This window comes from Nicotiana tabacum, chromosome 24, assembly GCF_000715075.1.
Source record: "Nicotiana tabacum cultivar K326 chromosome 24, ASM71507v2, whole genome shotgun sequence".
Taxonomy (NCBI): Eukaryota; Viridiplantae; Streptophyta; class Magnoliopsida; order Solanales; family Solanaceae; genus Nicotiana; species Nicotiana tabacum.
In genome coordinates this window covers 81455550-81527638 of record NC_134103.1, presented here as the reverse complement: position 1 = coordinate 81527638, position 72089 = coordinate 81455550, and the positions used below count along the sequence as shown (strand labels likewise).

Here is a 72089-nt window from a genome sequence, read left to right as displayed (position 1 = left end):
ACTATATGCTTTATTTTATTATACATAAAGTAGGATCCCTCTATTATAAAAGGGGGAATCCTTGTAAGCATAAAAAAAAAAAAATACACTGTAACAGGAGATCACTTCTCATATTAAAAGATATCTCCTTGTGCTTGTTTTGCTTTATTTTATTCATTCTTTTTGCTCACTATTCTCATTATCATAGTCAAGAATACACATATTTCTATCTCTCTATAATATTTATATTAAATTGTATCACATATCCTTAGAACCATATACAAATTTAATGTTATCCAATTTTTCGGGTAAACAGTTTGGCGCCCACTTTGGGGCTAAGGATAACAGTGATTGTTTGATATAAATCTGCAGTGCACACCAGTTCACAACTTCCAATCAGGAATGGCTTTACCTATCGATCACGAAGCCGACCTTCAAGATGAAACCAACAACTTGGTACCCGGGGCCGAAAGGCCACTTGACGATGGCACTGAGGCTCGAATCGAAGTACCCAAAATTCGAGCCGAAGTACCGTTAGATGTCAACTTGCAAGTGGCTCTTGAGGCAAACCAGCGTTCCAAACCGTAAAAAGCATTCAGGGCGGTACTCGATCCGTAGCTAGAGACACCCTAACGTGGGGGAAATCGGAGCCAGCTTACGTATGATCTTCGAGATGTTACAAGCCCAACAAGTAGCAATAGCTCAGTTGCAGAGGCAAACTCATATACAAAGCAGGCCAGATCCCAATCCGCTTCGAAAAATCATCCCCAGAACGGAGCCCGCCATAGTGAAATCAAACGAGCAAGAACCGGGGACCACTCCCGAAATTACTAAATTGCTCGAGGAACTCACAAAATGAGTCGAAGCCAACAACAAGAGAGTGGAAACATACAATGCCAGGGTCGATCAAATCCCCGGAGCTCCACTAATGATAAAAGGGCTGGATTCGAAAAAATTCATACAAAAGCCTTTTCCCTCGAGTGCGGCCCTAAAACCAGTCCCCAAAAAATTTCGTATGCCCGAAATTCCCAAATATAACGGTACGACTGATCCTAACGAACACGTCACCTCTTACACATGTGCCATCAAGGATAACGATTTGGAGGACGATGAGATCGAATCTGTGTTGTTGAAAAAGTTCGGGGAGACCCTCTCGAAGGGAGCGATGATCTGGTAACATAATCTGCCGCCAAATTCCATCGATTCTTTTGCCATGTTAGCAGATTCATTCGTAAAGGCACATGCTGGTGCCATAAAAGTTGCAACAAGGAAATCAGACCTCTTCAAAGCAAAGCAAAGGGGTAATGAAATGCTGAGGGAATTCGTATCCCGATTTCAAATGGAACGCATGAAATTGCCACCGGTCACAGACGATTGGGCCGTCCAAGCTTTCACCCAAGGGCTGAATGAGCAAAGTTCGATAGCATCACGTCGGCTGAAGCAAAATTTGATCAAGTATCCAGCAATAACTTGGGCAGATATACACAACCGATATCAGTCAAAAATTAGGGTCGAAGATGGCCAGTTGGGAGCTCCGTTTGGACCCATGCATCAGAACAGGACAGCTACTAAAAACCAAAGGGAGATCTACAGAGAACAAAGGTCGAACAGAGATCGATATCAACCGTACGTCGCAGATTGGATGAATAACGGTTCAACACGTAACACCGCTCGGAACAATCGAAGGATTGATCTAGGGCAAAATTCTCTAGGACTTATGAGCAAGAGCGACTTTGATAAATATGACGATCCTATCGAAGCACCTCAGTTATCGGAATATAACTTTAGCGTTGATGCATCCGCCATCGTGTCGGCTATCGGACGCATCAAAGACACTAAATGGCCTCGACCCATGCAGACCAATCCTGCCCAAAAGGAATCCCAATCAAATGGGCGAATATCATTGCACCTATGGCCAACGAACAGAAGATTGCAGGCAACTAAGAGAGGAAGTAGCCCGGTTATTTAACAAGGGCCACCTTCGGGAATTTTTGAGCGATAGGGCGAGGAACCATTTTAAAAACAGGGATTTCGGCAAGCAAAATGAGCAGGAAGAGCCACATAACGTCATTCATATGATCATCGGTGGTGCCGATACCCCTCAGGGACCAGTGCTTAAACGCACTAAAATATCGATTGTGAGAGAAAAGCGATCTCGAACTCGGGATTACACACCCATAGGAACTTTGTCCTTCAATGATGAAGATGCAAAGGGGGTTGTACAACCTCATAACGATGCACTGGTAATATCCGTACTCATGAATAAAACTAAAGTTAAGCGTGTGTTGATTGATCCAGGTAGCTTGGCCAACATCATCAGATTGAAGTTCGTAGAACAACTCGGCCTGCAGGACCAGATCGTACCCGCAACCCTGGTTCTAAACGGATTCAATATGGCATGTGAAACCATAAAAGGCGATATAATTCTACCAATAAACGTGGCTGGAACCATCCAGGAAATAAAGTTTCACGTGATCGAAGGTGACATGAGGTACAACGCCCTTTTCGGAAGGCCATGGATCCACAACATGAGAGTTGTACCTTCAACCCTACACCAGGTCCTCAAATTCCAAACATCGAGAGGAGTCAAAACAGTGTACGGAGAACAACCAGCCACAAAAGAAATGTTCGTCATCGAGGAAGCGAAACCAATATCCTCGCCTTCGTCAGTAAAGGGATCGGGCTCAGAAGGAGAACGAGACACCAAATAGCAATCACAGACATTGGCTTCAACCCAACCAGATAACTAGATGATCGAAGAAGATGATGATCAGAGGGTCCCTCGATCCTTCATGATTCCCGATGACTCCGATGCCACCAAATCAATAATTGAGGAATTAGAGCAAGTCACACTAATCGAGCACTGGCCCGAACGAAAGGTATACTTGGAAATGGGGTTGAGCCCCGAACTTAGGAAAAAATTTGTTCAATTTCTTATCGATAACATTGATTGTTTTTCCTGGTCCCATTTAGATATAACATGGATTCCACCGACATAACGACGCATCGGCTAAGCTTGGACCCTAAGTTCAGACCGGTGAAGCAAAAGAGAAGGCCCCAGTCCGAGGTAAAACACGCATTCATAAAAGACGAAGTAACCAAACTTCTCAAGATAGGATCCATTCGGGAGGTGAAATATCCCGAATGTTTAGCCAATATAGTTGTAGTGCCTAAAAAAAGAAACAAACTTAGAATGTGCGTGGACTATAAGGATTTAAACAAAACTTGCCCCAAAGATTCTTTTCCGCTACCCAACATCGATCGCATGATCGATGCCATGGACGGTCACGAGATCCTCACTTTTCTCGATGCCTATTTCGGGTATAATCAAATCCGGATGAACCCGGAGGACCAGGAAAAGACTTCATTTGTCACCAAATATGGAACATATTGTTATAATGTGATGCCCTTCGGGCTAAAAAATGCGGGGGCTACTTACCAACACCTAGTAAATAAAATGTTCGAAGAACAAATAGGTAAATCAATGAAAGTTTATATTGATGACATGCTAGTTAAGTCCCTGCGCGCAGAGGACCATCTGACCCATTTGCAGGAAATGTTCGAGATTTTGAGGAAATACAACATGAAGCTCAACCCCGAAAAATATGCTTTCGGGGTTGGTTCGGGCAAGTTCCTCAGCTTCATGGTGTCAAATCGGGGAATCGAGATTAACCCCGATAAAATCAAGGCCATCAAAAACATCACCATCGTGGACAACGTAAAAGCTGTACAAAGGCTAACGGGACGAATTGTGGCCCAAGGCCGATTCATTTCGAGATCATCAGATCGAAGTCACAAATTTTTCTCCCTACTCAAAAAGAAGAACGATTTCGCTTGGACCCCGGAATGCCAACATGCATTGAAGGAACTGAAACAATATCTGTCGAGTCCATCACTACTTCACACTCCAAAAGCAGACGAAAAACTTTGCTTATACTTGGCAGTATCAGAAATCGCAGTAAGCGGTGTCCTAGTTCGGGAAGAGCAAGGTACGCAATTTTCCATTTATTATATAAGTCGAACCTTAGGAGAAGCAGAAGCTAGATATCCACACCTAGAAAAATTGGCACTTGCGCTGATAAGCGCCTCTAGAAAGTTATGACCATACTTTCAATGTCACCCCATATGTGTATTAACAACTTACCCACTTCGCAATATTTTGCACAAGCCCGAACTATCAGGCCGATTGGCCAAATAGGCCAACGAACTCAGTGGGTACGACATCGAATATCAACCCCGTACGGCCATCAAGTCTCAAATTTTAGAAGACTTCATGGCCGATTTCACGCCAACCCTCATACCCAAAGTCGAAAAAGAATTCCGGCTGGAATCGGGTACGTCCTCGAAGGTATGGACCCTTTTTACGGACGGGTCCTCGAACGTAAAAGGGTCCGGGTTGGGCATAGTTTTAAAGCCACCCACAGGTAACACTATTAGGCAATCTATTAAAACTACCAGGTTGACTAACAATGAGGCCAAGTATGAGGCCATGATTGCAGGTTTCGAGCTACCTAAAAACTTGGGAGCAGAAGTCATCGAAGCCAAATGTGACTCTCTGTTGGTGGTAAGTCAAGTAAACAAAACCTTCAAAGTTAGAGAGGATAGAATGCAAAGGTATTTGGACAAACTACATGTCACTTTGCACCATTTCAAACAATGGACTTTACAGCACGTTCCACGAGAGCAAAACAGTGAGGCTGATGCACTTGCGAATTTGGGATCATCGGTCGAGGAAGGTAACTTGAGCTCGGGGACTGTCATTCAACTCTCGAGATCCGTGATCGAAGAAGGTCACGTCGAGATAAATTCTACAAGCTTAACCTGGGATTGGAGAAATAAGTATATTGAATATTTAAAGGACGGAAAGCTCCCATCGGACCCTAAAGATTCAAGAGCCCTACGTACTAAAGCTGCTCGATTCACGGTGGCTTCGGATGGAACGTTATGCCGAAGGACATTCGATGGACCATTGGCAATATGCTTGGGTCTAGGAGATACCAATTACATCTTACGTGAGGTGCGCGAGGGTACCTGTGGGAATCACTCTGGTGCCGATCCATTAGTCCGAAAAATAATCAGTGCAAGGTGTTAATAGATCGATATGGGCAGAGATGTGAAGGAATTTGTTCGAAAATATGACAAATGTCAAAGGTTTGCACCAATGATCCATCAACCCGAAGAGCAACTTCACTCGTTCCTATCCCCATGGCCATTCATGAAATGGGGAATGGATATCGTCGGCCCTCTGCCATCGACCCCAGGTAAATCCAAATTCATCTTGTTTATGACTGACTATTTCTCTAAATGGGTTGAAGCACAGACGTTCGAGAAAGTAAGAGAGAAAGAAGTTATAGACTTTGTCTGGGATCATATCATATGCCGATTCGGGATACCCGCCGAAATAGTATGTGACAATGGGAAACAATTTGTGGGAAGCAAAGTGACGAAATGCTTCGAAGACCACAAAATAAGAAGGATTTTATCAAGACTGTATCACCCCAGTGGGAACGGACAAGCCGAATCAACAAAACCATAATTCAGAACCTAAAGAAGAGGTTGAACGAAGCTAAAGTAAAGTGGAAAGAAATCCTACCCGAAGTCCTTTGGGCATATCGAACGACGTCGAAATCCAGTACGGGGGCGACCCTATTCTCCTTAGTATATGGGTCCGAAACATTGATACCAGTTGAAGTCGGCGAACCCAGTACCAGATTTCAATACACGACGGAAGAATCAAATAACGAGGCTATGAACACTAGCCTCGAATTATCAGACGAAAGACGAGAAGCTACTCTCGTCCAATTGGCCGCCCAAAAGCAGCGAATCGAACGATATTATAATCGAAGAACCAAGCTCCGCCATTTCAAGCCCGGGGACTTAGTACTAAGGAAAGTCACCATCAATACCCGAAATCCGAACGAAGGAAAACTATGACCAAATTGGGAAGGACCATATCAGGTTCTCGAGAACGTCGGAAATGGATCATACAGGCTCGGCATTATAAACGGCAAATAGCTATCAAGCAATTGGAATGTGACACATCTAAAACGATACTACTGCTAAGGTACGACCCTTCCATATTTATTTACATTTCAAAACTGACCCCTGCAGAAGTCTGAGCAGGAGCTAAGATGGATCCTTTGCCATAGATCTGAAAGCACGCGTTGCACTCTTTTTCCCTTAGACCGGTTTTATCCCAAATGGGTTTTTCGGTAAGGTTTTTAACGAGGTAACCAAAGATCGTGTTGCACTTACAACAGTATCCGAGGCCTCTTTACAATCGACCTCGAATACTGGGGGGCATTAGCCTTCAAATATATCAAGATCTGATGCAAGAAAGTTATTTCGCAACAACGGGGTTCCTATAGGAAAAGTTGTAAGAGCCAAATGGTCAAAACGAACCATGCTTATGTAGTTGGCCCAAATCTAGGCGCGAAACATGAACACATGTATAATGACTTGCAAAGAAAGTTCTCTTCTTTACCGACATCTTATATCCAAGAAAAATTCCTATATTTAGAGATTTATTACACAAATAGAGTTAAGATAAATTCGACCACTAAGCCCACGGGCTACATCACTTCGAGTTCGAATCATTCACTCGACTACTAAGCCACGGGCTACTTTATTTTGAGTTCGAGCAAGCACTCACTCAACCATTACGCCGACAAGGTACATTACTTCAAGTTCGAATCATTCACTCGACTATTAAGCCTACGGGCTACTTTTATTTCGAGTTCGAGCAAGCACTCACTCGACCATTACACCTATGGGCCACTTTATCCCGAGTTCGAATCACTCACTCGACTGCGAAGCCAACGGGCTACTTTATTTTGAGTTCGAGCAAGCGCTCGCTCGACCATTACGCCTACGGGCTACATTACTTCGAGTTTGAATCATTCACTCAACTACTAAGCCTATGGGCTACTTTCATTTCGAGTTCGAGTAAGCACTCACTCGACCATTACGCCTACGGGCCACTTTATCCCGAGTTTGAATCATTCACTCGACTGCTAAGCCCACGGGATACTTTATTTCGAGTTCGAGCAAGCACTCACTCGATCATTATGCCTACAAGCTACATCACTTCGAGTTCAAGTCATTCACTCGACTACTAAGCCTAGGGGCTACTTTTATTTCGAGTTCGAGCAAGCACTCACTCGACCATTACGCCTACGGGCCACTTTATCCCGAGTTCGAATCATTCGCTCGACTGCTAAGCCCACAGGCTACTTTATTTCGAGTTCGAGCAAACACTCACTCGACCATTACGCCTACGGGCTATATAACTTCGAGTTCGAATCATTCACTTGACTACTAAGCTTACGGGCAACTTTCATTTCGAGTTTGAGCAAGCACTCACTCGACCATTATGCCTACGGGCTGCATTACTTCGAGCTCGAATCATTGACTCGACTTATAAGCCCAAGGGCTACATCACTTCAAATTTGAATAAGCACTCGCTCGATTATAGAGGCTACAAAATACAGAATTTTATTAAGTCGATTAAATCTTTGTGAAAACATTTATAAGGCATGTATAAAGTCAAAATAGAAGCAAGTCGGCAAAGTTGTCTATATACAAAATTGTCTACATGATTGATTACAAACGTAAAAACTAAGGACTAAGCTTCATGGTCATCCTCAGGAGAGGTTTCTTCTCTACCGGGCTCCTCCCCGTTCTCGGATCCGCTCTTGCTACCATCATCATTATCATCATCGCCATCAGAAGCCAAGGCTTCAGCTTCAGCTTCGAGCTCTTTAGCCTTTTTTATCTCTTTAGCAAGGTCGAAACCTCGAGCGTGTATCTCCTCGAGGGTCTCCCTCCGAGACTGACACTTAGCAAGTTCAGCAACCCAATGTGCTCGAGTGTCGACAGTATCCACCGCCTCTCGTGCCTCCATCTGAGCAGCCTCGGCATCAGCCCGATACATGGCAATGGACTTGTCCACCATGATTTTCGATGACTCAACCTCCGCCTTGACTTCAGCAAGCCATGTTTCAAGCTCCTCGATCCTCTTAGCCTGAGCCGAACCCTTTTGCTTGATGCTTCGAAGCTGAACATCGGCCGATAATAATTTGGACAATATGGTTTATTTTTCCACAGCCAGGCGGTCGATAGTCTCATTCCAACGATTATATTCAGCCTTGATTTGATCGACTTCTTCCCGAAGTAACCTGATCTTTTCAACCTTTTGCTGCAGCTGAGATAACGGAGGGTTAACTTCCACAGTTGAGTCAAACCCATACTCTAACAGAATGAGGCTCACCTGCTTATCTAGTTTGGCCTCTTCTTCACGAGCCTTAGCCAAATCTGCTTAGAGGTCCTTTATAGCCTCGTCCTTTTGGCTGCAAAGAAGCCTCATGGCATCTCTCCCCCAAGATCTTCTGAAGCTTGACCTCACACTGGCTGAGGTTGACTCAAAACATACTAATAGCCTGCACAGTAGGGAAAGAACACAAGTCAAGTTTGGAAAAGAACGAAGAAACCAAGTACAGTAAAATCATTACCCGAGAAATGAAACGTTGGGCCTCTTCTAGGAGAAGAGAAGCGTCACCAATGTCGGAGGCATCATCGACTCCAGTAAAGCAATCCCGAAAAGGGTCCCATACACTAGAGCCTCCGCCCATATCGGGGTTCTTCAATTCTCGAGCTTCCTTTAACGCCTCCTCAAAAAAGGTTGGAAGAGAAGGCAAATGACCCACTGTCATAGTCCCAAGCGAATCGCTCGGGACGCTTTGATCGAGACTCGGGGTACCAAAACCGACCCCGACTGGTACAGCCGCCATCGGCTCAGAAGCTTTGGCGACCTCGATAGCTTTTGCAGATCGGATCACCAAAGCCGAGGCATTATTTTTTTCTTCTTCTACTACTACTTCTTCTTCTTCTTCTTCTTCTTCTCTCGGTCGTTGGACCGAGTCCATCGAAAGAGCAATTGCCTTCCTCCTAACCCTTCGAGTTTTGGGCTTGGGGTCCTCTGACCGAGAGACAACTTTTCGCTTCTTATCTTTCCCCGGTTCCGGGTCCGGGACTTGGTTCCTTCTTCACCACTCAAAGGCCTCAAGACGGCATCCTTGGTTACACCTGCATGAAATGAAATCGATAACGAATGGAGCATAAAAATATTTCGAAGAACACGAGAAGTAACCCTTACCATGATTCTTGGCCTCCCATCTACCTTTTGCCAAATCACGCCAAGCGCGTTCGGCATAAGAGGAAGTCGAGGCTAACTTACGAACCCAATCCTCGAGGTCGGGTACCGCTTGTGGCATCCAAGGGGCAGCTGTATATCGGAGAAAGATATCAGATAAAATCGAAAAAAGATACGAAAAGCAACGTCTTATGAAAACCACTTACGGTCGAAATTCCATTCCTCGGGGAACGACATCTTCTCTTCCGGAATGAGGACACGGGTCCTCACCCGGATATAAAGGCCCATCCAACCCCGATCCTTGTCTTCGTCGATGCTCGACATCAAAGCCTTCGATGCCCGACGATGAAGCCTGATTAGTCCACGAAAGATTTGGGGCCGATACAATTGTATGAGGTGATTTAGGGAAATATCTAGCCCCCGGCCTTATTGGAGAAGAAGCGAATTAAGGTTACTATACGTCATAGAGAGGGATGAATTTGACCAAGGGTGACCTGATATCTTTTGCAAAAATCAATGATCACCGGGTCGACGGGACCCAACGTGAAGGGTAAGTGTAAATACTTAAAAACCCCTCCACATGGGTGATGACGCTCTCTTCGGGGGAGGGAATTTGCAACACAACCTCGGAACCCTAGTTGCAGTCTTTCCTCACAGCCTAGAGATGACCCTCTGTTATTGAGCACGTGTACATCGACACATGCTCACATCGACCCAGAACAGATGAAGGATTCTCAACCTTAAAATCGATCTTCAGAGTGCACGGGCCGGGAACATACTCATAGGTAGGCGGCTCCACCGGTGCCTTGTCGCCGGACGGCCGTGAAGAAGAAGCTTTCTCTTTCTGAGGTATGGTTTTCGAAGTTTTGGCCATTGATATGAGAGAAAAAAAGGAAAAGGAAGATGAAAAGTTGATGACACCAAACACTGGTGTAGATGGCTCTGCAAGCGGCGAAATAGAGAGAAAGGGTAAGAAAATTTGGAAGAGTGAAGATGTAAAAGTGGTAAATGTTAGATGGAGGGGTTATTTATAGGCTTGCATCGTGGCGGTTCAATATCAGAGGTGGCCGACCACTGTCTGGCATGCATTAAATACCTTAAAAGACTAAATCGATGGGACGGCTATCACGTACGTCATGATCGAGCCCTGTGAAAACGTCAGCTTATAACCCGATCGAACCGTCGAAAATCATATCGATTCTCACCACATCCTTCCTGAGAAATGAAGGGACTATCTGTATACAGTCGAAATAGATTTCGGCCTTCCTACGTTCGATCGAGTTTGAATGATAAGCAACCAGAGTGGGATTTTGGGATGAGTTCCGAAGACAGTATGAACGAGCCTCGAGTCCGAAGGCTGATCGAGGAGTTGGCTCGATACTTTCTCGAGCCCATGACCAAATCAATCCGCAAGGCATTGCTTCGAGGTCGAAAATGCGTTACGCCCACCCCAAAGGTCGAACTCAAGCCAAAACCGAGGGCTCGACCTAATAACGAGTTCGAGCCAGTATCGAGCTCACAGACAAGAGCCGTTACAACCGCACTAAGGGAGAGAATCTTGGCGGGAATCAAGCAAGAGACAATTTATCATGGGTCCTTCACTATATGCTTTATTTTATTATACATAAAGTAGGATCCCTCTATTATAAAAGGGGTAATTCTTGTAAGCATAAAAGAACAAAAAAAATACACTGTAACATGAGATCACTTCTCATATTGAAAGATATCTCCTTGTGCTTGTTTTGCTTTATCTTATTCATTCTTTTTGCTCACTATTCCCATTCTCATAGTCAAGAATACACATATTTCTATCTCTTTATACGATTTGTATCAAATTATATCACATATCCTTAGAACCATATAAAAATTTAACGTTATCCGATTTTTCGGGTAAACACTACGATTTCTCGAACAATTAATATAATATCTCACATTAGATAAATCCTAAATCCTTTCTACTCTTACTAAGACCACACAATAATGTTTTGAATTATGATCAATAGTGGGTGTATAAACGGTGATTTCTAATACTTAAGCTAATCGTACTCAAATATATGTGAGTCAGAATTTGAGTTTTTTCCGGTAATAATGGAAATTTTGTCCTTATTGTCTGTCCCATGAGACACGTCACTAGAGGCGAATTCAGAATTTGAAAGTTACGGGTGCCACTATATGTATATAGTATACCTACCACTAACTAAAAAGACCGAATAGGAAGAATCGCTGATTCAATTAATTTTTGGTTAATCCACTTAGGTATTTTATTTTAAAAAGGCAAATACGTTCGATTTTAGTTCAACTTTTTTACACTTGATTTAATTATTTTCTAGGATAAAATTATATTTTTAAAAAAGTTCTTGAAAGTACGCCTCCAATTAGAAAAAAATCTTAAAGAATAACTTAATTACTATATAGTTTTTGGTTGATTTGATTAATTGATCATTATTCTTAGGTTAATTTTTTCAATTTAATAGTTGAGTTATATGACAATTACTTTCAAAGACAAAATTTTAAATTCTCAATCTATGAGCATCAACTTAAAACCTCTATTAATCATGACATTCTTTTTCAAAAATCAATAAATAATACTGCTCAAATTATACTCTAATATGATGTACGGTCAAAACCGATTAAATCAGTCGTACGAACTTGTCGAGATGATAATACTTTGATCAAAGGGTATCTGCATGACGACAGGTCGAGGTCCGAAGTAAGGACATCAAGCTTCGAGCTCTAAGATCGATCAATGACAAGATCGGTATCAATATCGAGCTCATATCCAAATCGAACTACGAGTCAAAGCGAAGATTATCGAAGATGCATAGACCGACCAACTCAGAATCGAGACTCCAAGTCAGAATCGAGCTCGAACCAAGGCCGAGGCCTCGATCCAATACCGACAGGGCTCCGAGCCAGTATCGAGCTCACAGATAAGAGTCGTTGCAACCGCACTATGGGAGAGAATCTTGGCGGGAATCGAGGAAAAGATAATTCATCATGGGTTCTCCATTATATATTTTTTATTATTATAGATAAAGTAGGATCCCTCTACTATAAAGAGGGGAATCCTTGTAAGCATGAGGACAGATGGTAACAAAGAAAACTTGAGAGTTTGGCGCTATCCAATTTAATTCCATTTGTCAAGAACACATATATTTCTATGTCACTCTACGATTTGTACCAAGTTATATCACGTATCCTTAGGACCATACATAAATTTAACTATATCCAATTTTTAGGGTAAACAGTTTGGCGCCCACCGTAGGGCTAAGGATAACAATGGTTGTTTGATACAAATCTGCAACACACGCCCGTTTACAACTTCGAATCAGTAATGGCAAACCCTAGATTGATGGCTTTACCTATCGACCACGAAGCCGGCCTTCAAGATGAAACCAACAACTTGATACCCAGGTCCGGAAGGCCACTTAACGATGTTACTGAAGCTCGAGTCGAAGTACCTGAAATTCGAGCAGAAGTACCGCTAGATGTCAATTCACAGGTGGCTCTTGAGGTAAACCAACGTTCCGAACCGGAAAAAAGCATTCAGGGCGGTACTCGATCTGTAGCTCGATACACCCACAATGTGGAGGAGATCGGAGTCAGCTTGCATATGATCTTTGAAATGTTACAAGCTAACAAGTAGCGATAGCTCAGTTGCAGAGCCAAACCCAGCTACCAAGTAGGCCAGAGCCCAGTCAACCTCGAGAAGCTGCTCATAGAACGGAACCAGCCATAGTAAGGTCAAACGAGCAAGAATCGAGGACTACTCCCGAAATTGCTAAAATACTTGAGGAGCTCACAAAGCGAATCGAAGCCAACGATAAAAAAGTAAAAACATGTCATTCCAGGGTCGATCAGATCCCGGGAGCCCCACCAATAATAAAAGGGTTGGATTCAAAAAAATCATGCAAAAGCCTTTTCCCTCGAGTGCAGCCCCAAAACCATGCCCCAAAAAATTCCATATGCCCGAAATTTCCAAATATAACGGTATGACCGATCCCAACGATACGTCACCTCTTACACGTGTGCTATCAAGGGTAACGATTTGGATGACGACGAGATCGAATCCGTATTGTTGTAAAAATTTGGAGAGACCCTCTCGAAGGGGGTGATGATTTGGTATCATAACCTACCACCAAATTCCATCAATTCATTTGCCGTGTTAGAGGATGCGTTTGTAAAGGCACACGCTGCTGGTGCCATAAAGGTTACAACAAGGAAATCAAACATATTCAAAGTAAAACAAAAGGGTAATAGAATACTGAGGGAGTTCGTGTCCCGATTTCAAATGGAACACATGGAATTGCCACCGGTCACTGACGACTGGGCTATCCAAGATTTCACCCAAGGGTTGAACGAGCAAAGTTCAATAGCATCACGTCGGCTGAAGCAACATTTGATCGATTATCCAGCAATAACTTGGGCGGATGTACACAACCGATACCAGTCAAAAATTAGGGTCAAGGACGACCAATTGGGAGCTCCTTCCAGATCCATGCATCAGAACAGGTCGGCTATTAAAAACCAGAGGGACATCGACAGAAAGCAAAGGTCAAATAGAGACCGATATCAACCGTACATCGCAGATCGAATGAACAACGGTTCAACGTGCAATGCCGCTCAAAACAATCGAAGGAGTGATCGAGGAAAAAATTCTCGGGGGCTTATGAGCAAGAGTGGCTTTGATAAATATGCCGATCCTATAGAGGCACCTCGGCTATCGGAGTATAATTTCAACGTCGACGCATCGGGCATTGTATCGGCGATCGGAAGAATCAAAGATACTAGGTGGCCTAGATCCATGCAAATCGACCCTTCCCAAAGGAACCCAAATTCGATGGGCAAGTATCATGGTACGCATGGCCACAGGACCGAGGATTGCAGACAATTAAGAGAAGAGGTAGCCCGTCTATTCAATGAGGGCCACCTTCGAGAGTTCCTCAGCGACCGAGCCAAGAATCACTTCAAAGAAAGGGACGCCAGCAAAAAAGATAAACAAGAGGGACCTCTGCATATCATTAATATGATCATCGGTGGGGTTGATACTCCATAGGGACCCGTGCTCAAATGCGGCAAGATACTGTCCATAAGGGAAAAATGAACTCGAGGTTATGTACCCGAGGGCACTTTATCATTCGAAATTGAAGAAGCCGAGGGCATCTCTCAACCTCGATCTGTTGCTCGAGACACCCACAATGTGGAGGAGATCGGAGTCAGCTTGCATATGATCTTTGAAATGTTACAAGCCAACAAGTAGCGATAGCTCAGTTGCAGAGCCAAACCCAGCTACCAAGTAGGCCAGAGCCCAGTTAACCTCGAGAAGCTGCTCACAGAACGGAACCAACCATAGTAAGGTCAAACGAGCAAGAATTGAGGACTACTCCCGAAATTGCTAAAATACTTGAGGAGCTCACAAAGCGAATCGAAGCCAATGATAAAAAAGTAGAAACATATCATTCTAGGGTCGATCAGATCCCGGGAGCCCCACCAATAATAAAAGGGTTGGATTCCAAAAAATTCGTGCAAAAGCCTTTTCCCTCGAGTGCAGCCCCAAAACCATGCCCCAAAAAATTCCGTATGCCCGAAATTCCCAAATATAACGGTATGACCGATCCCAATGAATACGTCACCTCTTACACGTGTGCCATCAAGGGTAACGATTTGGATGACGACGAGATCAAATCCGTGTTGTTGAAAAAATTTGGAGAGACCCTCTCGAAGGGGGTGATGATTTGGTATCATAACCTGCCGCCAAATTCCATCGATTCATTTGCCGTGTTAGAGGATGCGTTTGTAAAGGCACACGCTGCTGGTGCCATAAAGGTTACAACAAGGAAATCAAACATATTCAAAGTAAAACAAAAGGGTAATAGAATACTGAGGGAGTTCGTGTCCCGATTTCAAATGGAACACATGGAATTGCCACCGGTCACTGACGACTGGGCTATCCAAGATTTCACCCAAGGGTTGAACGAGCAAAGTTCAATAGCATCACGTCGGCTGAAGCAACATTTGATCGATTATCCAGCAATAACTTGGGCGGATGTACACAACCGATACCAGTCAAAAATTAGGGTCGAGGACGACCAATTGGGAGCTCCTTCCGGATCCATGCATCAGAACAGGTTAGCTATTAAAAACCAGAGGGACATCGACAGAGAGCAAAGGTCGAATAGAGACCGATATCAACCGTACGTCGCATATCGAATGAACAACGGTTCAACATGCAATGCCGCTCAAAACAGTCGAAGGAGTGATCGAGGACAAACTTTTATGAGCAAGAGTGGCTTTGATAAATATGCCGATCCTATAGAGGCACCTCGGCTATCGGAGTATAATTTCAACGTCGACGCATCGGGCATTGTATCGGCGATCAGAAGAATCAAAGATACTAGGTGGCCTAGATCCATGCAAATCGACCCTTCCCAAAGGAACCCAAATTCGATGTGCAAGTATCATGGTACGCATGGCCACAGGACTGAGGATTGCAGACAATTAAGAGAAGAGGTAGCCCGTCTATTCAATGAGGGCCACCTTCGAGAGTTCCTCAGCAACCGAGCCAAGAATCACTTCAAAGAAAGGGACGCCAGCAAAAAAGATAAACAAGAGGGACCTCTGCATATCATTAATATGATCATCGGTGGGGTCGATACTCCATAGGGACCCGTGCTCAAATGCGGCAAGATACCGGCCACAAGGGAAAAACGAACTCGAGGTTATGTACCCGAGGGTACTTTATCATTCGAAATTGAAGAAGCCGAGGGCATCTCTCAACCTCACAACGACGCTCTGGTAATTTCTATCATATTAGATAAAGTTCAAGTTAAGCACGTCTTAGTAGATCGAGGTAGCTCTGTGAATATTATCCGATCTTGGGTAGTGTAGCAGCTCGATTTGCAGAATCAAGTCGTGCCCACAGCTCAGGTCTTAAACGACTTCAATATGGCCAGTGAAACAACTAAATGGGAAATTATTCTGCCCGTAAATATGGCTGGAACCATCCAAAATACCAAGTTCCACGTAATCGAAGGCGACATGAGGTATGAAGCCCTACTCGGAAGACCATAGATCCACAATATAAGGGAAGTGCCTTCGACTCTACACCAAGTGATGAAATTCCCTATGTCGGACGGCGTGAAAACAATATACGGGGAGCAACATGCTGCGAAGGAAATGTTTGCAGTCGATGAGATAACACTAATACCAACGTTATCTGCCTCAGAAAGGCCGAGCACAAAAAATAGGCAAGAAACCAAATAGCAATCACAGTCAGCAGTCTCGACCGAATCGGTGAAGCAGGAAATAGAAAATGACGAGGAAGAGTTTCCGATACCTCGGGCTCTCATCGTCCCCGATGACTCCGACGCCACCAAGTCAACGATCGAAGAGCTAGAGCAAGTTATATTAATTGAGCATCTGCCCGAGAGAAAGGTATACCTGGGAGCGGGGTTGACCCCCGAACTCAGGAAAAAACTTATTCGGTTTCTTATTGATAACATAGATTATTTTGCTTGGTCCTATTTAGACATGGCAGGGATCCGACCATCGATAACAACGCACCAGCTGAGCTTGGACCCTAGGTTCAAACCGGTGAAGCAAAAAAGTAGACCTCAGTCTGAGGTAAAACACTCATTTGTAAAAGACGAGGTAACTAAACTTCTCAAAATAGGGTCAATTCGGAAAGTAAAATATCCCGAATGGTTTGCCAATGTGGTTGTAGTTCCCAAAAAAGGGAACAAACTTAGAATGTGTGTAGATTATAAAGATATAAACAAAGCATGCCCCAAAGATTCTTTTCCACTGCCTAGAATCGATCACTTGATCGATGCCACAGACGGTCACGAGATCCTCACTTTTCTTGATGCCTATTCCGGGTACAATCAAATTCGCATGAACCCGGAGGACCAAGAAAAAACTTCATTTGTCACTAAGTATGGAACCTATTGTTATAATGTAATGACATTCGGGCTAAAAACGCAGGAGCTACTTACCAATGCCTAGTGAATAAAATGTTCGAAGAGCAAATAGGTAAATAGATGGAAGTTTACATTGATGACATGCTAGTTAAGTCCCTGCGCGCAGAGGACCATTTGACTCATTTGCAGGAAATGTTCAAAATTTTAAGGAAATACAACATGAAGCTCAACCCTGAGAAATGCGCTTTCGAGGTTGGATCGGGCAAGTTCCTCGGCTTCATGGTATCGAATCGGGGGATCGAGATCAACCCCGACAAAATCAAGGCCATCGAAGGCATCACCGTCATGGATAGTATGAAAGCAGTGCAAAGGCTAACCGGACGAATAGCTGCCTTAGGCCGATTCATTTCAAGGTCGTCAGATCGAAGTCACAAATTCTTCTGTCTACTCAAAAAGAAGAACGATTTCGCCTGGACCCTGGAATGCCAATAGGCACTAGAACAACTGAAGCGGTACCTATCGAGCCCACCACTACTTCACACTCCGAAGACAGATGAGAAGCTTTACTTATACTTGGCGGTATCGGAAATCACTGTAAGTGGTGTCCTAGTTCGAGAAGAGCAAGATACGCAGTTTCCTGTTTATTATGTAACTTGGACCTTAGAAGAGGCAGAGACTAGATACCACTCTTAGAGAAATTGGCGCTTGCACTGATAAGCGCCTCTAGAAAGTTAAGACCATACTTTCAATGTCTCCCCGTATGCGTATTAACCACTTCCCACTTCAAAACATTTTGCACAAGCCCGAACTATCGGGCCGACTGGCCAAATGGGCCGTCGAACTCAGTGGGTATGATATTGAATATCAGCCTCGAACGACCATCAAGTCCCAAATTTTAGCATACTTCGTGGCCGATTTCACACCAACCCTCATACTCGAAGTTGAAAAGGAACTCTTGTTAAAATCGGGTACATCGTCGGGGGTTTGGACCCTCTACACAAATGGTGCTTCAAATGTGAAGGGATCCGGGCTTGGCATCGTATTAAAACCTCCCACGGGTGGCATTATTAGGCAATCCATCAAAACCACTAGATTAACTAACAATGAGGCTGAGTACGAGGCCATAATTACAGGTCTCGAGCTAGCTAAAAGCTTGAGAGCAGAAGTCATTGAAGCTAGATGTGACTTTTTGCTAGTGGTGAACCAAGTGAATAAAACTTTCGAAGTTCGAGAAGATAGGATGCAAAGGTATTTGGACAAACTACAGGTAAATATACACCATTTCAAAGAATGAACCCTACAACATGTGCCTCGAGAACAAAACAGTAAGGCCGACACACTCGCAAATCTAGGGTCGTCAGTAGAAGAAGATAAGATTGACTCGGGGACTGTCGTTCAACTCTCGAGATCTATAATCGAGGAGGGGCATGCCGAGATAAATTCCACGAGCTTAACCTGAGATTGGAGGAATAAGTATATTGAATACTTAAAAAATGAAAAACTCCCATTGAACTCTAAAGAATCGAGGGTTCTACGAACCAAGGCTGCTCGATTCACGTTGGTTGAAGATGGAACATTATACAGAAGGACGTTCGACGGACCACTGGCAGTGTGCTTGGGACCAGGAGACACCGATTATGTTTTACGAGAGGTCCATGAAGGCACTTGTGGAAACCACTCTAGCGCCGAACCACTAATTCGCAAAATCATCAGAGCATGATACTACTAGGATAACATAGAAAAGGACACTAAGGAGTTCATTCGAAAATGCGATAAATGTCAAAGGTTTGCATTGATGATCCATCAACCCGAAGAACAGCTACATTCAGTCATTTCTCCATGGCCATTCATGAAATGGGGAATGGATATCGTCATCCCTCTACCATCGGCCCCAGGTAAAGCTAAATTTATTTTGTTTATGATTGACTATTTCTCTAAATGGGTTGAAGCACACGCATTCGAAAAGGTAAGAGAGAAAGAGGTTATAGATTTTATCTGGGATCACATTGTGTGTCGATTTGGGATACCAACAGAAATAACATGTGACAATGGCAAGCAATTTATCGGCGGTAAAGTGACAAAATTTCTCGAAGATCATAAAATAAAAAGGATACAGTCAACACCATATCATCCTAGTGGGAACAGACATGCTGAATCAATGAACAAGACTATCATCCAAAACATGAAGAAAAGATTGAATGAAGCTAAAGGAAAGTGGAGAGAAATTTTGCCCGAAGTCCTTTGGGCATATCGGACAACATCTAAATCTAGTACGGGAGCGACTCCGTTTTCCTTAGTGTATGGCTTCGAAGCTTTAATTCTGGTCGAAGTCGAGGAACCCAGCACAAGGTTCCGACATACATCGGAAGAGTCGAACTACGAGGCTATGAATACTAGCCTCGAATTATTAGATAAAAAATGAGAAGCGGCACTGGTTCGAATGGCTGCACAAAAACAACGAATCAAAAGGTACTACAATAGAAGAACCAACCTCCGCCATTTCAAGGCCGGGGACTTGGTCCTAATAAAGGTCACCATCAACACTCGAGATCCTAATGAAGGGAAGCTCGGCCCAAATTGGGAAGTACCCTATCAAATCCTCGATATAGTCGGGAAAGGGTCTTATAAACTTGGAACAATGGATGGAAAATCATTACCAAACAATTGGAACATATCGCTTCTCAAACGATATTATTGTTAAGGTATGATTTTCTCCTCTCTATCGTCTATATACATATATTTGACACTAACTCATTGCAGGAATTCGACAAAAGACATCAAGACCTCTGGTTTCAAAGCACGCGTTGTACTCTTTTTTCCCTTAAATCGGCTTTTATCCCAAATGGGTTTTCCGGAAAGGTTTTTAACGAGGCAACAACTATGTGCTACCTGAGGGAAAATCAATAGTATCCTAGGCTCATTCATAATCAACCTCAAATAATGGGGGGCTACCATCGAATAAATCAAGTTCGGTACAAGAAAGTTATTTCATATCAAATTCATGTCGGACAGGGTCTCGATAGAGAAAAGTGTAAGGGCCAAATGGTCAAAACGAACCATGCCCACTTAGTTTTGCTCGAACCCTGGCACAAGATACAAACACATGTATAATGGATTATAAAGGAAAACTTCTTCTTTTCAGATATCTCACACTTTGAAAAGATCTTCCTACTTCATGATTCAAACAGGCTTAAAGGCCAACCACCATCAAAAGAATTTTGATACGGGCGATCATAAAAAGCCTACGGGCTACGATACTTTGAGTTCGAGTTCGAAGCAATCACTCACTCAATTATTAAGCCTAAGGGCTATCTTACTTCGAGTTCGAGCAATCACTCACTCGATCATAAAAAGCCTACGGGCTACGATACTTTGAGTTCGAGTTCGAAGCAATCACTCACTCAATTATTAAGCCTAAGGGCTATCTTACTTCGAGTTCGAGCAATCACTCACTCGATCATAAAAAGCCTACGGGCTACGATACTTTGAGTTCGAGTTCGAAGCAATCACTCACTCAATTATTAAGCCTAAGGACTATCTTATTTCGAGTTCGAGCAATCACTCACTCGATCATAAAAAGGCTACATACTACGATACTTTGAGTTCGAGTTCGACGCAATCACTCACTCAATTATTAATCCTAAGGGCTATTTTAATTCGAGTTCGAGCAATCACTCACTCGATCATAAAAATTTTACGGGCTACGATACTTTGAGTTTGAGTTCGAAATAGTCACTCACTCAATTATTAAGCCTACGGGCTAGCTTACTTCGAGTTTGAGCAAATCAATCGACCATAAAAGCCTACGGGCTACATATACTTTGAGTTCGAGCAATCACTCACTCGACTATTAAGCCTAAAGGCTATTCTACTTCGAGTTAAAGCAAAGTGCATGAAGCCTAAGGGCTGAACATTTTCATAAAACACAAGTAAACAAAATCCTCACTAAGCAGAAAAATGGGAACAGTGATAAGCTGGGTAAAAGAAAGGACTTTATATACGTAATGATATTTACAAAACGACCGATCAGGTCCTTATAAAGGAATATAATCATCTACGGAAGCAATATTTTCTACATCGGGCTCCTCCCCACTCTGAGACCCACTTTTTCTCCCGTCATCGTCATCGTCGTCGTCATCATCATCGTCATCATCATCAGAGGCCAAGGCCCCAGCTTCAGCTTCAAGCTCTCTTGCCTTTGTTAACTCTTCAGAAAGATCGAAGCCCCGGGCATGGATCTCCTCGAGGGTTTCCCTCCGAGTTTGGCATTTGGAAAATTCGGCGATCCAATAAGCTCGAGTTCGAGCGGTATCAGCAACCTCTCTCACATGGAACTGAGCGGCTTCGGCATCAGCCCGGTAAATAGCCACCATTGCGTCTGCATCGGCCTTTGTTTTTTCAGACTCAATGAGTTCAGAGGCCAACTGAGCCTCGAGCTCCTCCTTTTCACTCGCTTGAGCCAAGCTTTTCTCTTTCAGGCTCTGAAGTTGACTTTCAGTCGATGACAACTGGGCCCGAGCAGTCTCTCTCTCTACAGCAAGGCAGTCTATATTTTCTTTCCATTTTAAGGACTCCGCCTTTATCTCATCAACCTCCTCGCGGAGTTTCCCGATCAACTCAAGCTTTTCCTGCAGCTGTGAGACTGAAAGATTAGCCATCGTTCCAGTGTCGAGCCCATAGGCTTTTAATAGTATCATTACCTGCTCGGATAGATCAGTCTGATCTCTGTGAGCTTTAGTCAACTCAGCTCGGAGATCCTTGATTTCCTCTCCTTTTTGCCCTAAGAGGAGTTTAAGGACACTCCTCTCCTCCATAACCATTTGGAGATCGACCTCATATCGGTGCAGCTCAGCTTGGGATCGAGAACATGCTTCTTGATAAGCTGCCGCAGCCTACGGGAGGAGAAGAAACGAAGTGAAAAAAGAAAAATAGACACGAGAGATAGTACCAACAAAATAAATTAAAGTTTACCTGATTCAAAGCTTACCGCACTACATGGAAAACAAAATCTGATGCCTCATTGCTACAGGCAACATCCTCGATGCTAGTAAAAAGACCATAGAAGGGATCGTCCCCCTCATGAGGCTTGTCTAGTTCGAGCCCCCCCAAAGGTTGGGCTTCCTGAATCGCCCCTTCAAAAAAAGTAGGAAAGGTGGGCGAGTCTTCAATTGTTGTTGCCCCAGGTGAGTCACTTGGGGAGTTCCCTTCGGTTCGAAGAGATTCGGGAACAGCCCCTTCGGATACATCCCCAATCCGTTAGCTTCGATTGGAAACATCCTCGATCAGCAACGACTCAGGAACTCTGCCCGAATCCTTCTCCGATATACCCCCGGTTTAAGCCGGAGTTGTATAAACCACCATCAATCCACCTGCCTGTGGAGCATCGGTGGTTTTCTTTATTCGGGCCATCAATACGAACTCCTCATTTTCCTCTTCCTCATCTTCATCTCTTAGGCGCTGAACCGACTCTGGGGTCAAAGGGATGGTATTCTTCTTCGACTTACGAGTTGACATTGCCTTCGGTTTTGGATTCTCGAAAGTAGAGGCCATTTTCCTCTTATTTCCCTTCGGCAGTTCGGAAGCTGGGATCGAGGTCTCTTCCTCACCGGGCAGGGGCCTCAAAAATGCGTCTCTGTGCAGGCCTGCACACGAGAAAATTGGTCAAGTATAAGGAGAATGTTTCGTTCGAAGTCCTAAAACATGAAAGATAGTCTTACAATGATTTTTCGCCTCCCATCGGCCCTTTTCCAGGTCATGCCATGAACGTTCGGCGTAAGAGGAGTTCGAAGCTAGAGCCAGTACCTAGCTCTTAAGGTCGGGAATGGCGCCAGACATCCAAGGAACCGCTGCATCACAAAAGTGATATCGACAAGAAAACAAACAAAGAAACAAGGCAATAGGGAATAAAACAATAGAGTACACTCACGATTCATATTCTATTCTTCGGGGAACGATATCTTTTCAGCAGGGATCAGGTCCGAAATCTTCACTCGAACAAACCTGCCCATCCAACCTCGATTCTTATCCTCGTCTATACTCGAGAATAATACCTTGGTAGCCCGACATTGTAGTTTTATCAATCTGCCTCAAAAGAGGTGGGGACTATATAACCTAATAAGATGATCGAGGGTAAAAAGCATCCCCTCGATCATGTTTGCAAAGAAACAGATCAGAATAATGATCTGCCAAATGGAAGGATGAATCTGGCCTAGAGTTATTTGGTATTGCCGACAAAAATCGACGATAACGGGGTCGAGAGGTCCTAACGTAAACGGGTAGGTATACACACTTAAGAACCCTTCCACATGGGTGGTAATATCATCATCGGAAGTCGGAATCACCACTTCCTTATTGCCCCAGTTACAATCTGCCTTCAACTGTTCAAGTTGCTTTTTGGTTATCGAGCATAAATATCTCGATACCGGTTCGTATCGACCGGGAACCAGCGTGCCTTTGTTGAGCTTATAATCAGAGGTAAGAAGGCATGTTTTGGGAACAAACTCCTCTGGCCGTGGCTCCGCCGGTGTTTTATCGGCAGCAGGCTGCAAAGTAGAGGCCTCTCCTTTTTGAGGAATGGTCATTGATGTTTTCACCATTTACTTGAACTTAAAATAAAGGAATAAAAGGGGGTATGATATTTCAAAGGAAGATTTTTCGTAGTGAAAAACACAGAAGGAAAATTTAACACAAACAAATTCAGAAAATATGGGAAGATGCTTAGAAACTTGTGATCAGAGAATGTAAAAGTGATTAATGGTAGTCAAATGGGATATTTATGGGTTAAGAGGCGGCGGTTCAACCTCAGTAATGGCCGACCGTCTCCTTACACGTATTAAATGCCTCGGTAAACGGAACCGACGAGACCGCTATCTCATAAGTCACGATCGAACTCGATGCACACGTTAGTATACATATAACCGTACTGATGGAAATCGTATCGTTTCTCATTACATCCTTTTCGAAAAACGAGGGGACTATCTATGTACGGTCAAAACCGATTAAGTCAGTCGTATGTACTGGTCGAGATGATAATACTTCGATCAAAGGGTATCTGCATGATGACAGGTCGAGGTCCGAAGTAAGGACGTCGAGCTTCGAGCTCTAAGACCTATCAATGACAAGATCAGTATCAATATCGAGCTCATATCCAAATCGAACTACGAGTCAAAGCGAAGATTATCGAAGATGCATAGACCGACCAAGTCAGAATCGAGACTCCAAGTTAGAATCGAGCTCGAACCAAGGCCGAGGGCTCGATCCAATGCTGACAGGGCTCCGAGCCAATATCGAGCTCACAGACAAGAGCCGTTGCAACCGCACCAGGGAGAGAATCTTGGCGATAATCGAGGAAAAGACAATTCATCATGAGTTCTCCACTATATAATTTTTATTATTATAGTTAAAGTAGAATCCCTCAACTATAAAGAGAGGAATCCTTGTACGCATGAGGACGGATAGTAACAAAGACAACTTGAGAAAGATTAACATTTTTGGGGCTCATTTACTTTGCCTTATTCATCAACATTTCCTTTTTTCTCTGCCGTATATTTCATTCCATTTGTCAAGAACACATATATTTCTATTTCACTGTACGATTTGTACCAAGTTATATCACGTATCTTTAGGACCATACACAAACTTAACTCTATCCAATTTTTCGGGTAAACAAATATATAAATTAATATTTTTGGTAATAATATTACCATTTAACAACCAAATTAATACATCCTAAAGAGCACCTAGACACACTACCACCTTCTAAGAAGGGTGCAGTGTACTCATATACCTCTAATCAATCACTAATTACAGAGTTGTTGTAGTAAATAATTGCAACCTCTAGCTTTCCTAGAGTTCTGTGTATATCTAGTCTATCTCTAAATTCTTTTTGTATATGTGCCATCACAAAGCTAGTATTTACATTGATTCCTTTAAGCACTTTTCAATTCTGTTGTTCGTCGACATTCCTGAAACATGTGGTCTTGGGTTTCAACAACCATATCATTGCATAAGCAGCATTCTGTGTCTTGTACTAGCACATGTAGTTTCAAAAATCTATCTTTTGTAAGCAATCAACCATGAGCAGCTAACCAAAGAATCATCTCGTGTTTCGGCTGCATAATAGAGGTTCATATTAACTCTGCCACTGGTAATCTGGGCAAATCTATAAATTAATGTTGTATCACTAAAAAGAGATAAAATATATATTTCCTAGAATTTTAAAATTCCGCATCAAAAAAAATTGCTTATGAAATAAGATAAATGTAACACTCCGGAAAATTTTGAAGTACTTAAGCGCTATTAAGAAAGTTTATGTGCGCTAATTATATTATTTTGTGTACAGACGAGGACTATTAATATGATGGATATCAATTGGATATAATAATAAGTGTACGAGACATATTGTAAGTGATGTGGGGTCTAAGGATAGCCCTAAGTCCAAGTCAAGTTGGAAATTACATGATAGACTAAAGTTCCAAATGAGTACGTACAAGACCAAACTTTGGACTGATACATACATACATATATATATATATATATATATATATATATATATATATATATATATATATATATATATATATATATATATAAGTAGTTATGTGATGGATAACCTATCAAATGAAAGATCTTCGAGTCTAGTTTCTAACGCTTCAAACCGTTTGTCATTTGGACATTCCTACAAAAAATTATGACCAAATCACCAAAGGCTGGCAGAGGAGTCTGCGGATGCGAAGCATCTGGAGCCGCGTCCGAAAGAAAGGTTGGCAGTGAAGTGCTGCCATAGCGTCCACGTCCGCATCCGAGATTCAAAGAGGAGTGAAGTGGGGATACGAAGCATCCAGGGCCGCATCCGAAATTCAGAAATCTGGGCTTATAAATACAAAATCAGGGGAAGAGAGTATTTTGTATATTGGGGGTTAGGGTTCTTGATGGTGAAGAGACGATTTTGAGCTCAAATCAAGTCCAATCAACTAAGATAAGTTGTTAATGATGTTTTGGGTTGATTCTTACTCAATATGCATGAGTTCTAACATCATTCTTACATCCAAATACTAAATTTCATCATCAAATCCTTATGAACACAAAAATCACCAAAGCTGTAATTTTTCAAGATTGATCTACTAGAGGTAATTCCAATGCTTCAAACTCGTTTATTATGAGTAGTTAGAAGTATTTGAAGCATTTGTTATAAGTTTTAATGGTTGAAAGATTGAATTATAAAACTCTAGTTCATGGCATGAATAGTAGTTTTGAGAAAATAAGAGAGAAGATGAGTATTAATCTTGGCGATGAAATTGATGAATACAATGAACCTATGGAGTTATTTGATAGCAAAAGTTGGAAGTGATCAACTAAGTAATAACCCGAATTGTATATTTTGCGTGTTGATTATGAAAGACGATGAATAGTAACTTGGTGGCATTGGACAATTGATGTAGTAATATTAATGATTTCGACTGGGTATTAAAATATAAGAATGAAGTTGAATGGTCTAGCTTGTAAATCTATTAGGCGATTTGGGTTGTTGGAGGCTTGCAACCAACTTATGAGTCATATATGGATATTAGTCAATATTTTAGGTCATATTTTGATGTAATTTGGATATCTAATTATAGATATCGACTTGTTGGTGATATTTGGACATTTTAATCAATATTGGAATGATGGAAGAGGATTGAAGGCTTGTGGGATGTTAATAAAGCGAAAGCGAGGTAAGTTGATTAAAACTTACTCTTCTTGAGGGACTTTCTCTAAAAGCATGTTTCAAGTTAATACTTAAGTTGTTTGCAAATGTGCTTTCGTGCTTGTGGGGACAAACATGTACGGATGTCTTCATGTACTAGAATATTATGTTGCATATGTAGTGTCATACCGTTTTATAAAATTTTATTTTAAACCTTGTTGACAAAATGACACTCAAGGTAAATGTTATAAGTTTTTATCAAATCTTACGTATTGACAAGAGTCTGTGAGCACCTGATTTTTGCCCCGCATATGAAATTATTCCTAAAAAATAATTCAAAAATAATTTTAATTGTTTTATGAATTTTAAAAGTTTTTCTTCATTTGTTTTGCATTTACTCGTATTGTTTATGCATGTTAGGAATATCGTAAATCTTAAAAATCATAAAAATGTTCAAATCTTAATTTCATAGCATTTTAGATTTTAAATCGCGTTTTAGGATTTAATTACATTGTTAAATGCATTATTTAAATATCTAAAAATCAAAAAATACATTCTTAGGTTAGTTAATTAGTTGCATCAGTCTATCATTAGGTAAAAAAAGATAAATAGATTAGTCATACAAAAATGGGTTTTAATTAAAATTTAAGTCTAAAATGGCTAAATTTGCAAAAAGACTAATAAAGAAGGAAAGGAAAGAAAGGGTCTGCAGAACTGGGCCAAATGAGTTTAGGCAGCCCAATTACCCTTCAATCCACATGAAATCCGCCCCAGCCCACTCTCAAATCCGGGTCAGCAAATGAGTTTAGGCAGCCCAATTACCCTTCAATCCACATGAAATCCGCCCCAGCCCACTCTCAAATCCGGTCCATATCCGCTGACCCGCCTGACCCAATGCCCCTTCCCCAACCCTAACTTCCCTTCTCTAGAGGGAGATAGACGGAACCCTAAAAAAAACCCTAGCCTTCCCCATTTTCTTCTACACCCAAACGAGCCGCCACCCCTTCCTCTTCTTTATTCTCTCCTCACTCATACACACACACGGAAGCTCACAATCAAAGATAGCTGAATCTTTCTGGGTTCAAACTTTGGATTTCAAATCTGAAAAAATAAAAAATAAAAAAAAAAAGAAGAGAAAAAAACTTTGAAAAAAGGGGGAAACAGATTAAAAAGGGAAACTAGGAAGCTCTTATTCTATGTCAAACTTCAGTTCATCTACTTGTTAGTTTTGGGATTCTTGAGGTAATCGAGCTGCTAGAAATCGCAAAGTTCGAAAGCTTAAAACAAAATCTGGATTTGCTGCTGCTGTTCCTTCCTTCGCTAGCTGAACTCCATAACCATCTCTGGCTGTTATTTTTATATTCTGCTGCAGTTTAAGGTACGAGCCAACTTTTAATTAGTGTAACCTTCATTCAATTTATAGAAATCATGAATTATAACATGCGTTTTGTTACTATAAATGTGAATTTGTCTCTTCTTTCTCCTTATTGGGCTTTTGTGCTCATGAGTTTCTGGGCCTGTTAATTAGCCTAACGTGGCTGCATACCCAGTTTGGGATTTAACTTATCCCATACTCCATAATTTGAAGCCTTACATTAGGCTCACGAAGGCTTACAGCAGACCTGCGCTTGAGTGATTCTTATTAAGGCATTAATTGACTTCTAAAATTAGCAGCCTCACATCCGTCAACTCACTTCAAATTCTTAACCATTTGACTCTTCCATTAATTTATGGACTACCAACCTATGATGTAAAGTATTTGTTTAAGCCACACACTAGTCTCGTAGTCCAAAATGGTAATTCAATTTATGTTCTCTCAAATATTCAATTCTATAAATTATTCACATTGATCTCAAACATAGGAAATAATAATCTCATGGACAACGTAGTTTCTTCTAAGCGCGCCTAATAATAAATCATCGTGTCTATGGGTACGATTCCTGTGGCATAGTCACGATACGCAAAACTCCAATTCGAGTGCGCGTTTCACGTGACTCGACCAGAACTTCAAATAATAATAAAATTAGCATGTTGTAAATCGCGAGTGCGTTTCACGTGATGCGATTCGCAATGTGTTCAAAAATAATAAGTGCGCGACATCGCGAGTTAGTTAAATAAATTGCATAAATCGTTAAAGCAATTAGCACTCTAGTAAAAGCGATTGGAAAGTTAAAATGCACAATAGATTTTAAATATGTATTAAATCAAATAATTATACCAATTATTAATAGTTGAGCGAACGTGCTAAAACCACTGAATTCGGAAGTGCCTCACATCTTCTCCCGAGTTAACATAATTCCTTATCCTGTCTTCTGGTTTTTGCAGACTTTAAACAGAGTCAAATTCTCGATTTGGGATTTAAAATATACTGATGACTTGGGACACCATAAATTATTCCAAGTGACGACTCTGAATAAATAAATAATCTCATTTCGAATAATGTCACTTTAATTGAAAAATCTATCATATCCCCTCGGGAAAAAGGAAGAGTGACATATACATATTTTGTGAGTTATTTGTGAATATCGAGATCGACTTCGGATATATTGTGTTCGTTGTCATGAAACTACACGTGTCGGTGTAGGCGTAGATGGCCACTTTGTGGTATAAACTACGATAGAGTTCTCTCCCTTGAGAGAGTGCTATTTTGTGCTATTATTAGCATGATTGAGTAAATTCGTACGGCACTACGATGAGACGACCTGAGCAAGTAGGGTATATGATACTTGTCGCTAGGTACATAACCTAGTTGACCTTATTATGTCGGTAATGGTATAGTACTCCCAGTGGAAGGTAAGGATAATTTTCTTATGTTTAGGCCTAAGGTGCCGAAAGCAAATGAAATGATTTCGATGACTTAAAGCAAATGAAATGATTTTGTATGATTTTATCCAAAATCTTGGATTGATGTAAATGCTTTAAAAGTTTATATTGTGGGTTATATTTCACTTGTTGTTATTTAAAATAACAAGGGTTGTGAATTTATAAAATTTCTTATCGTTTTATATCAAATATTGGTGCATTGTTTTTATAAAGTTTGTCCCAAGAACTTAAGTTAGAGAGTCTATGACACTTATTGAGTACCGCTGTGGTGTACTCAGCCCTTAGACGCCCCCTCTAGGGCCCTGCTTACTTTACATGTTTCAGGATGATATATGATACGTGATATACGGTTAGGCATAGATGACTCTTTCTGAGGTATTATGAAGCACCACTTTTATTTCGTGGTAGCTATCATGTTCTTTCTTATTTTATTTTGTTGGAATTATTCCAACCGTTGGTTCTATTCTTTGGTATAGAGATTACATAGATAGTTGTGAAAGGTTGTCGTAACGGGGCTATACAAGACATACATGAAAGTATATTTATTTTACTTAGTCTCATTGTTATTATCATGAAAAGCGTCATGTGTGATTTTGAGTTGGAAAATATTTTATCATTTAACTTGAAAATGTATATAATTTTCAAGGAGCTTCCGCAGTTAAATTAGTTTTTATGCATATGATTTAAGTGCATCACATTGTTTGGTTCGCTCGGATCGGATAGTGTGTCGGATGCCGGTCACGTAATTTTGGATCGTGATAATAAAATTGTACTCTAATGTAAGAAAATTTTGAAAAAAGAAAGAAGATAGAGGGATTTAGCAAGCATTTCACCCAAAAAAAAAAAAAAAAAAGAAAAGAGGAAGAAGATATGAGGGCCCCGGGCCCAACAGACAATAAAGCAATGGGAACTTTCAGAAAATGACTACCTTTTAAGTAGCTTTTAACAATTCGTAACTATATTTTATATATATACATTTTGTAACTAGTTTTGGGCAATTCGCTGTATTTTAGTGTATTTGAATACACTATTCAACAGTATATTTTTTGCGTGTATTTGAATACACTGTTCAGTTGTATTTTATAATTATTTTTTTCACGTGTATTTGAGTGTATTTGAATACATTGTTCAGCTGTGTCTAACTTTATTTGATGTCGCAAGGTTGAACGTATTCGACAGTATTTGAATGAATTTACATTTAAAAATGATGAAATGAAGAATACAGTCAATTCTCCAACAAAAATACAAAATACACTGTATTCAAAAAGGAAGAATATAATCAAACTTGGTCGGATCTCCGGCTAAATATAAAATACCACTGTATTTACACTAAAAATGAAGAATACAATCAAATCTTTTAAAAAAATACATAATATTTACACTAAAAATAAAAAATACAGTCAAATCGGTCAAATCTCCGACGAGTACAAAATACATTGTATTTTAAAATGGAGAATACAATCAAACTCATTGTATCTCCGATGTAAACACAAAATACACTGTAGATCTCTGACGAAATACAAAATACAATATATTTATACAATAATTTTCCGGCATGAAAGGTAGTGGAGGAGAAAGAGGCTGTCCTTTTTCTGGCATGAAAAGAAGTGGTGGAGAAATAAATTCTCGGCCAGACGAATACACTCAGATGTGAAATACAAAAAAGGAGAAGAAGCCATGAATTTCGACATCTTTATCAGATCCAAATCCGGTGACGCCTCCGATCTTCCTTCTCTATTATTTTCGTGGCAAGTAATCGATTGACCGAAGATAAGGTTTTTGCTAAGAGCACTAGCTAAATATTTTCCATGATGAAATCATTTTCATTATTTGATTATTATAAAATATTTTTCCAATAAAAGAAACAATATCATTCATTGAAGAAGAAAATATTTTTATTCACAACGAAATTTCTTTTCCAAATACCACAATTCTTACTCAATATCATTTGCTTAAACTAACGTATGAAAATCATTTTCAATTTTAGTATTCAGAAAAACCAAATTATAGTATTCTCGTATCTGTCAATCAATTGCAAATTTCATTTGAAAAAGTAAAGGCGCTGAATGTCGAAGGTAACAATTGAAAAGACAGACAAGAGGAAAAGTGTCGGTTCCCTTGTAATTCTTCTCATAAAGTTTAAAATTATCAGAAGGAAAGAACGTTATTGGTCTTTTGCTTCCACGGATTTAACTCATTCACTCATGATTCCATAAGATTAACTCTAATATTTCAATTTCTAGTAATTTCTATTATTTTAACTGACAATTGAATTGGAGAAGACACAACTAGTTAGAAGATTGTGGAACTGCACTTTGAATAAATTTGCTTTATCGACTGAGATATTAATCGAGATTATTATTAATCGCTTCTACATAAAAATTGCCCATAATATTGCTCCAAATTATAAGTTATAGCTTGAAGTGATAATGATAACGGAAAGAGTATATGCGACCATTATAATCTAAATAGTCAACAAAAGATTAATGGAACAGGCCAAACTGTAAAATTGCTGTTGGACAGAGATAGAGGCGTAGCCAGGATTTTAAGTTTATGAGTTCGAGATTTTAATCGTTTGAAGTTATTGGGTTCTATATTAATAATTTATACATGTTTAATGGAATTTTTAAGACAAATACTAGGCTCGAACTAAAGGTACTGGGTTCGGCCAAATCCGCTCCCAACATTCTAACTCCTCCCGTGGATAAAAAGGGATCAAGATTTAAATATGATCAGTTAAAAACTTAAACCCTTAAAATTTCTTACAACTTAACTCCATACTGTTTCAAGATTATGGGATTTAAATATATGTGTCAAAATTATTTGGTTCAGTTGAACTCGAGCTCCCATTTATGCTGGACCAGTTAGCGACATGAATTAATCTCATCAAACTAATAATTGACTGAAACATTAATTAATCAAGTTTGTCTCAACCTGGCGTGCACCACTTACCCACCGCGGAAATCAAATGTATTTGGAAAGGGAGTGGTGACTGATAATTAATAGATAGTTGCCCTACAGTAAAACTCTTCCCTTAATTTAATAATCACATATGCAATAATAATAATTACAAGGAAGCATGCTGAATCACGGTGAAAGCAGAAATTAGACTGAAAAAAAGGAATTAAACAAATTAAATCTAACCTCCTCCCCTTAACAGGTCTACAACCAACAAGAGTAAATGAGCAAACAGAATTGCTATAAGTATTATTCTTGACACCATTTGTCAACTTTTCATGGACTAAAAAATTGGTTCTTTATAGTACTTTGAGAGAACAAAACACATCAATTCATACACCTAATTAACTCTAATATGCATAATAGATTTTATATATTCCTCCGGCTAATAAGATACACCAGAAAGGGAGGCTTGAAACAACGGTAAAGTAGACCTATAAGTCACGGTTTCGATCCGGATGAGCAGTCACTACTGCTTGCATTAGAATAAGTTGTCAACATTACATTCCTTGGGATACCTTGTGCAGTGGGCTGCCCTTTAACTAATGAGATATATACACCAAATACAAAAAAATTAAAAATAAAGTTTATACTCTGCATGTATATAGTAAACAGTTTCTTCCTAGCTACTACTTTGGATATAAGACTATTGTGTTGGGCGTGATCACAAGTTCACAACACAATAGAAGAGCTACAATTAATGATTGATTATGGTCCTTTGCCGAGTCTTGACTGTCAACTACCAAAATATGTGTCCCCTACCAAGCAAGATTTTTTTTAAAGCGAAAATGAAACGACATAGTCAGTGATCAAGAAGGGAGTATTAATTCACCACCAAAGAGAGAAGAAATACGTGGCAAGAAAATTAAGTTTTCAGCCATTTTTAGGTCCACTTTACCTTTAATTTCTGGGATCAATTTGCCCCACCATTGCGATTCACCATTGATCACTATAATTAGTCTATTTATCACACTAGGTTATGAACATCAACGGACAGAAGCAGATTTAAATAATACCTCCAGTTAAACTATACATAGTTGTATTCACACCTATTAACTTATTCTAAATATGTCTATTTAATGGACAAAACCTTAGTTAATTGAAAAGTGAAGCCCCTACTGAAACCCTGGGAAATGGGCCTTCATAACTATTTACAATGTTGAAATTTAAGAATGTGCCATTTTTAGATCTGGTATGTGTCGTTTGTATAGACTTTGAAATAATCAGGAAGAGGAAAGAAAGGAGGGCGGCTCAATGAAATTGGTGGCCTAAAGCCGAACGTTAAGAAGAGGCCAAAAATTTATACTATAATAAAATTGTATATATTTATGATTTTTTTCTTTTTTGTTATTAATAATAATTTTTGTCACGACCCAAAATCTCAACCTGTCGTGATGTCGCCTATCTCGATACTAGGCAAGCCGATAATCTCGATAAACCACCATTTCTCTTAAATTTGAAAACATATAATTTAATACAATACAAAATTCCACAATTACTGACACGAACACTTCCCAAAACCTGGTGTCATTGAGTACATGAGTATTTAATATGAATACAAGTCTGAAAAATACGGTTTATAATAGTTTGAGACCAAATACAGTAAACAAGGAGATAGAGAAGGAGAGACAAGGTCTGCGGAACACAGCAGCTACCTCAAAATCTCCTGAAAATCAACTGCGCGAAATGATCAACACTCGCTATGTCCGAGAACACCTGGATCTGCACGCGAAGTGCAGGGTGTAGTATGAGTACAACCAACTCAGCAAGTAACAATAATAAAGAAGGAACTGAAGATAATGACGAGCTACATAGTTACAGTTCATTTTCAGTAATTCCAGCAAAGAACAGACATGCTTTCAAATCTGGCAGTTTAAGTCAAATAAATTTTATACAGTTCAAGATCATATAATCCGGATATAAAATCTTTCAGAGATTTCACAACAATGACATATAGCAACCAAGTGCAACAACAAATGCAAAACAAGTACATCCTCTCAGGCAACAGTCACTCAACTCATCACTCGGCTCTCAGCCTTCAGCACTCACACTCAATGCTCACACTCAATGGCTATCCGCGCTCACTGGGGGTGTACAGACTCCAGAGGGGCTCCTACAGCCCAAGCGCCATAATCTGCACGGACAACTCACGTGCTATAATATCCTATACGGACAACTCACGTTCCATAATATCCTTACCTCACCGACAGGCCCTCGGCCTTACTCAGTCCTCAACCTCTCTAGTCTCTCGGGCTCTCAGAAATCACAAAGATCAGCCCAAACAAAGATAACATAATGCATCAACAAATATCAAGAAAGACTGAGGTATGATACGCAAGTAAAATCATGATTGAGCAAAAGATAGAAATTAGTAAATAATTCAATAGGTACGTGACCTTTGTAGGTCCCAACAGTACTATCACATAGCCTAAGCATGATTTCTAACATGATTTACAGTCAAATTTCTTCAACACATAGAGAGCATATAGCTAACAACAAGTTATTCAATTTTACAGTTTCACGGGACGGACCAAGTCACAATCCCCTCGGTGCACGCCCACATGCCCGTCACCTAGCATGTGCGTCACCTCCCAAATAATCACATGACACAAAATTCGGGATTTGATACCCTCAGGACCAGATTTATAACTGTTACTTACCTCAGAGCATGAAATTCTTCACTCTGTTATGTCTTTGCCTCGCAAATCGGCCCCGAATACCTCGAATCTAGTCACAAATAATCTGTTTCAGTAAATACTAATTTTCCATAAAAATTTGAAATTTAGCTCAAAAATCCCCCGTGGGGCCCACGTCTCGGAACCCGATAAAAGTTATAAAATTCGGAAGCCCATTCAATCACGAGTCTAACCATACCAACTTTACCAAAATCCGACCTCAACTCAACCCTCAAATCTACAAATCTTATTTCCAAATTTCTAAGTTCCAATCTCCGATTTACACCTCAAAATCATGTAATCTAGTCGGATTATTCAATGATAATTCAATATTATAGAGTAGAAATGATCACAAGGGACTTACCTCAAGTTTTTCTTGAAAATCTATCAAAAATCGCCTCTCCTCAAGCTCCAATTTGTCAAAAATGGCGAATGGGACGAAGTCCCTACTATATAATTCTGCCCAGACAGCCTCGGTTTTGCCTCGATCTTGGCCTTCGATCGAGGTCCTCGATCTTGGGTATCGATCCTGGGCCTCGATTCTGACCCTCGATCATGGCCCTCGACTCTGGCCCTCGATCATGTCTTCGACCCTGCCTTCGATCATTGCCCTCGACCCTGGTCTTCGACCCTGCCTTCGATCGTTGCCCTCGACCTTGGGCTCGATCGTGGCTTGATTCTGGGCTCGATTTTTGGGCTCGATTCTTGGCTTGAATCTGGGCTCGATTTATGGGCTCGAATCTGGCAGAAGAAATTTCCAACATAAGGAAATTGCAGCAGTTGTTGTAGTTCAATTTTTGATCCGTTAACCATTCGAAACTCACCCGAGGCCCTCGGGACCTCAACCAAATATACCAACAAGTCCTAAAACATCATACGAACTTAGTCGAATCCTCAAATCACCTCAAACAACGCTAAACCCATGAATTACACTACAATTCAATTCTAATAAACTTTGAAATTTCTAAATTCAACAAATGACTCCGGAACCTGCCAAATCACGTCCAATTGACCTCAAATTTTGCACACAAGTTATAAATGACATAACGGAGGTATTCAAATTATCAGAATCGGATTTCGACCCCGATATCAAAAAGTCAACCCCCCGATCAAACTTCTCAAAAATTCAACTTTCGGCATTTCAAGCCTAATTCCACTACGGACCTCCAAATAATTTTCCGGACACGCTCCTAAGTCCAAAATCACGATACGGAGCTATTGAAATCATCAAAATTAAAATCTGAGGTCGTTTACACATAGATCCATATCCGATCCAATATTCTAACTTAAATTTTCAATTATGAGACTAAGTGTCTCATTTCACTCCGAATTCCTTCCGGACCCGAACCCACTAACCCGGTAATTCATAAGACAACTATAAAGCATATATTGAGCAGTAAATGGGGGAACGAGGTTATAATACTCAAAATGATCGGCCGGGTCATTACATTATCCCCCTCTTAAACAAACGTTCGTCCTCGAACGGGTTTAGAATAATACCTGGAGTCTCAAATAAGTGTGGATATTTGCTCCGCATCTCCTGCTCAATCTCCTAAGTAGCTTCTCTGGCTGGCTGACCTCTCCACTGCACCCTCACTAATGCTATGCTCTTTGACCTCAACTTTCGAACTTGTCGGTCTAAAATAGCCACCGGCTCCACATCATAAGTTAAATTACTGCCCAGCTGTACTGTACTGAAATCCAGAATATGAGACGGATCCCCGACAGACTTTCGGAGCATGGATACATGGAACACTGGATGAACACCTGATAGACTAGGTGGCAAAGCAAGTTCATAAGCCACCTCCCCAATTTTCTTAACTATCTCAAAAGGCCCAATATACCGAGGGCTCAACTTGCCCTTTTTCCCGAACCTCAACACACCCTTCATGGGTGAAATCTTGAGCAGAACGTTCTCCCCAACCATGTGAACAACATCACGAACCTTCCTGTCAGTATAACTCTTCTGTCTAGACTGTGTAGTGCGAAGTTGTTCCTGAATTACTTTGATCTTCTCTAAAGCATCCTGAACCAAGTTAGTACCCAATAGTCTAACCTCACCCGGCTCAAACCAACCCACCGGAGACCGACACCGTCTCCCATATAAAGCTTCATACGGAGCCATCTGAATGCTTGACTGGTAGCTATTATTGTAAACAAACTCCGCGAGTTGCAAAAAATGATCCCAAGGACCCCCAAAATCAATGACACAAGCGCATAGCATATCCTCCAATATCTGAATAGTGCGCTCGGACTATCCGTCCGTCTGAGGGTGAAATGCTGTACTCAACTGAACCTGTGTGCTCAATTCTCGTTGCACTTCCCTCCAAAACTGTGAGGTAAACTGCGTACCCCGATCTGAAATAATGGACACCGGCACACCGTGTAGGCGAACAATCTCGCGAATATAAATCCCAGCAAGAATATTTAGTACCAACTGGAATAAAATATGCGGACTTGGTTAACCTATCTACAATCACCCAAACAGCATCAAACTTTCTCAAGGTCAGTGAGAGCCCAACTACGAAGTCCATGGTAATACGCTCCCACTTCCACTCCGTAATTTCAAGTCTCTGTAGCAATCCGCCCGGTCTCTGATGCTCGTACTTTACCTGTTGACAATTTAAACACCGAGATACAAACTCAACTATATCTTTCTTCATCCGCCTCCACCAATAGTGCTGCCTCAAATCCTGATACATCTTCGCAGCGCCTGGATGAATAGAGTACCGCAAAATGTGAGCTTCCTGGAGAATCAGCTCACGCAAACCATCTACATTAGGCACACATAGCCTGCCCTGCATCTGTAATACACCGTCATCTCCAATAGTGACTTCCTTGGCATCACCGTTCTGAACCGTGTCCTTAAGGACAAGCAGATGCGATCATCATATTGGCGCTCTCTCATGCGATCATATAAAGAAGACCGAGAAATCACACAAGCCAAAAATCGATTCGGCTCCGAAACATCCAATTTAACAAACTGATTAGCCAAGGCCTGAACATCCAAGGCTAAGGGCCTCTCTGCTACCGGTAAGTATGCTAAGCTGCCCAAACTCTCCGCCTTACGACTCAAGGCATCGGCTACCACATTGGCCTTTCCGGGATGATAGAGAATGGTGATATCATAATCCTTAAGCAACTCCAACTACCTTCGCTGCCGCAAGTTAAGATCCTTCTGTTTAAACAAATGTTGTATCGCCAAATTTTCAAGGCATGAATAATAGCTGCTAACTCAAGATCATGGATTGGATAATTCTTCTCATGAACCTTTAATTGTCTGGATGCATAGGCAATCACTCTACCATCTTGCATCTACACTGCGCTGAGACCAATACGCGACGCATCACAATACACAGTATAAGACTCTGAACCTGTAGGCAACACCAATACTGGAGCTGTAGTCAAAGCTGTCTTGAGCTTCTGAAAGCTCTCTTCACATTCATTCGACCACCTGAACGGAGCACCTTTCTGGGTCAATTTAGTCATAGGCGATGCAATAGAAGAGAAATCCTCTACTAAACGACGATAATAACCGGCCAAGCCGAGAAAACTCTGAATCTCAGTAACTGAGGATGGTCTGGGCCAATTCTGAACTGCCTCTATTTTCTTCGGATCCACCTTAATTCCTTCACTGGACACTATATGTCCCAAGAATGCCACCGAACTAAGCCAGAACTCACACTTAGAGAATTTGGCATAAAGTTTCTCCTATCTCAACCTCTATAATACAATACCCAAGTATTGTGCATGCTCCTCCTGGCTACGTGAGTACACCAGAATATCATCAATAAATACCACTACAAATAAATCAAGATATGGCTGGAATACACTATTCATCAAATGCATAAATGCTGCTTGGGCATTGGTTAGCCCAAAAGACATCACAAGAAATTCATAGTGGCCATAACGAGTTCTGAATGCCGTCTTCAGAATATCTGAATCCCAAATTTTCAACTGGTGATACCCATATCTCAAATCAATTTTGGAGAACACCCCCGCTCCCTGAAGCTGGTCAAATAAATCATCAATACGTGGCAAAGGATATTTATTCTTGATTGTAACTTTGTTCAACTGCCTATAATCGATGCACATCCGCATAGTACCATCTTTTTTTTCACAAACAGAACCGGTACACCCCAAGGTGACACACTAGGCCTAATAAATCCCTTTTCAAGGAGTTCCTGAAGTTGTTCTTTCAATTCTTTTAACCCAGCTGGTGCCATACGATATGAAGGAATAGAAATAGGCAGAGTACCCTGCACTAAGTCAATAACGAAATCAATATCCTTGTCGGGTGGCATACCCGGCAAGTCTATAGGAAATACATCCGGAAAGTCTCGCACAATCGGTACTGAATCAATAATAGGAGTATCAGCATCAACATTTCTCATAAAGGCCAAATATGATAGACATCCCTTTTCAACCATATGTTGGGCCTTCAAATAAGAAATTACCCTGCTAGGAATAAAATCTAGAGAACCTCTCCATTCAACCTTTGGTAACCCCGACATAGTCAACGTCACGATTTTTGCGTGACAGTCCAGAATAGCATGACATGGAGACAACCAATCCATACCTAGGATTACATCGAAATCAACCATACCGAGTAATAAGAGGTCAACTCTAGTCTCCAGTTCCCCAATAGTCACCACACACCACCGATACACACGGTCCACAGTAATAATATTGCCCACGGGTGTAGATACATAAACAGGTAAAACTAAGGACTCACGGGGCATATCCAGGTAATGAGCAAAATACGATAATAAATATGAATAAGTGGAACCAGGGTAAAATAATATAGAAGCCTCCCTGTGGCACACTGAAACAATACATGTGATCACTGCGTCTAAGGCAACAACATCTGGCATGGCAGGAAAAGCATAGAATCGAGCTTGCCCGCTACCTGATCGGCCCCCCCTCTTAGACGACCCCTAGCTGCCTGACCCCCACCCCGAGCTGGCTGGGCGGGTGATGTAACTGCTGGTGCTGGTGCCGTTAGTCGAGAACTCTGCTGTGGAGCCCCACTCAACAGCCTAGGATAATATCTCTTGAAATGACCTAATTCTCCGCACTCGAAACAACCCCTCCTCTGACGGAATTGTTGCTCCTAATAACCCGAAGAATTACCTGTAGAAGCCTGAGCAGATGAGGCATGATGAGAACTCTGCACTGGTAGTGCACTGAATAAAGACTGGCCTGAGTGAGCACTATAAGAACTGTGGCTAGCTGATGCACCACAATGAGCTGGACGACCCGCCTGAGCGTGTCTGTAAGAACGGCCCCTACTGCGGTAAAACTGACCCCCTGAAGGAACACCGCTGAAGTAACCGGAACTATGAGGCCTCTTAGCCTCCCTCTAACCCTCTCCTGTATGCGAACCATCTCAATCTGATGAGCAATGTCAACAACCCCATCGAAAGTAGCACCAGACACTCTCTCTCGAGTCATGAGTAATCGTAGCTGAAAAGTGAGGCCATCTATAAATCTCTTGATCCTTTCCTTGTTTGTGGGAATCAACCAGATTGCATGACGGGCCAATTCGAAAAATCTCATCTCATAATCTCGGATTTTGTATCATTCTACTATTTTTAGTGACGCATATGCTAGGTGACGGGTGTGTGGGCGTGCACTGTTAGGGATTGTGACTTGGTCCATCCCGTAGTAACTGTAAAATTGCATACTTTGTTGAAACTATATGATAATTATATGCTTTAGAAAGAGTTTCTGTAAATTTGGGCCGAATGCCATGTTTGGGCCTTGTGCCAGTGCTGTTTGGACCCTTAGAGGCTTTTTCTTACCATCCTCTCATTGTTTTCGATTGAAAATCCATACTCAGTCATATTTATACTTGTTTAACGCATAACTCAGTTTTATGACTCTATTTTGATGCATATAAATGTTTTGGGCCGAATGCCTTATTTTACTGAAATGCTCGAGTGGCTTGAGAGGTTTATGACTGAGTGAGGCCGAGGGCCTGATTATGAGGATGAGTGTGGATCGGGGCTGCCCCCTGCAGCATACTTTATTATTATAGCATACTTTATTATTATCGCACGTGAGTTGTCCGTGCAAATTATAGTGCTTGGGCTGAAGGAGCCCCTCCGGAGTCTGTACACACCCCCAGTGAGCGCAGGTACCTACTGAGTGCGAGTGGCAAGTGGCGAGTGCTGAGTGACTGGGAGGCAAGAGTGATTGTGAGGTATGCCCGAGTGGCACGAGTGACTGTGAGGTTTGCCCGGGGGCTGTATATGAGTGATGTTTTGCCCGAGGGGCTGTTTATGATTTCATCATTTTTGCTCACCTTTGTATTTTTCCTCCGTTTGAAAATTGTTGAAAAATATCTTTAAATGATTTTTACTGGAACTAGGTTTAAACGAGATATTTTGATTCAAATCCTAATTTTAAAAGCAGGTGGTATTTTACTGAGAGTTCCTGATATGAACGTTATATGCTTTATTGCTCGTCACTACTGTTCAGTCTTTATTTATTGTTTTTACTTACTGAGTTGGCATATTCACTTTACTCCCTGCACCTTGTGTGCAGATCCAGGTGTAGCTGGACACTGTAGCGGTTGTTGATTATTTTGGTTGCAGATTTTCTCGGGGATAGCAAGGTAGCTGCTTGGCGACCGCAGCCCCTGCTCTTCTCCCTCTTATCTTCCTCTAGTTGTATTTAGCTATTTTCCAGGCTAAGTTAGCCTTGATATTGTTAGACAGATTGTAGTAGATGCTCATGACTAGTGACACCCCTATGTCGGGCTTTTTCTTCCGCACTTTTATTTTGATTGGAACTCCTTTACGAAGGTTTTTATGTTAAATAACATTGAAATTATCTTTGAAATAAAAATATTGGTTTGTTTTGGAAATGAGTCGGCTTGCCTAGTTCCACGATAGGGGCCATCACGACAGGGGTTAGTTTGGGTCGTGACATCCTCGATCTTGGGCCTCGATTCTGACCCTCGATCCTGTCCCTCGATCATGGCCCTCGACTCTGGTCCTCGATCATGTCTTCGACCCTGCCTTCAATCATTGCCCTCGACCCTGGTCTTCGACCCTGCCTTCGATCGTTGCCCTCGACCCTGGGCTCGATCGTGGCTTGATTCTGGGCTCGATTTTTGGGCTCGATTCTGGACTCGATTTATGGGCTCGAATATGGCAGAAGAAATTTCCAACATAAGGAAATTGCAGCAGCTGTTGTAGTTCAATTTTTGATCCGTTAACCATCTGAAACTCACCCGAGGCCCTCGGGACCTCAACCAAATATACCAACAAGTCCTAAAACATCATACTAACTTAGTCGAATCCTCAAATCAACTCAAACAACGCTAAACCCATGAATTACACCACAATTCAAGCCTAATAAATTTTGAAATTTCTAATTTCTACAAATGACTACGGAACCTGCCAAATCAAGTCCGATTGACCTCAAATTTTGCATAAAAGTCATAAATAACATAACCGAGGTATTCAAATTTTCAGAATCGGATTCCGACCTGATATCAAAAAGTCAACCCCCGGTCAAACTTCTCAAAAATTTAACTTTCGGCATTTCAAGCCTAATTCCACTACGGACCTCCAAATAATTTTTTGGATATGTTCCTAAGTCCAAAATTACCATACGGAGCTATTTGAATCATCAAAATTAAAATCCGAGGTCGTTTACACATAGGTCCATATCCGGTCCACTTTTCTAACTTAAATTTTCAATTATGAAACTAAGTGTCTCATTTCACTTCGAATTCCTTCCGGACCCGAACCCACTAACCCGATAAGTCATAAAATAACTATAAAGCATAAATTAAGCAGTAAATGAAAGAACGGAGTTATAATAACTCAAAACGACCGGTCGGGTCGTTACAGTTTTATGGACCGTCTTGTATGTATTTTGGCCCTTCACTCGGTTATCTGCTAGATTCCACCATCGAAAATATCTAGTAACTCTACTCACCAAGAATAAGAAATATCTACAGTTAAGAGAATAGTTTTATAAGTTCTCAACATCTAATGATCATAATTTTAACTACTAAAATAGATTTTAAAATAATTTTCTATATTTGTAAGAGTTCAAGTTTATTTGAATTAAAAAAAAATGATTTGATATATTCTTTATAAGAAGTAATTTACTTAAAAAGATATTACAAGAAATTTTATTTTTATTTTTTTATTATCAATGTCATCATCAAACTGTTATTTTGCGATATTGTATGTTTATTATGAAATTCAAGTATTTATCTAAATAACCTCTATTTTTTCTAAATAACTTCTATATCGAAAAAGAAAAAACATAAATATAGTTTCTTTTTTATAATAATTTTTTAATAATATAAAATTAACTAATAATGAAAATTGGGGCCTTCAATTAGGGGGCCTAAAACAATTCTCCCCCTTGGGCCGGCACTAAAAGAAAGTTAATGTCTTTTTCTTTCATACTTACATGATCAAGTCATTTATAACATAATTACAAGTAAATATTTATGATAAGCATTAATTGACAACCTGATAAAAACAAACTAAACTCATATCGTTGGTTAAATTATATTGATAGTGTATAAAATCTTTTACATTATTAGTCTTTATAACTTAAATCCTACCATGATAATTTGTAAACCGGAAAAGGGTCAAAACTGCCCCTAACCTATGTTGGGTTTTATTAATAAAAACAAAAGATGTGTGAATGGAAAATTGGTGGGAACATAAATGGAGGAAAATGAAAATTTGAATTAGTTCCTTTTACAAAGGAACTTTGTCCCCCATTGGATAGGAAGAAGAAAATTCTTGTGCTTATATATAGAAGCACTTCTTCGAACTCTTAAAGAGTTGAGAAAAGAGCAAGTCTCGCACCGTCGTCGCTCGGCTTCGGATTCGGTCAATTGATATGATTGATTTAACATGCCCCTTTGCACCTGTTGGGACTCAACTTTATTGGCTATAAATAGAGAGGCTTAGCCTCATTTTCCACCATCGAATTTAAAAATCTCTCCCCTCTATCTTCTATCTTCTGCATTCTGCATTATTTTTTAAAAGTAAAAACGTAAGCATTTTGTGGCTTGGGAGACTAAAATCCTAATGATTTTCTACTCCCGTTTTGGAGATTAAAATCTTCGGATTTTCTATTCCAGTTTGAGATTAAAGTCTTTGTGACTTTCTACTCAATTCGAGATTAAAATCCTTGTGATTTTCTGCTCGGTTCTTTGTATTCAGTTTGAAGATATAAAAACTTCACCGAGATACTAATTCTGTGTGTGTCAATTTTTTTTACAGAAAAATAACAACAACTACGGAACAACAAAATGGTTATGTTAGGACGATTACTGTTGCAATTGCTACTGCGTCTTCAAGTCACACAACGCCTGCACCGGCGATGGCATCTGCATAAAAGCCCCGAAAATTTTCCGACGTGGACTTCAAGCACTAGCAGCAGAAAATATTCTTCTACCTGAGCACACTCAGTTCGCAGTGCTTTATCAGCGAGGATGTTCCAGTCTTGGGAGAAGAAGCTTCGGCTAATGAGCGGTTTGTGGTCACGGAGGCATGGAAGCATTCTGACTTCTTGTGCAAAAATTATATATTGAGTTGTCTGGAAGATGGCTTGTATAACGTTTACAGTGTCATGAAAAATTCAAAAGAATTGTGGAACACTCTTGAAAAGAAGTACAAAACGGAAGATATTGGACTTAAGAAGTTTGTTGCCGTAAAGTTCTTGGACTTTAAAATGGTTGACAGTAAGTGTGTCATAACTCAAATTCAACAACTGCAAGTCATCGTTCATGACCTCCTTGCCGAAGGTATAAATTGAATCAATATTTTTATTAAAGATATTGATTATATTATTAATTCTAAATTTATGATTGTAGGTATGATCAAAAATGAAGAGTTTCAAGTTGCGACATTTATTGAAAAGTTGCCTCCAATGTGGAAGGAATTTAAAAACTACTTGAAACATAAGCGCAAGGAGGTGAAGTTGGAAGACCTTATTGTTCACCTAAGGATTGAAGAGGACAACAAGGCTGCAGAAACGAAGTCTCGTGGAAATTCAACAATAATGGGTGCAAATATTATTGAGGAAGCTTCAACGAGCAAAAAGAGAAAGAAGTCGTCTGGACCAAAGAATTACCTGAGCAAAAAGAAGTTCAAAGGTAATTGCCACAATTGTGGAAAGGTTGGACACAAGGCTGCTGACTGCCGTGTACCAAAGAAGGACAAAAAGAAAAGCCAAGCAAACATGATTGAGAAAAATGATGAAATAGACGTTTTATGTACCATGCTTTCTGAATGCAACCTAGTCAGAAATCCTAGAGAATAGTGGATTGAATACGGAATACATAACCTATTCGCTTTGATTTAAAAATAACCTTTGTCCACATATTTTGTTAAAAATGCCCTCACCGTAAAAAATATGGCCCATTCATGCCCTGAAAACTAACGACCCTATTTTGATTAAGAAAAAGTCTTATTACTTATTATGTGTCGATTTTCTATTGGCTTAAATTAAAACCTTACCCCACATCCACTTATTAGCCCATCCCATGATCCAAAACATCATACCGACTTATGACCCGCTTTTTAAAATGTCCTAACCTCACCTCTCAACCTCTCATCTTCCATCACTGCCCTCCCACTCCACATTTTCTCTAATCAGCCTCCTCCATAGCTAAAGTACAATTACTCATCATTGCCAACAGAGGACTACCATCGGCTTGAACTTTCAAATCTTCACCCTTCAACACCCATGGATTTTCCTCTCCCACTTTGATTTTTCGACCTTAATTTAATTTTTAAATTAATATTTTTTTATAAAATTAATTTTCTAAGTGAAATATGGTATTCTTTGAAATTAAATTAATGGTTCATTTTAAGATTTTATGATTTAATAAGTTATTTTGCTGTCAAAAATTATATTTGTTGTGCCACCATGTCACTTTTTGGAGTTAATTGAAATCATATGGAAAAATTAGCTTCACGATTCGTCTACTGTGATTTGGTTGAAAAATAATGTGCAGTGATTAAGTTGGAAAAGAAGAACAGGAAAAGGGATAGGATACCAAATAATAAATTAATAGAAAGAAGAAATAAGAAATTTTGACAAATAAAACATAAATAACGATTGGATCATGAGTCGGGTATGGAATCAGGTATTTGAGGGGCTAAAAAGGGTTTACCGGGTTGGAACGCTTAAGATAGGTCGTGGGTGGGTTATTTAAGAATTGAATTTAGGTTATAATGAGATTTTTAATTTTGACCAATAAGAAATTGCCATGTCATATATAATAAAATATTTTTTTATTATTCTGCAAAGGTCCATCAGAAATAAGAGCTTGAATGAACCGGATTTTTAACGATGACGGCAGTTTTAACAAAATAGGTGGACGAGGGGTATTTTTAAATCAAAGTGAATAGGTTAGGGACAGTTTTGACCATTTTCGGTTTGCAAACTAATAGTAATGACTCATTCTTATTTAAGCTAAAGATAAACTTTAGGTGATTTACCTTACCATTTAATGGCCTTCAAATTATTCATAATGAGCCATAACATCAACTGATCAACTTCAATATGTTTTAAATGGCACCCAATAAAAGTTAAGACAATGTACATAAAAGTCAATTATGTATGAATTTGTTCCTTAGATTTTTAGTCTACTCAAGTCAAGTACCCATCGTGGGAAAAGGCTTTTGGACAAACGCAAATAAAAATATGGTACTGAGACCATTTCACATGCAATGTTTATCACACGTTTCAACTTCAACTAAGGTTCATTTTGTGAAGTTATGCGACTCGTAGAAGTATATTGAGTGGATACCTAGTATTAGGGGTGTATATAGGACGGGTTGGTTCGAATTTTTCAATTACCAAATCAAATTAATGGTGTCAAATTTTTAAATTTATAAACCAAACCAAACCAATAAAGTCGGGTTTTTCATTCTCGATTTTTCTCGTGTTTTTGTTTTTTTCGGATTTTCGAGTTTTTTTCCGGTAAAGTCTTAATAGCACAAAATATGTACCTATGCTCCAAATATTTATTTTAGTCCTAGTAGGGTACAACTATATAATGTATTTTTCAAGAAAATAAAATAATAATATGAGATGGGTCATAACATTGTACTGAAATATTCAATAACATAAATAATAATCGCACAAAAAAAATATTACTAATTAATGCACCATAATAAAAATTAACATAATCTAAAAATACTATCTAGGTCGTGCTAAAATAAGTACAACTAATAAGTACTATTAATTACACAACTAAGCATAAAAAAGATAAACTAGGTTATACATTTTCATTATAAATCAATGCAAAACTAAAAAACAGATATCCAACACTATTATCATTCCTAGTGTTAAATTAAATTTCCTTCATTAGCATTAGTATTGATTTAAACTTTATTTGACTTACTAATTTTTTGGGCTATAAAATTTATTGGACCGAATATTAAGTCCAAACTTTAAATAATATTTTTAAAGATAAAACTGTGAACAAGTTTAAGAAATATTTATAAATTATATTACAATAAATATTTATATGCATAAAATATTTTTTTAAAATTGTATAAATGCAATGTCAGGTTGGTTTGGTTTCGGTTTGACTTTTTTTAGTTAAAACCAAACCAAATCAATTATGGTTGGATTTTTTTTTCCAACACCAAACCAAATCAAACCAAACCATAATCGGGGGTTTTTTCTCGATTTGACTCGGATTATCGAGTTGGTGCGCTTTATCAATTTTCTTTGTACACCCCTACCTAGTATGTACGGTGTAACAAACAAACAATCATCTTATAACTTTTCTGCAGGAACATCACCATTTTTGCCCTCGAAGCAGTGAAAGATGAAGGTTTTATCTTTTAAACTTTATAACAAAAACAAAATAATCGGTGCAATTCCACAAAGTGGGGTTGCGGAGGGTAAATTGTACGCAGGTCTTACCCCAACCTTTGTGAAGGTAGAGAGTATGTTTCCAATAGGCCCGGTCTCAAAGAAAAATTAAAAGAGGTAGAAACAACAAATAGTAATAACAACAAGATAAAGAGATAAGGTGATAAATAATCAAAGCAAAAGAAACAACATATAGCAAAAGAAATCTACGGATAGAAAGCTACGAAAATACGAGACTAATATTAATGATACAAGCATGAAAAGTAGACATGCATCCCTATCTACTAACTTTCTTCCCTAATTCTCGTCTTCCACCCACGCCTATCAAGGGTAATGTCCATCTCTCCCTCAATACTTCTTAGGCCTACCTCTACCTCTTCTCAACCCACCGTAGCTAATATGTCTCACCCATTCACCGAGGCATCGTTGTAGCTTGGAAGAAAACATAATGTTCCTGAATAGGTGGAACTAATAATAACCGTCCCACTAATATGAATTTAGTCACACAATATACACTTGAATCCAAATGTACAATATGGATAGATGAATGGACGGAGCTAGGGGGCTGAAGCGGACTGAAAAGTTACATTGTAGTCGTAAGGTTAAAACCTATATATATATATATATATATATATATATATATATATATATATATATATATATATATATATATATATATATATATATATGTTTGACTAAAAATCTGCTTCCGTCATATTAATAAATCATATGACGGGTTACTGGTAAAGTTGTTATCATGTGATTTCCTTTTCTTATTTTTTTTTTTTGGATTGGTAACTAGTAGGTTAGAAGGATTAACTTGATGAAGCTACTCATGCAAATTACTATTTACGCAATACTTATCACAATCAAATTATTGAACAAGTATCCCACTTTTGTGGTCTGCTTTAAATTCTTTGTCTAGTGACTTTCATTTCACTGAAAGAACCACCTAATTATATTTATAGGATCTTCTCATGGGATTCTACTGAAAAAATCTCGCTACTTAAAGAGCCAAAAAAATAGCAAACAAAACATATAAGCACTAGAAAGTAAAAGGTATCACAAAAGGGAGGGGGGCTCTCCATTTTCTTTCCCAATTCTCTTTCTCTTGTAGAAAAATAAATTTGACAAAAATGTCTAAACAAACATACAGAATATGCTGTTTTCAGAGGAAGTTCAAGATGAAAGAAGCTGAGCCACCTAATGAGATCAAGGATTTGTTTGACAGATACTCAGAAAATGGTATTATGACTGCAGAACATTTATACCAATTCTTGAAAGATGTGCAGAGTGAAGATAAAGTTACAAAAGAAGAAGCTGAATTTATATTAGAATCTGCACTTAAACTTGTTCATGAGCATCTTAATATTGTTTTTCATAGAAAAGGTCTCAATCTTGATGGCTTTTTTCGGTATCTCTTCAGTGATGCTAATGCTTCTCTCTCCCCACACAAAAAGGTAAAGAATTACTACTATAATAGTTATTCTTTTTGCACAAAGCCAAAAAAAAAAGACTTTCATTTGGTGATGTAAGTGCTCCTTAACTTGATTATATATTTTATTGCTTTGTTGACTATTACTAGTACTAAATCATCTAATATAAAAGAAGATAAGATTTATTTTCTACTTATCTTTATTTGCAGTTTTAATTATTTTGGTCAAATCTTTCTTTTAGATGCAATCACGGTTTCCTGTCTTGTAGATGAAAGAGTAGTAAATAACTGTTTCAGATCAGTACAGAAGAAAGAGCAGTAAATCAGTAAAGGGAAAAGTAATAAGAAGGTGGTTATCAAATCTAAAATCCTATTATGAACTCCATATACTTGATATAACTATCTACAAGTGTATTTTATAATCACCTTTTGCAAGGCAACTAACCTTTATTTTGTAGCCAAACAACGTAGCTTTGACCGCATCTAGTAACTATGGTCTTCGCAGAGGCGGATCCAGAATTTAAAAGGGTTCAACTTTTAAGATTTTTAACATTGAAACCATTATATTTTTAAAGTTATGGGTTCAATTGAACCCGCATCTACCACATTGCATCCGCCCCTGACTATGGAAGTTGTGAAGCACCAAAATATTGAACAAGATCAAAAGAACAAGGTTTGCCAAGAGAAATTCAATCAGCTGATTTTTCATATTCTTCCTTCTGCCAAAAGGAGAGTATATTCAGTCTCCGTCTTTAAGCTTATAATCTGATACTTTTTAGCTTTTCGCTTCCCAATTTCTTTGAAGCTCAGAAGCTTAGCTTTTTATATCATTATGATGTCTATCAATAATTCTACTTTCTTGCATTGCAGGTGCACCATGACATGACTGCTCCTTTGTCTCACTATTTCATTTACACCAGTCACAATACCTATCTCACCGGAAATCAACTCAATAGTGACTGCAGCGATGTGCCTATAATAAAGGCGTTGCAGCGAGGTGTCCGAGTTATTGAATTAGACATGTGGCCGAATTCCTCGAAAGACAATGTGGATATCCTTCATGGAGGGTAATGCTTTACTTCCTCTTACTGCAAACTTAAAGGCGGAGTGTACATTATTTTTCGCATATATATGCTCAAAAAGTTTTCATTGTTCAACTATCTTTAAAAGAAGAGTCGTTAGATGAGATGGTCACACAATTCAATATGTTATCAGAGCATATAAAGGTCTTGAGTTTAAGTCTCACTGTCATCCATTACAAAAAAGAATTTCTCATTTGCTCTGCCATGGAGAAAAAAAATCAGATTCACATGTGAGGAGACGTGTTGAAGATACAATTAAAAGTGTGCTTTATCTAAAAGCTTAAGAGGGTCACACGGTTCAACATGTTTCACTCAATAGTATCTAAGGACTAGCCCTGATACCCTTTTTTCTTTTTCCAATTCCATCTTTTAGCGAAACGTTTTGATAATGCAGGACACTAACACCTCCAGTGGAACTTATCCAATGTTTGAAATCAATAAAGGAACATGCTTTTGTGGCATCTGAATATCCTGTAATTTTAACTCTAGAAGACCACCTCACTCCTAATCTTCAGGCAAAAGTAGCTGAGGTAAGCTTATGCCTACTACAAAGCACCAAGATCATGTCTCATGCTTCTAAGTTTTAATGTCGGTTTAAGTTTAACCATTTTTAAGTTCATCTCTAGATGGTCACTCAAATATTTGGAGATATGCTGTTCACCTGTGGGGCAGAATGCTTGTCAGAATTCCCTTCTCCAGAATCGTTGAAGGGGCGGGTTATCATCTCAACTAAACCACCAAAAGAATATCTTGAAACTAAGAAACCAGATGAGAAAGATAATGGTTCTCAGAAGGGGAAGAAATCATTAGAGGAGAAAGCATGGGGAGCTGAAATTTCCGATCTTACACAAAAACTGATAGCTTTATATGAGGTGATCTTCATAGAAATACTAAAGAAAATCATTGTTTTGATCTTGACCAAAACTGAGCACTTGGACACTTTCCTATTTAGACTAAATTATACCACTTTGCAGAACAAAGAAAATGGAGAATGTCAAGACGAGGAAGCTGATTCTCATCATGAGAACCCCAATATACAGCAGAATACAGCTCCTGAGTATAAACACTTGATTGCCATTCAAGGAGCAAAATCAAAAGGTCCAACAAGTGAATGGCTAACCATAGATCCTATTAAGGTGAAACGCATTAGCTTGAATGAAGAAAAGCTCACAAATGTTGCCCTCAAACATGGGAAAGAGTTAATCAGGTGAACGCAAAATCAAAAGTTCTGTTCTTTTGTCAACCTTGTGTCTACGTGTACATGAATGTCTATGATATGCTATGCTTACTTACACAAAGACAATATTAGATCTCCCGTTGACTATACTTGGTATTTCAGAATTTTGGTGACCTAATTCTGCTTTACTTTTGAAAATTTAGTTGGACCAGAAACTACTGAAGCCTTTGGTGTGCATGTTGTTGTTTGTTCAAGAAAACAGTTCATTGTTTTTCTTTCTCAGAGCTGACTAATTAATCTGTCTTTCAACATCTTGCACTGTTGAATTTCTACATTAAGGTTTACTCAGAGAAACTTGCTAAGAGTATATCCAAAAGGTATACGAGTCGACTCTTCCAATTACAATCCACTAATAGGATGGATGCATGGAGCTCAGATGGTTGCATTTAACATGCAGGTTCCTAAGAATTTCTTTGCAATTACTTTTTCGTTGTATCGTTGTTAAGTGTAATAATACAATTGTCTTCTTGCACCAGGGAAATGGGAGGCCTTTGTGGTTAATGCAAGGGATGTTCCGAGCAAATGGTGGCTGTGGTTATGTCAAAAAACCAGAACTTCTCTTAAAAGACGGTCCAAATAATGAGGTCCATGATCCTAAACGGCTCTTATCAGTGAAAACCACCCTGAAGGTGGAAGAACAGTTCATCTTTTATTCGAGATATGTGAATTCTCTGCATTTATTAGAGTATATGTAATAAAACTTAGCATGGTTTAATTTTCAGGTGAAGATATACATGGGAAGAGGTTGGCATTTGGACTTTAAACGTACACACTTTGATATATATTCTCCACCAGACTTCTATGTCAAGGTTGGCCTAATATATTTTCATTCCAACTTTAAAGTTTGCATTTGATTTTTTGTTTATGACAGATTCGTTTCTTTTTAATGTAGATTGGTATTGCTGGAGTCCCTGCAGATTCAAGAGTTAAGAAAACCAGGCCAATAGAGGATAACTGGGTACCAACATGGAATGATGAATTTGAGTTCTCATTGACAGTTCCAGAGATTGCATTGCTTCGTGTAGAAGTCCATGAGTATGATATGTCAGAGATCGATGATTTTGGTGGACAAACTTGCATTCCTGTTTCAGAGCTCAGAACAGGAATACGAGCAGTACCTCTTTACAATGAAAAGGGAGAGAAATATCCTTCTGTTAAACTACTTATGCGCTTCGAATTTGTAAAATAATGTTTCACGTGTATACTAGAAAATTGCATCTTTCATTGTATATCCAAGATATGTACTGGATTTTATAAATCATTTATCAGATAAATCATCTCCTAAAGTTGGAGTTCTTTAAGTGCAAAGTTCAACTGTTTTGTCCTACCATTCTTGCTATGGACAAGCGAGGCTTGCTCAGTTGGGAGGGCGCCTTCATTTCCAAAGATTGTTAGAGGTAAGGGTAACCACTGATGATCTCCTAGAAATAGGGGATAAAGGAACCATTCAAGTTATGCACTTGAAATTCCAAAATATTTGCATTTCATGAGATTAACTAACAGTTAAGGACAGCTCGGTGCACAAGGCATCCCGTGTACACGCAGGGTCCAAGGGAGGGCCGCACCCTAAGAGTGTGATGTAGACAGCCTACCCTAATGCATTAGTTAATGGTTCACTTGTAAAAATGTGTTAATAGATCTGGAGCACCAGCAATCTTGTGTTATTAAGCAAAAAGAAGACAAAAACAAAATGAGGAACACTTCAATTCACATAGTCTAAGTTTCAACTGCTTAATCAATATACAATATCTCAGAAAGATAATACACACCATCATGGACAATTATATCAACTTTCCTTCCCCACAACTTTAAGCAATACAAGCAATTGAAGTAAGTAATATGACACACCTCCTATGGTAGCATATTGTAACTTTTCAGGGCCTTCTACTGCTGGAAAATCGCTATCAGAAGCACGAGTAAATCCACCAACTAACCATGCCAAATTCCTGTATTCTCCCTTATGTAACTTTGAAATAGCCATCAAAGACCTATACATACAGCCATAAAGTTCAGACTTGTCCAATATATATCTGAAACTAATGCACATTGGCAGAACTTCTAGGTTTATGTAGTAGAACAATTGAGCATACTTAAATTATACTGCAAACAGAAATAGAGTACATGTCAATCAATTAACTATGCAACAACAACAACAAACTCAGTGTGGTCCCATAGGGGGTCTGGATAGGGTAGTGTGTACGCAAATCTTACCCCTACCTTGTGAAGGCAGGAGGTTGTTTTCGATAGACCCTCGGCTCAAGCAACCAATTAACTATGCCTCAATTATTAATCGATTATTCATCAATTACTAATAGGGATGGCAATGGGGCGGTGCGGATTTGAACTTATGCGGGACGGGGCGGTTTGATGTTTTAAAAAAAAATATTCTTGCGGGTTGCGGGTCTTCATTCTCAAACATCGATTTATTACCTGTAATGTATTCTGTCGGACACATATGATCACAACAATTGACATAAAGAAAGCAGGGATGATAAAAATATGGAATAATTGCTTCTTAATAATATGAGACGGCAAAAGAAAATAACAAACTACTCGGTATTATAGCTTTTTCCTTCTTTATCTTTTCAAATTGCTTTATTCGTTCTCAAAATAATTAAAGTATATTAGACAAACAGAAATGTCTAGCATGAAAATTCAACAAGTATCATTCTTCTTGTATTTTAATTTAAATACACGGCATTAAATTTGTAATAAACATTTTCTTTTGACTTCAACACCACCCATGAAATAAAAAAATTATTTTGTTTATAATGTGTGACGGCAGTGGCTCACTATAGATTAAGCAATCTTTTTCAGCCCATAAACAGCTGCAATTATTAAGCAAAATCACCTAGGTTAGACATAAAAAATTCCAGCCAAAAGAAAGGAAGCTAAGCGGGGCGGGGCGGATGAACGCGGGTGTGAGTGCGGGGCGGATAGATGCGGGTGGAAATACTATGCAGGGCGGTGAGTGGGACGGGGCGGGTTGAAATTTTGCGGGTTAATACAAAACCCGTCCCGCACCGCACCGTCCGCACCGCTTGCCATCCCTTTACTAATCGACTATCGGCCTGCATGTATAGGTGATTTTTTTTTTCGAAAAAGGGGAATATACAGCATTGATTCTGAATCAACAAACATTAAATGGTGAATTCCTCTATGTCGATCCAGCCTAAACAATCTCCTGCTAACTAAACTGCAAAAAATGCACACCCCTGATATGCAACTCATTATTTATGCTGTACATTCAAATATGGTAAATCAATAAGTCACAGGTTCGAGCCGTGGAAGCAGCCATTAATACTTGCATTAGGTAGACTATCTACATCACATCACTTTGGGTCCGGTCCTTTTCCTGGACCTTGGGTGAACGCGAGATACTTTGTGCACCGGACTACCATATTCAAATAAGGTAAACTTTCAAAAATCCAAATTGGAAGAAGCTAAATTACATTACGGCCACAGGCTTATTCAGAACATAAATGCAGGTGTATCCACTTCCTTGAACGCCTATTATAGTATGTCTATAAAATTTAAAAAGAATAGTATAAGCACTGTATTCAAGAGATGTAAGCACTGTATTTAATCCCAGGTCCGATTCGGGTTATGGGCCTATAAATTGATGAATAAAAGCAAGGGGAAAGTACGGAAATAGCCGAAATTTGCTCAAACTTACCAACAATTAGCCGGCGAGCATTGATTACCAAAAATAGCCACAAAAAATTGCAAAATTTAAATAGCTGCCTGTAATCTTTCGATTGTTAAAAGTCTTATTTGGTTAATCCTGAACTTCCTTCAAGGTTCTCTTTTTTATGTCATCTTTCTTGTTTGTTTAATCTCGAAGAATTTCAGAAACTAAAATTGCCCATACTTTGATTTTTACACAAAGATAACGTAGAAATTGCATGTTCCTCTCTTTCCTTAGCATTGCAAAAGGTGGTTAACAAGGTCGTTTTTCCCTTTGCTTGCTTAATCATCTAGTTTGTATCACAAATTTAAACTCTACAGGATATTATTGTTTGAGTTCAAGTACTTCCATACACTAATAGTGAAAGTCACCTAAAAATAGTAAAAATAATTATTTTTCAATGGGTTTGATTGAAATTCGTTAAAAACATATAGATGAGGTAATATACAAAATTTGAGGAAGATTGAAGATGATTTAGACTCGTTTGGAGTCAAATTTGTAGTTAAAATCGAGTTTAAATTTTTTTTTTGTGACACATGTATCTCACACACATGTATACATGGATGCACATGAGATACATATTTGATACATATGGATACATAAGAGGATACACATCTCATTTTTTTCCATGTTCATCTTTCACTTTGATTTTGGCTCAATTTTCAATTCAAACTACCTCAAATCTCTATCAAATCGTCCAAAAATCAAGATTCAAACTCCTTGAGATGTACCCAATTTATTCCAACAACATTCACTCGAAACATCAGAATTACGCTAGCAGTTTACTACTGAAACCCAACTAAGTATAAACATAAAGGAATTGGAAAAATACGCTAGCAAATGACTACTAACACCTCACACCTAACACAATTATAAACACAACGGAAATGAAAAAATACGCTAGCAGTTGAATATAAAAAAATTCATAACTTAAATAAGCTAGGCAACACAATGGAGTTAGGCTTTTTCTTCACTAGGTTGTACCTCAATTCTTCCTCTTAGGATTCCTCACTCAACGTTCTATCTAATTTACTTTAAAAAGTGACACATTAAAACAATTTGATGTACGAAATTGGAAGAAGAGTTGCTGCTTTCAAGCGTGAACAAGATCTAGGATTCGGACTAGGAATTGCTATTTTATCCGATGCAGTTAGCTCTATTCCCTTACCTGAGGGGGGAAACCCTCTTATCTTAGGGTGGAGCTAGGTCAAATCCATTTTTGGATCACTTTTTTCGGGTTAATATAACCTCCTCAGTAAGCTAGACTATCTATCAACACAAAGAAAGAAGAGTTACAGGTAAAATATGGCTCTTCCAATGCCCATAGAGGCAAAGCACTTAACAAGCACTTAAAATCCTCTAGAAACCTTATTTTGGAATAGGCTCTGGCTGTGGGATTTGGTTCCACACCCCGTTTTTTGCACAGAAGCCTTTTTAGTTTTAATATTTATCATAAAAGAAAGATGATGTCATCTATGATTTTATTTTGTCTAACTGAAATTGATATTTAAGAGTTAACCATCAACTTGGTTAGTTTTTATTACTGTTAAGATCGACTAGAATTAAACAAGACGAATAAGAGCTTAAATACAACATAAAATAAAACAAAACAAAACAAAAAACAAAAAATTAATGAAAAGAAACGATTACAGAGTATAGGATTAACATCATCAATATACAAAAAGGAAAAACTTACGGTCACCGAAATGCTAAGAATCAATTGGCTAATATTAGTAGTATCAGGCAATTATTAGTAATATTTTATCAATCGGCTAATATTGATAATATTGTTGCTCTAAAAGGACAAACTTGGTAGTTTCCCTTAAAGCAATAGCTTGACAAATCGATTTTATCTTCTCTACTATGACAGTGTAAAATTGTAAAACAAAGTTTACACAACCAAATTACCTAAAATATAACTACATGTAACTTGGTGAAAAGAACTTTACTACTATAAAAATTCAAGTTAAATCGTGATTAATGACAGATACTGACCTGAGTCCTTCTCCACAAGCCACAAGGACCTTAGCATTATCCTTATCAGGAATTTGCTGTTCAACTTGCTTAACAAAATCATCGTTAATCATTGTAAAATTCTGGCCAGTCCAAGCCCCAATATAACCAAAATGAACCCATTTCTTCAACAGAGTAATGGGGCTATTATCCATGTCCTTTAAAAAAAGTGGCACGTGTACCGAACCCGAAACACTTGCTTTAGCTCTTTCCCATTCTGGTCTAATGTCAAGTAAAATATAACCTTCAGTTTCAATGGCTGTACCTGCTTCTTTTGGTAATATAGGACGTACTTTACCTGACTGTATTAGTTGTTGTCCGTTGACGGAAACTGCATTAATTCTCAGAATTGTTGAGCGTTGAGAGGCAGTAGAAAAAGATGGAATTTGGAGCTGTTTGTTGTACTTTAAAATGGAGGATTGTAGTTGAATTAATGCCATCTTTTTTTCGCTTCCTTTCTTTTACAATACACAGTCTGCACCTTATCGTGAAAGAACTTGTTTTGGACTTACCTTATCATGTTTTGATTTCTCTTTTTTCCTTCTTAAATTCTTTCATTTAATAAAAAGAAGACTCAGAATAATAGCCTGGTTGACCGAGAAGTAAAAATCACCTTGTTTTGAATAGTATTTTTTTTTTCAAAAGTACTTTTGTCACTTATTTTGAAAAGTATTTTTTTTCGAAAGCATTTTTGTGACTAATTAATTTAATAAGCATTTTTGAGTAATAATTAGTGTTTGATAAGTTTTTAAAAATCGCCTCTAAGTTTATTTTTTTCAAAAGTGCTTTTCAAAAAAGTGCTTTTGGAAATAAATTATTTTTTTCTGCTTTTACTCGAAAATATATTTTTTTTTTCTAAAAGTTTGACCGAATACTTTAACTTTAAAAAAAAAAAATTAAAAAAAAAAAAATACTTTTAGCTTGGTCAAACAAACTATAAATAACTTTGAGTTTAGGAGGGCCCGCATATATACTTCCGCCCCGTTACATTGCGTATTTTTATTGTAAAGAGTACAAGATGCGATTCGAAAAGTACAAGTGAACGACTAAAAACACATAAATAATCCTCTTAATCTTTTTTTTTAATAAAAAACTAGCAACCCTCCCTTAATTATTATTTTGGAATTGGCAATGTAAAAATTAATAATTTAGATATTGTAATATAAGCATTATTTCTGATAGGATGGCTAGTCTGATGTGAATATACCCAGTATAATTTATTGCATTTTACTTTCTAAAAAAAAATATTTGTTGCGGAGGAAGAAGAAGATATAATGTCACGATCCAAATTAGGATCATGACCGGCACTTAGGAGCAAGTGCCCCTAAGTAAGCCTCATCGATATTTTATAGAAAAATGGACAAATTTTTTTCTATTTTTGGACTATCCAAAAAAAATTCATGTCTCAAAATCAACAACCAAATATCCTAATATAAATCCAACCAACAATAGCTTTATCAATTACCACAACAAGTCTCAACTATTAATAATTCACACACTAACAGCCAGAAATACTAATTTATCTCCAAATTCGATAAGAAAGTGCAATACTCATCATAAGTCTATAATAACGAAAGAATACTCATGACACTAAAAGAATGACTATGGAGCGACTCTAAGAGTTCAAAGAAAAGGCGATAACAATAAATAAACTCTTCGGCCACACGAACAAGTGCGGGGCTCACCAGGAACTATCAACTCGTGTACTCTAATCAACGAAATTCTCGCTTGCGTCAACTGCTGTCTCTGAAAAAATAGCGGGGAGTGAGTCGCTAGCTCAGTAAGTAATAACACTTAACCACAACCGTTTTTAATTGGGAACAAGTCAGAAAATATGCCTCTATAATAATAATCAGAAACTATCATAAAAATAAAATTCCCTCTCAAAAATGATAAATATAATCAGTCTATTCATGTACTTCCTGTAACCGAAATTAATTTAACAAATCGTTAATAACTCGGTAAATACCGTGTCATAGAAATTCTTTATATTTGGGAGATTTTCAAGAAATGATCATGTAATCTGTATCACTGTGTGGACCCCTTCGTAAAAGGAGTCAAATATAATTATAGGTCCCTACTCGAGGGAAAACAATAATTGTATGCTAGTTCTACCTTCTCACTAGTGAGAGCTATAACTGTAATCGTTAATCTGTAAATACAAGGTGCACCAGGTCTAACGAACCCGCTGTTAGCTATGGGATCCTTCAAAGTCTCCTCACATTTATACTTTTTTTTTTGTAGACAGTTATATATTCATATGAAAGCATTTTCAAAATAATACAGGGCATTTCAATTCTTATCAAATCATATAATTCCATTCCGGTAACGGTAATCATATCTCAAGTAACAGTAAAACATGTCTAGTAATAGTGAGAATATTTATAACAAATGTAATAATCTCAAATAATTATTTCGGTATCATATCGAGTAAAAGACTTGTCCCACATGCAAATTTTCAAAATAATCGATAACATGTTTATATTAAAAATCCTGTGTAAATCATGTAAGTTATAAAAAAATAAATTGCGGTAAAGTTACTACTTACTGTACTCGTGTCGAAATACTAAATGTATCACCTCGAGCAATCCATACGACTTCCTTCGATCAATCTATAACCACATCATATCGATCTCGTATTAATTTTCTTGTTTAGGCTAATTTATAACTAATATAAGATACCCAAATCTCGGGGTTTATGTTTGACCGTCAACTCATCAAATTAAATATTTTTTTGTACCCAAGCTATGATTAATTCAACTAGTTCATAATCTATCAATTTGACTTAGTTCATATAATTTATTCCTCCAATTCTTCACCAAAATTCATACACATGTACCTCTGTCAACTGCTAAATTTTCAGAAAAGAACTGCTTAAAAAATTTGTACACATTACTCAGTTAAGGAGTTTAGATGGTACCTGCAGTACTCAAAAGTGCTTAGAGTTATCAAGTGCTATTATGTGGCTTTTAGTTCGTTGCAGTCCAAAACAATTTTGTTGATATGAGCGCCCCCAAATCTCTATGTTTCTCTTCTTTTCCCTCTCTGTTTTCAATTGAAATTGCTGAATTTGTAAATTTCTTCAGTTTCTTCATTTTTCTCTTTACTTGTCGTTCTCAAAACATATTTGACAGCTACTGTAGCCTCCGTTTTGTCAAACTCTAATGCTTTGTTCTTGTTTTTTTTTTTTTTTTGGAGGGGGGGGGGGTGGGGGGTTATTTTTGTTTGCTGCGCTAAACTTCCTCTCAATTACCCTTTAATTCTTTAACAACTTGTTTGGATGGTTGTTACTCATTTTATCGTATTGTATTGTTATCCCAAAATAATATTTATTTTGATTGTTTCATTAAAATTGGTTATATTGTTTTGTTAAATTCATTGTTTCGGAATAATGAAAAGTCTCATTTTTTTAAACAACCGATTTGGTGTGGTGAGATTATTTCCTTCTTTTTTCCCAATTATATCCTAACTTATTGTTGATACCCAATTTCGCCCTCATATTTTTAAAATAAGTATATATACTTTCAAATGGCATTTTGCATCATTACTTAATTTACAAGAGTTATACAAGTATTTCCTATAATTTTCCATAATTTTTAGAGCTTTAAAAATTGATTTCCTTGCATTTAAATTACTTGATTACTTATAAATTATCTCTTTAAATTATTTTAGAATGATTTAATCATCCAAATTTATTATTTGTATCCGTATATATGCTCCATAATATTTTACTTTGTCTTATATAATTATATTTGTATTTTAAAGATATTTTACACAATTTCGCAATAATGGCATATATTCTATACATAATTATATTTATTATATTATTTATACTAAAATAGCATTTTTATATTTTTATAATGTCAATCTAGTATTCTAAATTATTTTACCGCATAAGTGATGTTTTTATTGTTTATTAATTTCTTTTATAAATTATTTTTAAAAAAAAATAATTTCGCATATTTAATTTATAGCCCCAATATAGGGCTAATTTCGTACCAAATTTGGCCTAAATCATTAGCCCAACACTCCAGCCCAATTCAAACGACCCCTGCGATCAACCCAGTCGCGACTCGTCTAAACGACCTGCCCCGCTCCCCTTTCTATCTTGGTCGTTGATCTCAAATGATCAACGACCCCTAATAAACTAACCCCTTTCCATATATCCTTCCCCTCTAATCCTAATCCCATTTTTCACACTTCAGCCGCCTCTACTCTCTCTATTCCCCTCTCATTCTTTACGAACCCTACCCGCCGTATCTCTAGATCCTCTTCGAATCCGGACCCAATATGGAATCCCTTCGTGATTCTCTTACCTTATTTTGCTACTACTCATGCGTTCATGATATTACTTAGTATTTACCTAACTTTGGTAAATATCACCTTTCAAGACGGGTCTGATTTGATTCTAATTTTGTGAAAATTTGGCTGATTTTTCATCTATATATACTCTACAATGAACGATTCTTGTATTTTCGATCAAATTCATGGCCACTGGACTCAACTAGGGTTTGAAATTTTTGTCTCACCTTTGTCGGCTCTGTTACTGATTGCATGCGATATTTTCTTTCCCTATTTATGTTTAATCGATTGTTTTCCTTGTTTGTTCATTCAATTTCAACACTATATAAGCCCATCCCCAATTTTCCCTTTGGTCAGACTCCAATCGCTAAAAAAGAAAACTACTACTGTCTTTCTTATTCTTGCCTTACACTATTCTGAAAATTAAACCTTTGGCCGGCTGAAAGTCAAGGCCACCAGAAATCGATTGTTGTTCTTTTCTCAGTGCGAGCATTGCCCGTGGTTCACTTGAAACCCTTGGGAACTTTGACGCATTGGGATTTTGGGGAATATTGATATTCTTTCATCGCTGCTGGAACTTAATTTTCTCATCTACGTGTTCGTTAATTTACAACTGGTGAGTACAGAGACTCCACAATTCCATTCTTTACTTATGTTCATATTTTTATACACTCATGTCACTTAGGCCTTTATGAATCAATATGCTATTGTTTGCCTTTGTTCGCATTCATGTTTGCCTTAGAACTACTCTTTTGTGCTTCTCTAGCATTTAAACGTGCCTGAATTCTAGGCTTCAATGCATGCCATTTTGTGTGTGCAACTTGAATTGTTTTGATAACCCTAAGCCTGCCCTGCTATTATGATCACTTGTTGTTTGTCATGAGTCCCTCACCTTGGATTCTTGTACTGAAACTCTGAGGGGATCCTCACATGTCCAGAACTTGCTCAAATTTTTTGTATTATGTACTGTTTTCTGTGCAAACTGACCATGATCATTGAATCTCATGCTGCAATATTGTCTTAAACATGCTTCTCTACTATCTGTGACCCTGATAATCGTATCCATCTACTTGTTAATCCTATGTCTTTAACATTGCTTCTAGAGTAAATTTTCATGTTAGCTTCTTCTCTTATGTATGGATAACAGGTCTGAGTTATTATGCTTGCCTGTCCTATTCCTCTTAAGTCGATATGCTTTCATGAGTTCTCTGGATTTTGGCACTGTTATGGTTTGTTGTAGACCATGCCGCTAGGTTGTTGTTGTATTACTTGTGATCATTTTAGGATCCCATGTTAGAAATCTGCATGTGAAATTGCTATCCCTCTGACTATAACTGCCATGATTAAAACTCATATGTCTAAAGTCATTTTTGCCTAATTCTGGTAGATACCTTATGATAAACTTGATTTCTGGAAACTTAGCATGTGTGTGTGTGTTTACCCTATTAACCCAATAGACCTGCTTCTTAAGTCCTCTTAATGTGTGATTATGTTCATCATGCTATACCCTTCCCTTTGTTGAATGATTGCTCAATATGGTTTTAATTTTCTATGTCAAACTTGCCATGTTAAAGCTGATTCTCGCTCTTCCACTTAGTTGGCATGTTCAATCCCTTTTGTTTGACCAATTTTGTTCCCTTAGCTTCTAAAAAATAAGTACCGATATGTTTATGTAATCGTGTCCCTATGATGTATTATTGTTAATAAATTTCAGAGTTGTCAATTGGTTGCTACGTATGGTTTGTTAACTCATGTGGTTGAGCGTGTACATGGGTCCTCCACCTAGGCCTCATATGAGTTCATGTGTGGCCCCGAGTTGTGCAATTGATTCGCTCTCCTGTTTGAGGTGTGTTTGGATCTGGGTCTGCTATTCGGTTGAAAAGTAAGCTTGTTGAAGGCCCAGACAGTGCTGGGTTATTTCTCTTTTGGGCCTGCTCTGTTTATTGAGCATGTAGTCTTACAGTATGTAATATTTACACTGGTATTCATTATTTTGAGTCTGTAATAAATTATAAACAAAACAGATGGGAAAATTAGTGAAAAAAGGGGATAGGGTACTTTAATTCTCACATGAATAGGTAGAAAACATGCCCATAGGGTGTATTTGCTTTACTTGTTACTTTGTTTGACATGCTCTACTTTCTGTACACTGATAGAAAGCATGCCTATAGGAACCTAAATGCATTACCTGCTAACATCAGAAACATGTCTAAAAAATATAAATATTTCCCTTGTTCACATGCTTTATTTCTATACACTATTAGATAGCATGCCTATAGGATTCAAATATCATTGATTATTTGCTCAACTTGTGTTGTTGATGTGCGCTTGTTAGATAACATGCCTATAGGATCGTGTTAAATAATTAAGATCTGCTAGGGTACTTTAATTCTCACATGAATAGGTAGAAAACATGCCCATAGGGTGTATTTGCTTTACTTGTTACTTTGTTTGACATGCTCTACTTTCTGTACACTGATAGAAAGCATGCCTATAGGAACCTAAATGCATTACCTGCTAACATCAGAAACATGTCTAAAAAATATAAATATTTCCCTTGTTCACATGCTTTATTTCTATACACTATTAGATAGCATGCCTATAGGATTCAAATATCATTGATTATTTGCTCAACTTGTGTTGTTGATGTGCGCTTGTTAGATAACATGCCTATAGGATCGTGTTAAATAATTAAGATCTGCTTCCATCGATACTCATCTAGATACCATGTCTATAGGGCCTTAATTGATTAATCAAATTGTCGTTTTGTTGCTCTTGTCACACTGCCCGACTAGACAACATGCATATAGGAATAAGCATGATGAATTTGTGTCCAAATATCAACTACTAGAGAACCTACCTATAAGATATTGCTACTCGCTTAGAAAGCATGCCAATATGATAAGAAATGAGTGATTCTGAGTTTCCAATGGCTTCACTGCCTCAGGCGCGAACCACCTAGAGATCATGTCTATAGGCTTTAATAACACTTATAATCTGTAATTTCGATAATCTAAGTAGCAGCACTGCCCATGAGATTTATTAATCCATGTGGCCATATAGAAGCCATGCCTATAGGTTTTAAATGACCTTCATACATCTTGATTCTAAAATTGCTCACGACTCCTCACTGCATAATCTGAAATCTGTTTTTGTGCCTTTGTTGCTATGTGCGGAGGCTAACATAAGCCCCTCATTGCTATTATGTGCAGTCCTACTTATTTTGAATGTGCGACTAGTTTTATCATTTTGGACAACCTAAGTAAAGTCTAGAACTACCTAAATAGTAGGTCCAGAGCCTCCTGGACCATAGGCATGGGACGGGTAGTGCACGCATAGGATGCGACCTAGAATTGAATTAGAACACCTTTAAATAACAATTTATTGGGTAGTAGGAGATGATAGTTTATGCCCGCTGAATAATATGAGCAACCCTTACCCTAAGGGAGTTGTGAAGTATTATTTATGTCGCACAGGGTGATCCTTTAGGCTAAAAAACTTAGGACCCCCCATCCCCCTTCCTTTTTATGCTTGTTGTTCACACTTAGTCATAGACCAATGCAATTGTAGTCTTTATGATCTTTAAAACTTGTATCAATTATTCATATAGTTTAATGATATTTTTCCTTACACTGGTTTACGTTATAATAGGACTTTCAACTTTCATATTTTTCTTTACTTATATGCTCGCCTAGTTTAATCATATAATCCATATAGTGTAAAGTTCGGTCGGGAACTACAGTTGTGGACCTAGAAGAGTGCCTAACACCTTCTCTTTGAGGCAATTTGAGCCTTTACTCGATCTTTGGTGGCGTTGACTAGTCAAACAGAGTTATTTGCAAATAGGTGCCCTAACGCACCTTAAAAATCGTTAGGTGGCGACTCTTCTCTTTTAACACCTCATTTAAAAGAGTTGTCACATGTCGAAACCCGCTTTCGCGAGAAAACGGGGTGCGACAGCATGGCAACTCTGCTGGAGATTTACAATTAGGCTCTTACCATAACAAACTTGACTTATGTGGATTACTTCCTTTGTTACATGCACATCCCTTCCCTTATTCACCTTTATTTGTTTAAATTTGCTATGACATGCACATCCCTTTCCTTATTCTCCTTTATTTGTTTAAATTTACTATGACATGCACAACCCTTTCCTTATTCTCCTTTGTTTGCTATAGCATATATTATTATCCCTATTTCCTTACCTGCTTCATTACGTTCTCGCACATTTTTTATGAGCCAAATTGACTTCTTTCTTTTGTACTTCTTTTCTTTTCTCTTCTTTTCATGTTCACTTTTGCTATTTTATTTACTATTTTTTTTACACGCAAATGCTTGGTAATATGTTATTATTTCTGCATGAATCATGCTCCACATCATACTCCACTCGTGCCAATTATCAACATAGCGGCGCTTGATGATTGTCCACGCTTTCCTAAAAATCACTCTTTTTAAATCGAAAAGGCTTATTTATGGTAGACTAATCGATCAGCGGTGCAATTGACGATCCCGTTCCTTTCCCTCTCAAGTTGTCCACTTGGGAGTACCGGTCTAGACCATTCTAGAAACCCTACTCCAACTTGAAATGTACATGCATCATGCTAAACCTAGTACGGGTTGGAGCGTTATTAAGGTAAAAACCCGCTAAGATGAACCTTGTCTCTTAACAGTTCTATAATGTTCTTAACTGTATAGTGTCTACTATTTATCTTCTTCGTTACTAGATGATCTTTTCTTAAGTTATCTTGGTCGTGTTCTTAGTTCTAAGTTATCTTGGGGGTTGGGGATTAAACGTGTTAACTGTGTCCTGTCTCTGACGGCACTCCATAGATCGGTGCAAGCAAGGATTTGAATGGTTAACTGTGCTAACTGTGCTCTAGATCGGTGCAAGCAAGGATTTGGACACTTTGAGAGTTGTAATCTATTGCTACAAGTCTGGTTGCTGGAACACTTTCAAAGGGGAGAGTATAGTCAAGAGCTTCTACGAAGGCCATTGAATGACTACATAGCCAACCATCACCCAAAAAAATGACGTTTATTCCGGATAGGTTTGCACAGCCTAGAAATTCTGTAAGTTAGGTGAGTTTCTTTAGCAATCTGACGGACGAGCTCGAGGCACAACATATGTGAAACCAAAAGATCATTAAGGAAAGAGAAACCATTGAGCCAAACAGGTATCACGCCGGTCATATGTAGTACTATCTATCATGGTTGGAGGACGACGTAGCAGGGGACGTCAAGACAGGAATCAATCTAAAGGATAGGATCATAGATGAGGTGGCTGAGGCACATGTTAAGTATAAGAGGCTACACAAAAGGGTGTTCGAGTCTAAAGCTAAACATCTAGAACAACACAAAGTGAATATGAAGGCGATAAGTGAAGGATTGCATATAGATGTTCGTAACATGCAGCGGAAGACAATAACAATCTAAGGCAGATCTTTTCGTGTTTAAAATTTATTTACATGTCAAAGATCGGATCTAAGACGTACCTAGTGAACAGAGTCTCGTTTCAAAATTTCTTCGATAGTGCGAAGCCTCTATGAGTATTCACACCGAGACAAACCCTTGCTATCAACTTTTTGATCAATGGAACCGCGAACAAATTGAACAAAAATACTATGCCGAGAATTTTCTCAAAAACTTTCAGCGTAGTAGCAGCAAGACAAGAAGACAATTTTCTCGTCAGCAACGTATCTCTTATTTTGTGACCTTTTCTTTTTGTTTTCTCTTATTTTTGCTACGTGAAGCCTTCATGTATATATATACTGACATATACCTTATTTACTAACCTTTTCCAAATAGGGTAGGAACAGGTTAATTAAGGCAATGACTTCACGTGCAAGTCCAATGCCATATGGAGTACATATATATATATATATATATATATATATATATATATATATATATATATATATATATATATATATATATATATATATATATATATATATATATATATATATATATATATATATATATATATATATATATATATATATATATATATATATATATATATATATATATATATATATATATATATATATATATATATATATATATATTACCAACTATATATATCACATATAGATTCCATCCAAGAGATATAGTTTAAGTTTCTATTCCAAACAGAAAACTTCAATTTGTTCACAATATTAATTATATCCTCTGTGCTAGAAAAGAATATAATAATATTTTATTTGGATTAATAACTAAATTTATTTGACTAATTAAATTCTTTAATTTAATTATCAAATAATAAAGTAATTAATCCTTTAGCAAAGATTAGAACACTCGTTAGTGTGTGACCCCATAGGTTCAATACTAAGCCGGTAGTAAATTGATCGTATCAATATACTAATCAAGGGTGGAGTCTAGCAACACTCCTTAACGATCGGATAGAATGAAGTACACAATTTACTCTCAAGAACTAGTAGAAGAATAATATAGTAATTCCTTCTGTCCTTATAGCTCTGAGTCACCCTAGAATATGGTTTAACCGTTAAATCCTAATAGGCGACCAACTATGTGTTCATGTCAAATATAATCGACCATTGAATGACCTAAGAAACTCTTTTCTTCTCTCATTCAATTCCCCTGGCCAAGGTCTTAATTTGGTCGTTTATAATTCATGACAACATGGAGCTTAAACTCATTACCAAGAGTTGACAGATTCCATCTTGATCAATCACTAATTCTATAAGCATTTAATCATACCCAATATCCTTTCAACTATCGCCCTAGGGCCATAGGTGTCTAGTATCAAAGTACAACAAATAACTTGCCAATTACTATGACGATCTCAGGTCAAAGGAAACTCTTACATCACATTCTTCAAGAGAATATCCTATTGACAATTTATGGTAATTCTAACTATTAGGAATTATCCAATGAGTCGGTTCAATGATCATATCTCTATATGCATCATCTATCTATGTAATTTAGTTAATGAGATCAACTAATCTTTATCCCATAAAGATGATCACATAAATATTGATCTAACCGGATTACCAATGTCCAAATTAATAATCCTACGATAAAGAACAAATTTAGATTAAATTATAAGAAACTTTACTCTCATTATCATGATCTCCATCACGATGACAAATCTCAAAATTTAATCAAGGACCTTATCAAATTAATCAAGCAATTGATAATAACCATGATAAAAGAATATCAAATGCCATATATTTTTATATCAAATAATGTTCACAAAAATATGTTCAAATCATCAAATATGAGAATGGATCTAGGGCATATCTACTATATCCTTAACAATAAGGGAATGGAAGGAGATTGCCACTAAGTCAATAAAAAGATTGGAATACTTGGAATAAGGATTGATGGAGCTCGAGGGGAAGATGAGAAAGAGACTCTCAGATTGCGAAGGCATGGGCGGCAGTGAAGGAGGACATCTATCAAAAGCTTACTTATTGTTGGATATGTGCAATCTGGGGAACCTGATTGATGGGGTCAAAAGAGCTAAGTATGGAGAAGGTCCTCCAGGGACCAAGTAGACTAGGAAATGATGTTCTTTACTGCTTTCTAACTTAGCTTTATATTTCGATTGTAATAAGGCTAAATGACATTAGTAACTTTATTATTATTGTCGATTTAGTAAAGGTTTGACTCATTTTTCGCATTAATGAAATGATGCAAATATTGGCATCAATTTTCTCTGAGTCTGTGTGTCTCTTAGGCGTACCTCAGGCACAATGAGGTCCCTAAATTAGGACGCAAATTATTGAATGACTTTGTGAAATATGTTTAAATATTGTAAACACTCTTTTATTTCACCTTACTAACTTGGTTACCTTTTGCCTTTTCTTTTCTTTTTGATTATTCCCATTCCCAAAGGTTGGTTCGTGTATACTGGCATCATCAGCATACCACACCAGATCCAGAGGTCCTCCACCTCCTCCTCCACCAAGCGATCCTAAAGGCAAAGGCAAAGAAAAAGGGAAAATGAATAATTTAAGTGGTATCAGGAAAGACAATACTACTATGGCGGAAAATGTTGAAACTTCAGATGGCTGAAGTACTCTGGGACAGAATGAGTTGGTCTTACATTTGGAGAAGAAAATCCTTGAACTACAGGGCAAGCATGAGCAGGTCCAAAATTTAGCAAACCTCTTCCTTACTCTCAATGTTCCCGATATTAACCAGTAAAACCCGACTACCCAGAACCAAACATCACCGCAAAATACACAAAACCAAAACCCACCACTAAATCCTTCTGCACCACACCAGTATTCCGCGCCTCCCCAGAACCTTAACCCGCCACCAGTACCAACCCCTCAACAACCCCACCCTCATCCAACTCAATACCCGCAAACCACTACTTATCACACTCCCCAAAATGCACCACAACCCACTCCCGATCCCCAAAACTCGACCAATGGCCACCTGTATACCCAAGTTCCAGGAACCCATCAAAGCAATATGATATATGTGAAAAACCTACCCCATACCCTGCAGCAAACCCTATATATACCCGAATCGACTGAGAATGACCTGTTCATTAAAAATATGGCGGAGGAACTCAAGAAGCTCACTGGTAGAGTCAAGAGTGTTAAAGGTGTTAAAGGCGTTGAAGGTCTAAACTATGAGGACCTATGTATTCAGCCAGATGTGGAATTGCCGGAGGGTTACAAACCTCCCAAGTTTGAAATGTTTGATGGTACTGGCGATCCGAAGGTACATCTGAGAACATATTGCGACAAGCTTATAGGAGTGGGCAAGAATGAACAAATCCGCATGAAACTGTTCATGAGAAGCCTCACAGGAGACGCCTTATCTTGGCATATCAGACAAAACCCAAAGAAGTGGGTTAATTGGGTGAGTATGGAGTTAGATTTCATGGATAGATTCAGGTTCAACACAGAAAAATACACTATACGTTTTCTACATTCAAAACCTCAAGAAGAAGCCGACAGAAACTTTTTACGAGTATGCTACTCATTGGAGATCAGAGGCCACAAAGGTAAGGCCAGCACTTGAAGAAGAACAAATGAACAAGTTTTTTGTTAGATCTCAGGATCCGCAGTATTACGAAAGGTTGATGGTCATTGAAAATCACAAGTTCTTCGACATCATAAAGCTAGGAGAAAAAATAGAAGAAGGAATTAATAATGGGATGGTGACCAATTTTGAGGCACTGCATGCCACGAATAAAACTTTACTATCAGGAGGCATTTCGAAGAAGAAAGAAGTGGGTGTCGTGATGGTAGCCCTAGGCCCTAAGTCTCCCCTCACATACCAAGCTCCTCCACCCACATATCAACCCTCACCCCCAAGATACCAACACCATGCTGCCACCTACCATACCTATAATACTCAATCTGCATATTACCATTCACCTCCACCCGCCCGCCAGAACTACCCGAAACCACGTCCAAATTTTGACCGCAGACCTTCTAGACAATACACCCCAATTGCTGAGCCCATAGACCAATTGTATGAAAGACTGAAGGTCGCTGGTTATGTCACTCCTATTCCTGTTGTTGTTGTGGAAAATTCCTCCCAATAGATCAACCCCAACAAAATATGTGCTTATCATTTAGGCATGAAGGGTCATACCATTGAGGAGTATCGCACGTTGAAAGACAAGATTCAGACGCTGATCGACACTAAGGTCATACAGGCAAAGAAAGCTGCACCAAATGTTTGTAACAATCCTCTCTCAGATCACAGAGGTGAGGGAGTGAATGTGATAGAAACTAAAAAAAAATGGGATCAAGAGGGGTCCATTGGACTCCTTCGAGAGGGAGACGCTCCTAAAACATCTCCGGTCACCCTCACGCCAGTTGTGGTACAAACCCAGGTGCCATTTGAAGTCAAGGTAACTACACACTTCACTGTGATAGTAGCTCCCACGCCATCTTACAAGTACGATGTTGTCCCATGGGATTATGTTGCGGAGGCAAGAAGAAAAGGAAAAGCAAAAATGGAGGAAACAGGTGCCGCGCAAGGTATGACCAGAACTGGCAGAGTTTATATGCCTGAGAATCTTGGAGTAACAAGCAAGGAGGCTGCACCTAAGATGCCTGTTGTCGAGTCTGGCACCGACGTTCTTTGGAGGAAAATACAAGCAAGGGAGTACTCCGTTGTTGACCATTTGAACAAAACTCCTGCTCAGATATCCATCTTATCACTGCTGCAAAACTCAGACGCATACAAGAATGCTTTGATGAAGGTGTTAAGTGAAGCTTATGTACCCACCCGCATCACTAGTGGAGAGATGACTAACATGGTCGGATA

General features: G+C 38.7%; 3 protein-coding genes across 4 annotated transcripts; 2 read left to right on the top strand and 1 right to left on the bottom strand.

Annotated features, from left to right (window-relative positions):
- Window positions 1-44805: 44805 nt before the first annotated feature.
- On the top strand, window positions 44806-45498 carry LOC142178261 (uncharacterized). The gene is made up of 2 exons (XM_075247591.1): window positions 44806-44980; window positions 45050-45498. The coding sequence occupies exons 1-2, from the start codon at window positions 44806-44808 to the stop codon at window positions 45496-45498; spliced, it is 624 nt and encodes a 207-aa protein (XP_075103692.1).
- Window positions 45499-49006: 3508 nt separating this feature from the next.
- Window positions 49007-53131, top strand: LOC107759044 (phosphoinositide phospholipase C 2). The gene is made up of 9 exons (XM_016576910.2): window positions 49007-49529; window positions 50375-50571; window positions 50981-51116; window positions 51213-51458; window positions 51561-51793; window positions 52103-52220; window positions 52300-52452; window positions 52546-52632; window positions 52716-53131. Exons 1-9 carry the CDS (start codon window positions 49206-49208, stop codon window positions 53010-53012), a joined length of 1791 nt encoding a protein of 596 aa, XP_016432396.1. The 5' UTR covers window positions 49007-49205; the 3' UTR covers window positions 53013-53131.
- Window positions 53132-53514: 383 nt separating this feature from the next.
- On the bottom strand, window positions 53515-58063 carry LOC107759045 (rhodanese-like domain-containing protein 10). 2 transcript variants are annotated; one of them, XM_016576912.2, is made up of 3 exons: window positions 57823-58063; window positions 57507-57741; window positions 53515-53811 (listed from the first exon to the last, which is right to left on the bottom strand). In XM_016576912.2, the coding sequence occupies exons 1-3, from the start codon at window positions 57962-57964 to the stop codon at window positions 53610-53612; spliced, it is 579 nt and encodes a 192-aa protein (XP_016432398.1). In that variant the 5' UTR covers window positions 57965-58063; the 3' UTR covers window positions 53515-53609. The 2 variants fall into 2 exon arrangements, with proteins under 2 accessions (XP_016432398.1, XP_016432397.1); XM_016576911.2 differs by having other exon boundaries at window positions 57507-58062.
- Window positions 58064-72089: the final 14026 nt, after the last annotated feature.

Coding starts and splice junctions, on each gene's coding strand:
- LOC142178261 (XM_075247591.1), top strand. CDS start 44,806: ATGAAAAATTCAAAAGAATTGTGGAACACTCTTGAAAAGAAGTACAAA. Junction 44,981..45,049: donor TCATGACCTCCTTGCCGAAG/GTATAAATTGAA, acceptor TTATGATTGTAG/GTATGATCAAAAATGAAGAG.
- LOC107759044 (XM_016576910.2), top strand. CDS start 49,206: ATGTCTAAACAAACATACAGAATATGCTGTTTTCAGAGGAAGTTCAAG. Junction 51,459..51,560: donor AACTGATAGCTTTATATGAG/GTGATCTTCATA, acceptor ACCACTTTGCAG/AACAAAGAAAATGGAGAATG. Junction 52,453..52,545: donor CAGTGAAAACCACCCTGAAG/GTGGAAGAACAG, acceptor TTTAATTTTCAG/GTGAAGATATACATGGGAAG.
- LOC107759045 (XM_016576911.2), bottom strand. CDS start 57,964: ATGGCATTAATTCAACTACAATCCTCCATTTTAAAGTACAACAAACAG. Junction 53,812..57,506: donor GCTTGTGGAGAAGGACTCAG/GTCAGTATCTGT, acceptor CTGTATGTATAG/GTCTTTGATGGCTATTTCAA.